The 72,089-nt window shown below is 42.4% G+C and overlaps 4 gene segments (V, D, J or C); all 4 read left to right on the plus strand.

The window, feature by feature from the left end:
- The first annotated feature begins 11,485 nt into the window (after positions 1 to 11,485).
- LOC134495870 (immunoglobulin heavy variable 3-21-like) lies at positions 11,486 to 11,983 on the plus strand. The segment is given in 2 exon segments: positions 11,486 to 11,531; positions 11,628 to 11,983. Coding segments are annotated over 2 exon segments (402 nt in total).
- A 21,424-nt stretch (positions 11,984 to 33,407) lies between these two features.
- On the plus strand, positions 33,408 to 33,907 carry LOC134495876 (immunoglobulin heavy variable 3-21-like; the record flags this gene model as incomplete). The annotated part of the segment is given in 2 exon segments: positions 33,408 to 33,511; positions 33,603 to 33,907. Coding segments are annotated over 2 exon segments (351 nt in total), but the record flags the coding sequence as incomplete, so codon positions are not given.
- Positions 33,908 to 35,454: 1,547 nt separating this feature from the next.
- LOC134497136 (immunoglobulin heavy variable 3-21-like) lies at positions 35,455 to 40,809 on the plus strand. The segment is given in 3 exon segments: positions 35,455 to 35,500; positions 35,587 to 35,883; positions 40,721 to 40,809. Coding segments are annotated over 3 exon segments (432 nt in total).
- Positions 40,810 to 43,751: 2,942 nt separating this feature from the next.
- Positions 43,752 to 57,358, plus strand: LOC134497137 (immunoglobulin heavy variable 3-21-like). The segment is given in 3 exon segments: positions 43,752 to 43,816; positions 48,577 to 48,889; positions 57,238 to 57,358. Coding segments are annotated over 3 exon segments (480 nt in total).
- Positions 57,359 to 72,089: the final 14,731 nt, after the last annotated feature.

Below are 72,089 nucleotides of genomic sequence, written 5' to 3' on the forward strand. Positions count from 1 at the left end.
TACTTTTATTTTTTATGTGTAAAGTCCAGTTGGTGGAGTCTGGAGGGGACGTGAGAAGTCATGGAGAGTCCGTCCGTCTCTCCTGCCAAGCCTCTGGCTTCCCCTTCAGCAGCTATTGGATGAGCTGGGTGAGACAGGCCCAAGGAAAAGGACTGGAATGGGTGGCAGTGATTGGTAGATCCTCATCTCCGATTTATTATTCGGATAAAGTCAAGGGGTGGTTCATCATCTCCAGGGACGATTCCCGCAGCCAGCTGTATCTGCAAATGAGCAGCCTGAAGCCAGAGGACTCGGGAGTCTAGTACTGTGCAGGAGACACAGTGGGAGGAACTGAGTCTGAAGCCTGGCAAAACTTTCTCCTCCTCAGAACAACCCTCCAATTTGATTCAGTCACAGAAGGTTGAGTTTGTGTAGTTAGAATGAGCAGCAGCAAATCTCCAAAGTATGAAGTGAGAGCCCACAGCTGATCTTGGAAGACCCAGTGGGTAATGTGGTTTCATAAGGAATCAAGATCTCTCTCTTCCTCCTTACTTTCTTCCCCAAATACTGCTTTTCCCGCCATACAGATTTCCCTCCTCAAGCAAGGCAAAAGGTGAAAATGGAACAGGAAGCACCCAGCTGTTCTGACAAAAGATCCCTTTCAGATTTAGCATGAGATCTTTCAAATAAAACGACCCATTCAGGTGAACATTTTTCCCAGGCCGAAGAGATCTCCACAAAAGATTACTTCTCCAGAAAGTTCACCTTCCGATCTAGCAGCGCCAAACATGAAGAGTCACAGCTCGGCAGGAAGCCAAACTGCCCCAAGCAAAGGGAACCCCGACCCAGCAGGGGACCCACCACGGAGCGCCCCCCCTCTGAACGCCGGGGAATTGCTCCTTCCCAGAATTCCTAGAGAGCGCCCCCTTTCCATCCACCGGCCAAGTGCGCTTGTACGGAAATTGCTAGAGGGCAGAAATATTTTCACATAAGAATCGCAAAGCTTGTCCACATAAAGAGATGGCAGGAAATTCCAAACTGTGGCCACTGCCGTTGTTCTACAAGCTCTTCGAAAATCAGCTTTCCACCTGTTCACACAGTGGCCTGAGCATTTTTATTCCCAGCTCTGAATGAAGATGACGAGATTTCCTTCCAACAGTGGTTAGATCTTCGGAAGGGGAGATGAAGGAAATCTCAGGGCAGTGGAATAAACTGGGCCCTTTTTAAGAAGTTAAAATCTAAGCTGAGGTAGGAATATGGATTCCTTACCGACAATTGTTCCTTAAGATATTTTGCAGTTCAGTCCCCTTTGGTTCTCAATATCGCCACCGCTCCCCAGTTTAGTTCTTTTCTACATTTTGCTCTTTTCTTGTTCCCTCCACATCAATATAGAGGAAGTCCTCACTTAACGACTGGTTGCTTAATGACCATTGAAAGAAGTGTTTTCTGTCCAGTAAAGCACTTCTGGGCATCGTGAAACGTTGCAGCAACATCCCCCCATGATCATGTGACACAGTTTGGGCTCTTGGCAACCAGCTCGCATTTACATATTGTTGCTAGGGGGCTGTGATCACGTGATCGCTTTCTGCAATCTTCTCGGATCCCCAGAAAGTCAATGGGGAAGCCGGCAGGGAAGGTTGCAAGTGATCTAATAAAGAAAGAACACCCCATTGGCTCGATCTGCTTCTTCTCTTCCTCCGAATTCTCTGATTAAACTCTGACTTACTAATTGTGCCTCATGGCTTGGTTGGCGTTCAGTCCTTTTGGGTTTCTACAGAAGAGCGTCGTTAAGGCGAAATGTAAAATTTTTCCTGAACTCCGATATGCAGCTCTGTTCATTTCTCTTTCAAAAAGCCTTAGTGCATGTTCATTCTCTGTTACCCTGAATCGCTTTTGAAAAGTGGTGAAATCTTTCAAGTCTTTTTTTTAATCACTCTATGGTAAACCTCCCCTTTCTCCTATGTCCTTACATTAAAACAACAACAACAACAATTCTCCTGAACTTTTGCTAGCACTAGAAAATTATGTGAAAATCACCCATGTAAGGTGTGTGCAAGGAAATCTATGAGATCAGTGCCATGAGGGGCTCTTTTATCCCATCAGATATGCAAATCAACACACAATTTCCCCTTTAAAGGAGCGCCATGTTTTCCCCTTTCAGGCTACACCCACCAGCACAAACTTTATGCACTTTCCTGAATCCTTTCTTGTCAATTTCCCTCCACTCATTGAAGGGAGCAAAAATGATCCGGTGGCGGAACCTGGTCTCCTCACTAGCAGTCCTCAGAGGTCATCGTTTCCTCCCTATTCAGGCTCTTTCCATGTTCTGCATGTGTACAGGAGATTTCACCAAAAGACCTTTCTTTGTAGGTGTCCAGTCAGAGGTCCAGTTGGTGGAGTCTGGAGGCGACGTGAGAAGGCCTGGAGAGTCCCTCCGTCTCTCCTGCCAAGCCTCTGGATTCACCTTCAGCAGCTCTTGGATGAGCTGGGTGAGACAGGCCCATGGAAAAGGAATGGAGTGGGTTGCAGTGATTGGTAGATCCTCATCTCCAATTTATTATTTGGATAAAGTCAAGGGGCAGTTCACCATCTCCAGGGACGATCCCGGCAGCCAGCTGTGTCTGCAAATGAGCAGCCTGAAGCCAGAGGACACGGCAGTCTATTACTTTGCAGGAGACAAAGTGAAAGGAAGTGAATCTGAAACCTGGAAAAAAAACATCCCTTCTGTAAACTAAGGGACAAGGTTAAAGTAAGGGATCACTGCCTTGAGTTATTAATAATAAAAAAAAAAACTAAAAATAAAGGCAGGACAGAAAGTGAATGAATGAAATGAATTAAGTTAAAAACTCCAGTTGTCATATGTTCTGCTGCTTTGGGGGGATCTTTTGAACCTGAGGCAATCAAATTGGGAATAGTTTAAAAATAACCCATGACAGGTACAAGAAGGAAATATTAGGGAAAGAGAATGTACTAGGAAGCTTTTATATATATATTTACAAAAACGTTAAAATTTCTTGAGAGGTACAAATATGGACTCATTACCTACATTTCTTCCTTGATGAATATTTCAGTTCATTCCCAATTGGTTCTCTGAATACCACCATCTCTCCTCAGTTAAATTAGTTTCTATATGATGCTCATTTGTCATCCATTCTATATTAATACATATTCAATTCCCTTAATCCTGATACTCCCTCCCCACCGCCGGGAAGAGCCAAGAAACCAACACTTTGGGAATTGCAGTGATCCTCTTCCAGAAGCCTCCTGGGTCCGTTGAGTTTGGACTCTCTTCCTGCCTTTGGCAGCCACCTGGCCGTTCCTGCTGCCACCCCCTCCACTAACTTCTGGGTGGGGGGAAGATTGGAATTGCTCAGCCTCTTTGCTCAACAGGAAAGTTAAATGGAAAATAAATAGTGAAATAATTCCTATGGTTTCACCCTGTAGTTTTCAATCTGGGATGAAGGAAAATCAGCCCCTCAACTTCCACATGGCAATTTTAGATTTCTATTTGATCAAATGTAGCCCTGCTCTTTATCCCAGGTACAAATAATTCAACACTCCTGTCTTGACTCCTATAAGGACTTGCCCAAAATCTCAAAATTCTTTAAAAAAAAATCCATATTATGTGAATGGATAGTGTATCTCCTTTATCCAAAATTATATATACATTCAGGGATGATAGAAGATTGTACCTCAGTTTTCATGCATTTCTTGCATTCCAATTGGGAGAAGGCAAAGTGATTGATTATCTTTCTCAGCCATTTGGCAAAAGGTTGGTTATAAACAAATTTCTTGGCTTTGCGACGTGCGGACCATCAACGATTGTGCTATGCTTATCATTATCAGTAGTTTATTCTACATCATATGATCTTTTATCGTAAAATGCCCAGAGATGCTCTTCAAGTGAGATGGGTGATGATGAAAACTGAAATATAAATGAATAAAAATAAAAAGTCTAGTTTTATTGGCACTCCATATTTATAGAGAAATCTCCCATCCTTTTTAGTTTGAAATCACCTAGGCCATCCCATTCTGTCTCTTAAGAAGCCATTAAATATTTTTTGTTGGGTGCTTGCCAATCTTAGTGTCAAGAACTTAAATGACACATAAACCATTACTTGTTTTATTTCTCATGTCCTGACATTATAGGCTTTCCTGAAAGAACTTGCCCATAATTTCAAAAGAGTTTCAAAGAAATCTGTCTTGTGAATGGAGAGAGTGACTCTTTATCCAAAGATATTTGCAAACTAAGGGAAAATTCTCCTCTCCTCTCCTCTCCTCTCCTCTCCTCTCATAGAGGATACAGTATCTCATAGAATAACCCATCAAAAGGAATTTCCTGTCATATAACAAAAGTGCGGTTTTTGATTACTCCCTAGACTGTCTTAAGTTCCCTGGAGCTCTTTCATTTCATCGGAGCCCTAATTATCATTTCTTAATGCAAGAATCTCTTTGGAAAGTAAAGTAGATTCCTCCCCTCCTCAGGTTTTCCACCAGGGGGCAGTGTTGCCACACGGAATCGCTTTGCATATGTGTGGGGTGGGGGCGGGGGAAGGGGAGGGGAGCAAAGGAAGGGTCTACAGGCCTTGTCTCACTTTGGAGGCATCATTACTTTTACTCTCATTTTCCTGAGAAACCACTGAAGGCAATTCAAAGAAATTTAACATCCCAGGAGATTACATTTCTCACCATGAAGCCACATCCGAGTTGAGAACAGATGTGCTTTGCTAAATATAGAACAGACTGAATTGTTTGGAAAATGAAAAGTCATTTATTTCTGTTTCTCAGTCCATGGAATAAGTGTAGGAGAGCAAGTTTTTTGAGTCTTAGTATGAATTAACTCTGGGCAGTTAAAAACACATAAGACCACCATAAAAATGGCAACCCAAAAACCTCCCAATATTTGTAATCGGTATGGCTGCTGAGTTAAAAACCAAACCATTAAGAAACATTCTACAGTCTTCCATTGGTTTATATTTCAACTTTCAGACTTGGAAGTGTATGTAAAATTGATCTGTGGCCTATTAATTGGGCCTTATGGCTTGGTCTGCATTGACTTAATTGTGGTTTCTTCCAAAGAACGTGGTCAAGGGAACAACTGTGGAGCAACCATTTTGAACTCCGATGTGCCATCCTCTTTATTTGCAGACTGTAACATGGCTATTTGAGGAAATTTCAATGCCTGATTTCTTTCTGTCACCTTAAAACCCTTACATTAAATGAGGAGCATCTGTCAGAAGCTTTAATTATTCCACGGTAAAGCTGCCCTTTCTTCTATGTCCCATGTGTGGAAGGTGTGTTGAGATAAATCTATACCTCAAAGCTCCAAGGGGCTCCTTTATGCTGAGCAATATGTAAATCAGGCCACGATTTCCCCTTTAAAGGAGCCCCAGGGTGTCTCTTTTCAGGCTACTCCCACCAACACAAAGTTTGTGCCCTTTCCTGAATCCTTTCCTGTCAAGTCCCCTTTAATCTTTAACGGGAGCGAAAATGATCCTGTGGCTGAATTTGGTTTCCTTCCTAGCAGTCCTCAGAGGTATTGGTTCCCTCCTATTCAGGTTCTTTCCATTTTAATTCTTGCATAAAGGAGAGCTCATTAAAACAATTTTTATTTTAGGTGTCCTGTCAGAGGCCCAGCTGGTGGAGTCTGGAGGGGATGTGAGGAGGCCTGGAGAGTCCCTCCGTCTCTCCTGCCAAGGCTCTGGGTTCAACTTCGGCAGCTATGGCATGAGCTGGGTGAGACAGGCCCCTGGAAAAGGGCTGGAATGGGTGGCTCACATAAATCCAAGTTCCAGTACTTACTACTCAGACAAAGTGAAGGGACGCTTCACCATCTCCAGGGACAACTCCAAAAGCCAAGTCTATCTGCAAATGAACAGCCTGAAGCTGGAGGACTCGGCAGTCTATTACTGTGCGAGAGACACAGTGGGAGGAAGTGAGTCTGAAGCCTGGCAAAAAAACTCTCTTCCTCTGAGCCGCTCTGCAAGTCAGCTCAGCCCCAGAAGGCTGGATTTTCCCCCAAGACTTGGGAGGGACCTGAGAAAGCTGCCTGAGTGCCAAGAGGGAGGAAGAGCTGATCTTGGCCAGGGCATTCTGGGATCTGTTTTCCATTTGGATAGGAAGAAAATGGCCAATCTCAGTACCCTCCTGAATGAGAGCAAAGGGAAATTGTTCTCAAGTTCTGCTCTCAAAAAGTATCAGGAAATATAGAATTGATTCAGTAATTAGAACTCTTCATTCTTTTATTGGTTTCAAAGTTCAACCCTCATTTACTCTTTCTTGAGACTCAGATCTGCCCCTCTCCCTCTTTGGGTGCATTTGTTTCTGTGTCTATATATCCTCTCTCCCTCTCTCCATAGATGTACTACATACATGTACACACACAGAGACCCACACACAAGAATGTATGCAGACACATATAGGCATTTGGAAGTTTAAATACATTTACAATCATTTTCCTCTGCTAGCAGTCGAAATTTAATAATAAAATAAGGATGCTGCAAGGCCTGCCAGAGTGTGGTGTGGTCTGACACCAAGGAAGGGGGCAGAAGTCAGAAAATAAGGCCTAAAAACATCAGGCCAAGGGTAGCCTAATTGCGGTCGTGTTATAATACTTAGAATAGCAAAGGAACGTAGATCGGGGGATTCAAGTCAGTTCCAGGGAAAGTCATGTTCTAGGTGGTTCAGGAAAATTGCCTTCCCACCTGCCGTCCTTCCCAGTAACTTCCGGGTGGGAGAAAGGTTGGAATCGCTCAGCCTCTTTGCTCAACAGGAAAATTAAATGGAAAAAAATATTGAAATAACTCCTATGGTCTCATCTTGTAGATTTTGATCTGTGATTTATGAAAATCAACACCAGAACTTCCACATGGGAATGCTAGGATTTTATTTATAAAATGTGATTGTCTTTCTCAGCCGTTTGGGAAAAGTTTTGTTATAAACAGATTTCTTGACTTTGCGATGTGCGGACATTCAACGAATGTGCTAGGCATATCATTCTCAATAGCTTAGTCTACATCAGATGATCCTTTATCGTAAGATGCCCAGAGATGCTCTTCAAGTGAGATGGGTGATGATGAAAACTGAAATATAAATGAAAAAAATGTCTAGTTTCATTGACACTCCATATTTATAGAAAAATCCCTCCTACTTTTTCTTTTGAAATCACCTATGACTTCCCACTCTGTCTCTGAAGTAGCTACTAGATAATTCTGGGTCGGTGCTACCAATCTTAGTGACATGATTTGACATAAAAAAATTACGCATTTTATTTCCTCCAACGTCCTGACTCCTAGAACAAGTGGCCCATAATCTGAAAACAGTTTCAAAGAAATAACTCATGTGAATGGAGAGAGCGAGTATTTTCTCTGAGGACATTTGTAAATTAAGGGACATTTCCCCTCTCCTCTCCTCTCCTCTCCTCTCCTCTCCTCTCCCTCGTGTCCGACTCTAGGGGGCGGTGCTCATCTCCGTTTCTAAGCCTTAGAGCCGGCGTTGTCCATAGACACTTCCGGGTCATGTGGCCAGCATGACGACACGGAACGCCGTTAAAGATATATAAAAAACAATATAAGGACAATTTTAAATATAATAGAGTATGCCCAATTTCATAGTGAAAAACAGATTATGTTGTTATTTTTAGATGCTGAAAAAGCTTTTGACAACCTAAATTGGAATTTTATGCTTAAGACTTTAGAATTGATGGATTTTGGTGATATATTTATAAAAGCAATAACATCAATTTATACATTTCAAAAAGCCAGAATTGTGATTAACAAAGAGATAACACAAGAATGTCAAATAGAAAAAGGAACAAGGCAAGGTTGTCCGCTATCTCCTTTATTATTTATATTGGTATTGGAGGTTCTAACAGAAGCTATCAGAAAGGATCATCAAATTGAAAGGATAAAGATTAAAGAAGATACATATAAATTAAGAGCCTTTGCAAATGATTTAGTTATCGCTTTACAAAACGTGTTAATATCAATTGATTACTTATTAAAGTCACTACAAGAATATGGAGAATTAGCCGGTTTTAAAATAAATAATCAAAAAACGAAGATGATACATTTAAACATGCCACTAAATAATCAGAATGTATTAGAAATTAAATCAGGGTTTAATAGTGTTAAAAAAGTTAGATATCTAGGGATAGAGATTTCAGCCAAAACTAGTGATTTATTTCAAAATAATTATGTCAAAATATGGAAGGGAATTAAACAAGATTTATTGAGGTGGGAAAAACTAAACTTATCACTTATGGGATGAATCTCTGCAATTAAGATGAATATTTTGCCAAAGATGCTATTTTTTATTTCAAACCATTCCAATATTTATAACTGATAAAAAGGTTAAACTTTCTCTTCTTTTTCATGCTAATCAACAATGTGGATCAAGTCTTCCTGGTTAGGATCAATTGCAATTATCAAAATGAATGTATTACCCGAGATAAATGATGTGATTCAAATGGTGCCAATTCTAACCCAAATCTTACAAGAATGGCAAGAAACTGTCAGTCAATTTCTATGGAGTGGGAAAGACCTAGAGTTAAATACGATTTTTTACCAGATTCAAAAGGAGAGTGGTCTTGGGACTTCCAATGGGGACATGGCAGACTGAGTAGCTGTGCCCGTGGGCTCAACAGGCAGAGATGAAAACATGGCAGTTATTTTGGGCTCAGGCAGGATTTTCTGAAGCCTGGGAGTGTTCTCCAGAAAAAAGAAAAACACTTGGAATCACCCCATCTGTACTTTGGATGACTGCTTGCAGCCAGAAGATGGCAAACAGCATTTGCCCCTGACTGGTAAGAACTAGCCAGGAGGCTTTGATGTCACCATTTTCTGAGCCTCATTGTAGCCTTAAAGGGACATTAAGACTGGCCACTCCATTTCTAAATCACTCTATTTATATTTCTTTTAAGTATGTGTACCCTCATACAGGCTTTCTATGGCAAGAACAAGAGGGCTCTCTTGGTGCTTATTATTTTTGGGATTAATTTAAAATATATATATTTTTAAGTTTTAGACTTTGTTTTCCTCCAAAGAGTAAGGAGGATTGAGAGTAAATAATTCTCTCCTGTTATTATTTTTCTATTAAATTTGAAGATATTAGCATTTTCCTGAATTGGCTGTTTTGAACTTTCACTTTTCTACTTTCCCTGGGGTACTGTCTGCATATCTCACTTTTGCTTGTGTAAAGACATTATGGAATTCTTTCATATCCTCGACTGTTTCTGGTTAAGCTCCTGGGGGCGCCATAATCTACTGCTTGACATGGAGGACTTTAAACAGACTTTCTCTGACTTCCACCAAGATTTTAAACAGATTCTTTCTGACTCCTACCAAGTTTTTATGCAAGGCATTCAGGACATTGTGGAAAATGTGAGGTCTGTCATCTGGCTGGGGCTGCTGTGCATGTAAATGAGGAACTTAATAGTGACAGAAATGTTTCTTCTAAGTGTGAAGCCACAAGTGAAATTGATCTTCTGATGGAATGCTATGAGAAAGAAAGTGTTATTATGTATGGGAGGGTTTGTGATGAGAAGTCGAAGTTTCTGAGGTGGGCCGTTTGGTTGTTTGATCTTTTTAAGAAAAAAAGCTCTGTGCACATTGTGGGGACATATAAATGCTCTGGCTTATTTTGAAGTGGGATATGGGTTAAAGAATATTAACCTGGATTGCTTTTACTGTTTGGCTGATTTCATTTATCTTTAATGATTAGGATTGAACAATGTAGAAGCAGTGAAAGACTTTGTATTCCTAGGTGCGAAGATTACTGCAGGTGCTGACTGCAGTCAGGAAATCAGAAGACGCTTAATCCTTGGGAGAAGAGCAATGACAAATCTCGATAAAATAGTTAAGAGCAGAGACATCACACTGACAACAAAGGTCCGCATAGTTAAAGCAATGGTGTTCTCTGTAGTAACATATGGCTGCGAGAGCTGGACCATAAGGAAGGCTGAATGAAGGAAGATATATCCTTTGGAACTGTGGTGTTGGAGGAAAATTCTGAGAGTGCCTTGGACTGCAAGAAGATCCAACCAGTCCATCCTCCAGGAAATAAAGCCAGACTGCTCACTTGAGGGAATGATATTAAAGGCAAAACTGAAATACTTTGGCCACATAATGAGAAGACAGGACACCCTGGAGAAGATGCTGATGCTGGGGAGAGTGGAGGGCAAAAGGAAGAGGGGCCGACCAAGGGCAAGGTGGATGGATGATATTCTAGAGGTGACGGACTCGTCCCTGGGGGAGCTGGGGGTGTTGACGACCGACAGGAAGCTCTGGCGTGGGCTGGTCCATGAAGTCACGAAGAGTCAGAAGTGACTAAATGAATAAACAACAAAAATATCAGTTTTAGTCTTGCCATTATCCTTATTTCAATCTGTACAGCAACCCATCTTATGGAATCAACTCTGGGCAACTAGCAACCAATAAAATCACTGTACAAAATAACAACCCCAAAACAAGCAATATATAAAATCTATACAAATGTCAAGTTAATGTCAGGGTATACCCAAGGTCTAATGCCAAGGCTGTTGTACAGCTGAGAACAGTAAGTAATCAGGGAAGAAGGCTCAGCAGATGTGATTGCCAACATCTGCAAAGTGATTCAGCGCATAATATTTGGTTCTAGAAGTAGTATGCATGAACAGTTCTGTGTTGGGGATAGTGTAAGAGATGTTGAGCATTATTGTGTTACTGTGAGTAGGAATTTGCCCTGTATAATTGCTGTGTAAGAGCTTGTCAAGTGCTGTATATAGTAAAGACTGTAAATACTTACACAACTGGTCTCAAGCTGATTTCTTCCAGCTCCACTGAAGGACTGTGGTGCAAACACAGCTCTGACAGATAAAACCAATCTAATAAACAGAAAAGACCCTACAAGTTCCAGCTCTTTCTGCTTTGTCTGGGGTTTCCTTGATTCTAACTTTGCGACTTGGACATGTAAGGGCCATTCAACTGTGGCTTACAAATGGTGCCTGCTGGCTTGGTCGGCATTCAGTTGTTTTGGGTTTCTTCCAAGGAACGTGGTCAAGGGAACCTCTGTGAAGGAAACATACTGAACTCACTTGTACCATGCTTTTCATGTAGGGACTCTAACATGGCTATTTGAATTATTCTGAGTGCAAATTTTCTTTCTCTCAATTTTAAACACACTCCTGAACTGCAGAGGTTTTGCTAGATCCTGCTTTATTTACTCCAGTGAAAACCTGTCCTTTCTCCAATGTACTCACAATGAAAAAAAAAAAAAAATTCTGTCCTGATTATTCTGACGATATCCCCATCACTTCAAAATCAGGTGTGAAAGGCGTTTGCAAAGAAATCTATTAGTCAATGAAATGAGGGGCTATTTTATCTCAAGCAACATGTAAATCAGGGCACCATTTCCCCTTTAAAGGAGCCCCACGGTTTCCCTTTTCAGGCTACACCCACCAAGGCAAAGTTGGAGCACTTTCCTGAGTCCTTTCCTGTCAATTTCCCTCCATTTATTAGACGGAGCAAAAATGATCCTCTGGCTAAACTTAGTGTCCTTACTGGCAGTCCTCAGAGGTAATTTTTCCCTTTATACAGAGATTTTTTTTCCCCAATTTTAATTCTTGTATTATAGGAGAGCTTATTGAAACACCTTCATTTTATTTTTTTTAGGAGCTCAGTGTGAGGTCCAGTTGGTGGAGTCCGGAGGGGACGTGAGAAGGCCTGGAGAGTCCCTCCGTCTCTCCTGCCAAGCCTCCGGATTCACCTTCAGCAGCGTCCACATGGACTGGGTGCGACAGGCTCCAGGGAAAGGTCTGGAATGGGTGGCCCGCGTAAGTACATCTTCTAATACATACTACTCGGACAAAGTGAAGGGACGCTTCACCATCTCCAGGGACAACTCCAAAAGCCAAGTCTATCTGCAAATGGACAGCCTGAATCCAGAGGACACGGCAGTCTATTACTGTGCGAGGGACACAGTGAGAGGAAGTGAATCTGAAGCCTGGCAAAAACCTTCCCTTCTGTAGAGCTGCTCTGCAAGTGAGTTCAGCCCCAGAAGGCTGCATTTTCCCAGGAGACTTGAGAGGGAGCTGAGAAAGCTGCCTGAGTGCCAAGAGGGAGGAAGAGCTGATCTTGGCCTGGGCATTCTGGGATCTGTTTTCCATTTGGAGGAGGGGAAACCTGAAAAAAAATATTTTAAAAGGAAAAAAAAATACAGAAGGACAAGTTAATAGTAATGTGGTTTCCTTCACTTTAACTTTGGTGTTGAGTGGGCCCAGAAAATGCAATGTGTAAATTATTGTTTATTCTCCTAGTGTCATGTTGGCATCTAATCCATTCTAATTTTTTTAAGAAACCATGGATAAGGAAACAAAGGTTTGTCACAATTTTTAGACAAACTTTTGTTACATTCCAGTGGCTGTTCAAGCAATTGCTGTTCATATTGGGTGGAACAAGTGATTGAATCTGTTCTGAATTGGTGGAGAGCTGCTGTGGACGGTTTTATTTAACCTGAAATGAAAGCCCGTTTGGTCATTCATACTGATTAATCTCTTCTTCCTCAGTGCCAAGTTCGGCCTGTAGTGCAGAGAGACATTGCACTGCGCTCCAAGGAGGGGTGTCATGATGTGGAGGGAGCACTGCCCCTCCCTTCCTTTGGGTTTCCATCCACAATTATTTTTCCTGAATATTTCTGAGAAGCTGCTGTTTGAATTCTAATGTATATCTAACTATAGGTTCTAATTTGTTTCATCAAAACTGAATGTATTATAAAATCCAGTTTTGGGTTTCTCTGTCCATTTTCCAGCCAACTCCAACAGAGCGTAGGGGTTGGAATGAGAGGAGAAAGGCAAATGCAATACTTTTGCCCCAATTTGTTTCCTCTGCTTCCATATCAGAGGGATTTCTGCTGTGTATTTATTCAAGAGAAAAAGAAATCAGCCCCCTAGATAGAACTTTAGGACTCTTCATTTATAGGTATCCAATCTGAAAGTTTGCTGGAAAGTAACTAAAACTTCTTAATATGGCCCCAAATTTCCAACTTCTACTTTACTGTTTGCAATCCACTCTGGATGAGACTGGCTTCAGATAGAATACAGGGAAGGGATACCACGTAGTGTCGTGGCTGCAGGCAGGAAATGCAACTGTGGAATAATCCTCCTAAATTTCCAAATGGCCATAAAAATGTTGCAGAAAACTTTGCCCGAAAGAATCTCTGGGTGGAATTGCATAGAAGCCTGCCCTCCTCACTTCCCACACCAGGGGGCAGCACTGCCACGCTGAATCCCATTGGCTGTGTGTGGGGTGGGGGTGGGAGATAAAACAAGTGTCACCGGAGTCCGCCTCATTTGGGAGGCCTCCTTCCTTTTTCTGTTATCTCCATAACCATTCACTGAAAAGTCTCAAGGAAATTTCACAGCTCTGGAGGCTGCAACCCTCACCGGGAAGCCATGCCTCAGTTGAAAACAGATGTACTCTGCTAAATATAGAGTAATTGAATTCTTTGGAGAATACAAAGTGATATTTCTCACTTCATGGACTTTATTTGCTAGCATTTTTATTAGCATATCTTATTGGTATTACTATTGCGAGTATTATAACTACTATTATTATTATTATTATTATTATTATTATTATTATTATTATTATTTGAAATTTGAAATTTGTATGGCTGCCCATCTTGTAAAATCAACTCTGGGCAACTAGCAACTGATGAAAACACCACACAGAATAACAACCCAAAACAAGCAGTATATTAAATACATACAGCTAATGAGTTAAAAATGAATCTAATAGGCAAAAACACCCCAAGGGCTCGATCTGTTTCTTCTCTCCCTGTGATTTCTCTGCCTCAGCTCTGACTTATAAATTGTCCCTCCTGGCTTGGTCTGGGTTCATTTCATCTGGGTTTCTTCAAAAGAGCATGGTTAAGGGGAAGGAAGGTGTAAAAAGTTTCCTGAACTCAGATCTGCTGTTCTTTTCATGTATCTTTCGAAACTTCTTAGTGCATGTTCCTTCTCTGTTACCCTGAATCATTTTTGAGAAGTGCTGAAAATTGGCATGTCTTTGTTTTAATTATTCCAAAGTATACCTGCCTTTCTCCAATGTCCACACAGCAAAAATAAAATAAAAGAAAAAAGCTTGCCTTCACTTTCCTCAGCACTGCAAAACTATGAGAAAACCACTCCTGGTAGGAAATCTATGAGATCCAAGCCTGAGGGGTCTTTTATCCCAAGCGAAATGTAAATCAACGCTCAATTTCCACTTTAAAGGAGTCTTATGGTTTCCCTCTTCAGGCTACACCCACCAACACAGAGTTGGTGCACTTTCCTCAAACCTTTCCCTTCAATTCAACTCATAGTTTGGTCACCATTCTTTTGGGTGTCTTCAAAAGGGGAAGAAAGGTGAAAAAATATTCCTGAACTCAGATGTTCTGCTCTTTTCATGTTCTATCTCTAACCTGTCTCTTTCAAAAATTCTTAGTGCAAGTCCTTTCTCCCTTACCTTGAAATATTTTTGAGAAGTGGTGAAATGTTAATGGTTTTTTTTTTTTTTTAATTACTCTAATGGAAACCTGCCCTTTCTCCTCTGTCCTTTGCATGGCTGCCCATCTTGTCAGATCAGCTCTGGGCAACTAGCAACTGATGAAAACACCGCACAAAATAATAACCAAAATAAACAATATATTAAATTCATACAACAAATGAGTTAAAAACTAATCTAATAGGCAAAGAACACCTTGCAGGTTCAATCTAGTTTTTCTCCCCTTCTGATTTCTCTGATTCAGCTCTAACTTATATATATATTTTTTCCTCATGGCATTCAGTTCTTTTGGGTGTCTTCAAAAGAGCATAGTTAAGGGGAAGGAAGGTGGAAAATTTTCCTGAACTCAGATGTGCTGTTCTTTTCATGTTCTATCTCTTACATGTCTCTTTCAAAAGTTCATAGGGCACGTTCATTGTCTCTTACCTTTAATTAATTTTGAGAAGTGATGAAATTTTGCATAACTTTGTTTTAATTCTCTAATGTAAACCTGCCTTTCCCCTATGTCCTCACAGGAAAATAAATAAATAAATAAATAAATAAATAAATAAATAAATAAATAAATAAATAAATAAATAAATAAATAAATAAATAAATAAATAAAACCTTGCATTCACTTTTCATAGGACTGGAAAGTTACGTTGAAAATCACCAGTGTCAAATGTGTGCAAGGAAATCTATGAGATCAATGCCCTGAGGGGCTCTTTTATCCCAAGAGATATGTAAATTGGGTCACAATTTCCTCCTTAAAGGAACCCCACGGTTTCCCATTTCGAGCTACAGCAACCAATACAAAGTTTGTGAACTTTCCCAAATTCTTTCCTATCAATTTTCCTCCATTCCTTAGGCGGAGCAAAAATGGTCTCCTGGCTAAACTTGTTGTCCTTATTAGTTGTCCTCCAAGGTAATTCTTCTCTCTCTACAGAATTTCTTTCTATTTTCTGTTTTTGTATACAGATCTCATCGAAACACCTTTATTTTTTTTAGGAGTTCAGTGTGAGGTCCAATTTCTGGAGTCTGGAAGGGATGTGAGAAGGCCCGGAGAGTCCCTCCATCTCTCCTGCCAAGCCTCCGGCTTCGACTTCAGCAGCTATGGCATGCACTGGGTGAGACACGCTCCAGGAAAAGGCCTCGAATGGGTGGCATACATAAACTCTGGTTCAAGTGATATTAACTACTCGGACAAAGTCAAGGGACGCTTCACCATCTCCAGGGACAACCCCAAAAGCCAACTCTATCTGCAAATGAACAGCCTGAAGCTGGAGGACTCGGCAGTCTATTACTGTGCAAGAGACACAGTGGGAGGAAGTGAGTCTGAAGCCTGGTAAAAACCTTCCCTTCCAAGAAAAGCAGCTCTCCAAGTTGATTCAGTCACAGAAGATTGAGTTTGTGTAATTGGAGTGAGAAGCAGCAGATGAATCTCCGTTGTAGCTAGTGGGAGTCCAGAGCTGATCTTGGAACCTGGTTAGCACTTTGGTAGGGGGACATGAAGGAAATCTCAGGACAGTAGAACAAACTGGGTAGTTGATAAAAAAGTTAAAATTTAATTAGAGGTAGAGACCTGGATTCCTTACCTACAATTGTTCCTTGAGATATTTTGCAGTTTAATCCCCTTTGGTTGTCAGTATTGCCAACTCTCCCCAGTTTCTTTCATTACTACATGTTGCTCATTGCTCATTTCTTTTTCCTTCATATGTACTTAATCTCTTTCTTCCTGAAGCTCATTCCCCTCAGCTGGGCAGAGGCAGGAGAGAGAAATGTTGCAAATTAAGTACTTCCTCTCCCAGGAGCCCTCTGGGTCTGTAAATTTTGGACTGTGAAGCTTCTTCTTTGTTACTGGTACCACCTTCTATCAAACAGGGCCTCCTGCACACTAACCAGTTAGAATCCCTCATCCTCTTTTCTTAACAGGGAAACTGAAAGAAAAATATAACAAAATAAATCCCGTGGTCTCATCTTGTGAGACCTGCAGTTTTTGGTATGGGATTAAAGAAAATCAGCCCCAATACTTCCAGATTGCAAGGAAGTTTTATTTACTCTGCAGAGGAAATAAAGTTCTCTCTACAGAAAAGGGGTACCTCCAGAGTCCCAATAGATGTCATTATTCTCTTGAAGTATTCCCAGGGACGACAACTCTGCTAGATCAGATAATCCATGCAGACCCTATGGAGGATGGGCGGTCCCTCAAGTAACCAGGCTCTATGCTCTGTAGAGCTTTATAGGTAGTGACCAGCACCTTGAATCCCAACCACAATTAGGAGTTCAGTCAGAGATCCAGTCGGTAGAGTCTGGAGGGGATGTGAGAAGACCTGAAGAGTCCCCCCGTCTCTCCTGCCATGACTCTGGCTTCACCTTAAGCAGCTAAGATACTTCACAGAACCCTCAAACTACCAGGCCTCTGGTAGAAGACCCAAGATTGAGGTAGACACATACCATCCATAGGGGTGAGAAGGAATTTTTATGGCAGGAGCTGCAAGTGATTGACTCCGCCTCTCCTTTCATCCTTCTGATATGCGTCATGGCACCAAACTATTCTGGCCAAAACCTGGCTACCCTAGAGCAACCAAATCACTTTGAAGATACTACAGACATTTAGTAAGCATGCACGCAAATACAACATACACCAGGATCCCAATAAAGCATTGGCAGCTTGCTGAGCAGCTCTGAGGAAAAGCAGAACCACAGCTAATATCACTTTGCCCTACTACATTTCAAAGAGAACACCAAAAAAATGGCAGACCGAATATAATTTACATCATGATGCTGTAATGCCTTTGGTAAAACCCTCTGGTGACCTTTTATTTTTATTGTATTTATTTATTTATAAATGTATTCACCACCCATCTCCCCCTCATGGGGGGACTCTGGGCGGCATTACAATAAAACAAGGTTAAAATTTAAAACCATTCCAAATACAGTAATACAATAAAATAAAAATACAATAAAATCTAAATGGCAAAATATTTTAATCAGTCCAGGAGTGTAATTGGCCCCTCAAAATCACCTAGGGTGCTAGCTATTCCCAGGTATAACTATTCCTCCTCCCATTCCAAGCCTGCTGACAAAACCAGGTCTTTAATCTTTCTTGGAAGTCCAGGAGCAAGGGGGCCTGTCTCACCTCTGGGGGAAGGATGTTCCAAAGGGCAGGAGCTACAGCAGAGAAGGCACGCTTCCAAGACCCCGCTAGGTGAAATTCTTCTATAGATGGGGTCCGTAAGATGCCCTCCCTTCATGACCGGGTGGGGCAGGTCGATGTAATAGGGATGAGATGGTCCCTCAGATACCCTGGTCCCAAGCCATGTAGGGCTTTAAAAGTAATGACCAACACCTTGAATTGGACCCAGAAGCAAACTGGGACCCAGTGCAGCTCATGCAACAAAGGTGTTACGTGTGCAAATCTTGGAACACCCAAGATAGTCCACGCGGCTGTGTTCTGGACCAGCTGAAGCTTCCGGATACTCTTCAAGGGTAGCCCCATGTAGAGTGCATTACAGTAATCTGTATGGGAAATGAGCAGGGCATGAGTGACCATTCGGAGGGCCTCTCGGTCCAGGAAAGGGCATAGCTGGTGCACCACCCGGAGATGTGCAAAGGCCCTTCTGGCCGCGACTGCCACCTGCTCTTCAAGCAGAAGGCGTGAGTCCAAGATGGCCCCCAAGTTATGCACAGGGTCTGAATGGGGCAGGGCAACCCCATCCAGCACTAAAGATGACAAGTTCCTGGCACCCAAGGTGCCATTAATCCACAGCCACTCCATCTTACTATGGTTCAGTTGAAGCCTGTTGTTCCCCATCCAGGCCCCCACAGCCCCCAGGCACTTGGAAAGGGTGGTCACAGCATCACTTACTTTACCTGGGATGGAGATATACAATTGAGTATCATCTGCATACAGATGATCTCACCCAGCGGTTTCATGTAGATCTTAAAAAGGAGATCCCTGCGGCAGCCCACAAAGAAGGGGCCATGGGGTCGATCTCTCCTCCCCTATCACCACTGATTGGGACCGGCCCTGGAGGAAGGAGGTGAACCAGGGCAGAACTACGCTGCCCACCCCCAACTCCCTGAGCCGACCCAAAAGGATACCATGGTCGATGGTATCGAAAGCCGCTGAGAGGTCAAGAAGAGCCAGGATGGATGCGCTCCCTCCATCCCGCTCCATCTTACTTATCCCTTCCTACTCCATCAGAATGCTAAGTAAGCTGTTGTTGACATATGGTCGGTGACTAAATCTTAACAGATTACCAACCCTACAAACTCTGTACTTTGTAGGATGAAGGAAGAACAGGTTAGCCTTGCCTCAATCTTCCTAGAAGAGCTCGTTTTGGTTGGAGGTGTGCAGACAGGATCTGGCTGATAGGGATGGTTGGTACGAGGTGACATAGATGACTAGATGACATTTTAGGTGCTTCCTGAAATATTCTTCCATGACTTAATTGGATTTAGGAATAAAAATAAGAGTTCCCCCACCCCAGAAAATACAATCTGACATAGAGTAACAGTTGAAAAGGAATTTCCAGTCAGGTAAGACAACAGCTGCTTCGGATGTGTCACTAGACATGCTTAGATCTCCGGGAGAACCTTCATGTTCTCTCTCTGCCTCAGTTGGAATCCTAGAAAAAAAGGTAGATGCCTGTCCTCCTCCCCTTTTACAGAGGGGGGCAGTGTTGTCGCATTACCTGCATTGCCCATGCATGGAGTGGAGGTGGGGTGGGGAAATAAATCAAGGGTCTGCATACAGAGTCTCATTTTGGAGTCACAATTATTATTTTCTATAATGATCTTTAAAGTTCACTGAAACGATCTCAAGAAAATGTAATATCTCAAGAAGCTATAACCCTCACTGGGAAACCAGGTCTGAGCTGACCACAGATGTACTTTGCTAAGTATACAGCAAACTGAATTTTTGGAGACTTGTTGTTGTTTATTCGTTTAGTCGCTTCCGACTCTTCGTGACTTCATGGACCAGCCCACGCCAGAGCTTCCTGTCGGTCGTCAACACCCCCAGCTCCCCCAGGGACGAGTCCATCACCTCTAGAATACCATCCATCCATCTTGCCCTTGGTCGGCCCCTCTTCCTTTTGCCTTCCACTCTCCCTAGCATCAGCATCTTCTCCAGGGTGTCCTGTCTTCTCATTATGTGGCCAAAGTATTTCAGTTTTGCCTTTAATATCATTCCCTCAAGTGAGCAGTCTGGCTTTATTTCCTGGAGGATGGACTGGTTGGATCTTCTTGCAGTCCAAGGCACTCTCAGAATTTTCCTCCAACACCACAGTTCAAAAGCATCAATCTTCTTCGCTCAGCCTTCCTTATGGTCCAGCTCTCGCAGCCATATGTTACTACAGGGAACACCATTGCTTTAACTATGCGGGCCTTTGTTGTCAGTGTGATGTCTCTGCTCTTAACTATTTTATCGAGATTGGTCATTGCTCTTCTTCCAAGGATTAAGCGTCTTCTGATTTCCTGACTGCAGTCAGCATCTGCAGTAATCTTTGCACCTAGGAATACAAAGTCTTTCACTGCTTCTACATTTTCTCCCTCTATTTGCCAGTTATCAATCAAGCTGGTTGCCATAATCTTGGTTTTTTTGAGGTTTAGGTGCAAACCAGCTTTTGCACTTTCTTCTTTCACCTTCATCATAAGGCTCCTCAGTTCCTCTTCACTTTCAGCCATCAAAGTGGTATCATCTGCATATCTGAGATTGTTAATGTTTCTTCCAGAGATTTTAACTCCAGCTTTGGATTCCTCAAGGCCAGCTTGTCGCATGATGTGTTCTGCATACAAGTTGAATAGGTAGGGTGAGAGTATACAGCCCTGCCATACTCCTTTCCCAATCTTAAACCAGTCTGTTGTTCCGTGGTCTGTTCTTACTGTTGCTACTTGGTCGTTATACAGATTCTGTGAAGATGATAGCATTATAATTAATAGTAGTAATCTTAGTATTCTTAGTATTCTTATTTCAATTTCTATACCTTCTCACCTTGTGGAATCAATTCTGGGCAGCTAACAACCAATAAAAACAACAGACAAAATAGCCACCAAGAACAACCAGTGTAAAAATCCATAAAACTGCCAAGTTAAAACCAATATACAAAAAAAAAAAAAAAAAAAGACCCCACAGGGTTGAGCTCTTTCTGCTTTGCCTCTGGTGTCTTTGATTATGCTTTTGCAAATCAGATGTGTAACCGCAATTCAACTGTGGCTTATAAACGTTGCCTTTTGGCTTGGTCGGCATTCAGCTGTGTTGTGTTTCTTCCAAAGAACGTGGTCAAGGGAGCAGCTGTGGAGCAAACATCCTGAACTCACATGCACCATGCTTTTCATTTGTGGTCTCTGACATGGCTATTTAAATTAAGCTCAGTGCCTGTTTTCTTTCTCTCACCTTTAAACGCTTTCCTGAACTGTGGAGGTTTTATCAGACCTTACCCTACTTACTCCAGTGTAAACCTGCCCATTTTCCTAAATAACAACAACAACAACAACAGCAATGCCAATGCGTGCCTGTCTTAACTGTTTTTTGGTTCAGAATGTTATTTAAAAATCATGTTTATAAGGAGTGAGCACAGAAATCTTTACATGAATGTCCTGAGGGGCTCTTTTATCAGAACTATTATGTAAATCAAGGCACAATTTCCCCTTTAAAGGAGCCCCATGGTTTCCTTTCTTAGGCAACACCCACCAACACAAAGTTGGTGCACTTTCCTGAATCCTTTCCTGTCAATTCCCCCCATTCACTTTTGGGAGCAAAAATGATCCCCTGGGTAAACTTGGTGTCTTTACTAGTAGGCCTCAGAGGTAATTCTTTCTTTGCTTGTCAGGATCTTTCCATCTTACTTCTTGTATGCAGAAGAGCTCAATGAAATACTTTTTTTTTTTAGGTGTCTGTTCAGAGGTCCAGTTGGTGGAGTCTGGAGGGGACCTGAGAAGGCCTGGAGAGTCCCTCCGTCTCACCTGCCAAGCCTCGGATTCAACTTCAGGAGTGATTACGTGGACTGGTTGAGACAGGCTCCAGGGAAAGGACTGGAATGGGTGGCCCACGTAAGTCCAGGCTCATCTAGCACTTACTACTCGGATAAAGTCAAGGGACGCTTCACCATCTCCAGGAACGATTTCTGCAACCAGCGGTATCTGCAAATGAACAGCTTGAAGCCAGAGGACACGGCAGTCTATTCCTGTGCAATACTGTAAACACAGTGAGAGAAAGTGAGTCTGATGCCAAGCAAGAACCTTCCCTTCCTCTGAGCGTTCCTCCAAGTTTGTTCAGTCATGCAAGGCTGAATGTGTTTCTTTGAACTGAGAAGCAGCAGATAAATCCCCATCGTAGCCAGTGGGAGCACAAATCCAATCTTTGAAAGCTAGTCCTTGTATGGGGGACAAGAAGGAAACCTCAGGGCAGTGGAATGAACTGGACAGTTTTAAGAAATTAAGCTTTCATTAGAGGGAGAAATATGGATTCATTTCCTCCTTTTCTTTCTTCTTTTATTATTGTGTTATTCAATCCCATTCTATTCTCTGAATATCACCAACTCTCCTCAGTTTAATACTTTTCTAAATTTTGTTCCTTTTCCATTACTTCTACATTAATCTGTATGGAATATAGATTAAGTTCCCTTAATCCTGAACCCCTCTCCCTTCAGCCGGGCAGAGCCAGGAGAGCCAAGCATTGCCAACTGCCAACCCCCTCTCCCAGAAGCCCTCTGAGTCTCTCTATTTTGCACTGCCTTCCTGCCTTCGGGTAGCTGCTCAATGGTTATTGCTCCCACTGCGTTTGAATGAAGGGAGGCCTCCACCTGGCATCCTCCCCACTCTGGGTTGTGGACAGATTGGAATCCCTCAGCAACTTTGGGACATTAAAGGGGAAAAAAATAAAATAAAAAAATATCTTATGGTCTCACCTTGTAGACCTGTAGCTTCTGGTATGTGACTAAGGAAAATCAGCTCCAAAACTTCCACCTTGCAAAGCTACATTTTCTTTTTTAATCAAAGGTAACCCTTCCCATCGTCCTATGTAGTAATAATTAAAAATATCTGTTTTGACACTTGACGTTCCCATACAGGTAGTCATCAACTTACAACAACAATTTTGACTGGGATTTCCATCACTAAGCAATGTGGTTGTAAAGCACAACCACATCATTTAGCGACGGCAATCCCTGTTGTTCTGGTTGTCAACATTAACCAAATCCTCTGGTTGTTAGGCGAGGCAACTTCCTGCTGTTTTCCCAGAACCAGAGTCAGGGCGGAAGCTGGCAGGAAGTTGCAAGGGCGAGGCTGGCAGGCAGGTAAGTGGCTACTGCTGGATGGGGAGGGGGAGTGAGTGGGTTTAGGTGAAGGTTGGGAAGGGTGTGCGAGGGTGCAAGTGGGTGTGTGACAGGCATGTTGAGGGTCAGGGAGCATGCACAAGGGTGTGAGAAGTACGCAAGAGGGGTGATGCTGTTCAGGGATGGTATGCGAGGGATGTAGGGGGTGCATGAGGAGCACAGTGAGGGTCAGGGAGGGTTTGAGGGGGTACATATGGTGTGAGGGGGTATGCAACTGTTGCAGTGTGGGTCAGCGGTACGCTATAGTGCGAGGGGGTTTACCAGAGGCATGGTGCAGGTCAGGAAGGACGTACAGAGGTGTGTGAATGGCTGGTGTGGTGCAAGGGCAGAGGGGCTGGAGAGCGTGTGTGGGTGGGGGAGACTAACCCCAGTGACTTGTGACCTCTTCTGCCGGCTTCTCCACTGACTTTCTTGGGAAGGCAGCAGGGAAGGTTGGAAATCCCATGACTGTGGGGTGCTGCAACCAGGAGTCATGAGTGCAAACCAGTTGCCAAGTGCCCAGATTGTGATCATGTGACCACAGGGGTGCTGGAACAGCCAGAACTCCAAGGAACGGTCGTAACCACCATTCGTTCAATGCCGTTATAACTTTGATCGGTCACTGAATGAGTAGTCATAGGTCAGAACATAATCTTGTAAGTGTGGAAGTGCAATTCTCCCACCATCTCATTTACTGCCTGAGAACTTAGGAAGGGTCCCTTCTGAGCCTTTTGCTTCTCCCACTATCCAGCTATGGGCTCTGCTGTCTCTTATCTGACTGCTCTTTAGGCAGCATCTCTTCGCCCTGTCTCCCAAGGTCTTTCCAAAGTACCATTACAATAGTGTACATCGCATTAACTCTGGTTTCATTTCAGAGTGTTCTGAAATTGAGGGAGGTATTGGTTTCTCCTCTGTCATGTTGAGATCACTTCTTGGTGAGGCTCCAGTTCTCTGGACCCATCCCCTCTACAGGGAGGCGGGCCTATTAGATTGGCCCACCCCAGGATACGGATGGACCCAACTGGGTTTCAGAGCTTGCGGTGGTGTCCTGAAAATCTGCTTCACGGCCTGACTAAGTCCTTGGTAGCCACCTGGAATGGGAGGGTGGCCAGGGCTTTGAACCAGATCATGCCTGAACAGCCTCTCCATACCCATGGTTCCCATAACTCCCTGTGGCATACGGAGGAGTTGAGGTAGCTTAAGAGGGCAATGGATGACAAAGAGTGAAGATAATCGAACACAAGCTAGAGCTCAATTGGAGCCTACCTCATAGCGGTAAGGGCAGTTCAACATAATTATTTCTCCACCCTTGTTGTGCCTGCAGATAGCCACCCAGTGGGCCTGTTTCAGGTGACCTGGACCCTCCTTCGGAGGGAGTCTACCTTCAGGGCCACTGTGAGGAATATGCTGAGCATCTGGCAGATAAAGTCGTTCACATCCGCTCTGCGTTGAACTCCAGCCTTGATGCAGGGCCAGTGGAGGCTATGGGGGCTGAATCTTTCATGGTTATCTGGCAAGAGTTCAAGCCCACTGAACAAGAGGAAGTGGACAGGGTTCTCCTAGCTGTTAGTTTGGCCACTTCTGTGTTAGATCTGTGCCCCTCCTGGCTGGTCAAGGCTGCTTGGGAAACGACTCCTGATTGGGTCTGGGCAGTGGTTAATTCCTTTTTGAGGGAGGAGGTGGTTCCACTGGCTCTTAAAGATGACCCCCTCACGGGGGCCATTGCTCGACCCAACTAATCTGGATAGTTTTCTACCAGTCTCCAGACTTCCCTTTTTAGGGAAGGTTGTTGAGAAAGTGGTCGCGCATGGCACCTTCAAAGGGCTCTGGACCCCTTTCAGTCAGGATTCAAGCTGGGATATGGGACTGAAACAGCACTGATTGCACCCTTGGATGACCTCTGGAGGGATCAGGATGGAGGCAGTACTTCCATCCTGGCTCTTCTAGACCTCTCGGCAGCCTTTGATACCATTGATCATGGTATCCTTCTGGACTGGCTTTGGGAGTTGGGAGTAGGCGACACTGTGTTGTGCTGGTTCTCCTCCTTCCTCTGGGGTCAGTTCCAGTTGGTGTTGATAGGAGGTGAGAGGTCCATCCCATGGCCCCTACTGTGTGGGGTGCCATAGGGCTCAATTCTCTCACCCCTCTTGTTTAACATCTACATGAGGCTGCTCGGTGAGGTGATCTGACAGTTTGGGGTGAGGTCTCATCAGTATTCTGATACCCAGCTTTATACTACAGCCCAGGCTGTCTGATTGATGCCGTGGATGTCCTATCTCAGTGCCTGGAGGCTGTAGGGGCCTGGATGGGGCACAATGGGCTCTGACTGAGTGGTTTTGGGTGTTTGGGCCTCCCAGTACCAAGGTTTTTCCATCCTTGGTCATGGATTGGGTGGAACTGCCCAGATGGAGCCAGTGCACAATTTGGGGTCCTCTTGGACTCATGGCTCCTGCTGGAAGAGCAGGTGGCAGCTGTGGCTAAGAGAGCCTTTGCACCCATTCCTGGACTGGGAGGCTCTACTCACTATCACTCATGCCCTCGTGACCTCCCATTTGGACTATTGCAATGCGCTCTACATGGGGCTGCACTTGAAGAGCATCAGGAAGTTTCAGCTGGTACAGAATGCAGCTGCCCAGGTTGTAAATAGTGTCAGTGACTCGGCATATGTAACACCACTGCTTCGGGAGCTGCATTGGTTGCCGGTGTGTTTCTGGGTGCAGTTCAAGGTGCCGGTTGTCTCCTTTAAAGCTCTTCATGGCTTGGGACCATCTCCTCCCAGTTGTTTCTACCCACCCAATCCAGTCTGGCAGGATGGGCATGCTCTGGGTCCCTTCAGCCAAGGAATGTCCACTGTTGGGGACCAGGAGATGTGCCTTTTTTGCTCTGTTGCCTGCCCCCTGGATCATCCTCCCACCTGGGATTAGGAGGGCTCCTACCAATTTGGCTTTTTGGAAGGCCTAAAAGACCTGGCTTTATGCCCAGGCCTGGGGTCCCAAGTGCACCAAGGACCCCATTTCATGGTTGTGCTGAGACCAATGGTGTTTAAGGCCTCTTTGCTGTATTTACATTTAATTGTTTGATGGTTTTTATTATTATTATTATTATTATCGTCATCATCATCATCATCATTGTTGTTGTTGTTGTTGTTGTTGTTGTTAGCCACCCACTGGTCTGAGATGGGCCACAAATTGAATGAATGAATGAATGAATGAATGAATGAATGAATAAATAAATTCTTCAAAACCAATTTCCTATGAGGAAACAAGAACAGTTTGGATTTCTCACTAGACCTTCTAAATCTCTGAGAGATCCTTCATTTGTTCTCAGTTTCACTTCCCCTCCTGGAACAAAAGAGTCTCTTTGGGGACTCTCCCATCACTTACACCAGGGGGCAGTATTGCCAAAGGGGGAGAGGTGGACAGGGAAATCAAACCAGTCTGCAGAAATATGGTCTCATTTCCAAGGTTGATTATATCTCCTGCTACTTGCTTCAAAGTTCTCTCAAAGGATCTCAAAACAATTTAACTTCTAAAGAGACTATAATCCTCACTGTGAAGCCATGTCTGAGTTTACAATATATGTATATGTATATGTATATGTATGTGTGTGTGTGTATATATATATATATATATAATTTTATTTTATTTTTTTAAATTTAATATAGAGAGTGTATTTGGTCATAAAATGATTTATCTAAGCCTGACTTTGTGACTTGGGTAGACCCAATGACTGCTGCTTACAAATCATTCCTCCAGGCTTAGTCACCAGTTAATGTACTTGGGGTTTTCTAAAAAAACAAACACACAAAGGTTAAAGAAGCAATTGTGTAGCAATCTTCATAACTCAGAGGTTCTAGCCTTTTTATATCCTGTCCTTAAAAAGGGTTTCTTTAAACAAGTTTATTCTATTACTTTGAATTATTTTAGAGATGTGGTGAAATGTTGCAAGACTGGCCCTTTCTCCTATGAATTCACAGAAAGAAAGAAAAAACTGCAGGCCCTCCCTTTTCTTAGGACTGAAACACTATTTGAAAATCAGCCATGAAATTGATGTGCAAAGAAATCTGGAAGTCAATGCCCTGAGGGGCTCTTTTATCCCAAGCGATTTGCAAATCGACACACAATATCCCATTTAAAGGAGCCCCACAGTGTCCCTTTTCAGGATCCACCCACCAACAGAAAGTTTGTTTGGTTTCCCATATCTTTTACTGACAATTCCCTCTGTTTTTAGGGGGAGCAAAAACGATCCTGTGACTGAACTTGGAGTCCTTACTAGCAGTCCTCAGAGGTAGTAATTGTTTCCTCCCTGTACAATTTTTTCCTATGTTTTCTTGTCGTATTCAGGAGAGCCCTTTAAAACAACTTTCATTTTAGGAGTCCAGTCTGAGGTCCAGTTGGTGGAGTCTGGAGGGGATGTGAGAAAACCTGGAGAGTCCCTCCGCCTCTCCTGCCAAGCCTCTGGATTCACCTTCAGCAGTGCCTGGATAGCCTGGGTGAGACAGGCTCCAGGAAAAGGACTGGAATGGGTTTCATATATAAATCCAAGTTCATCTAGCACTTACTACTCGGACAAAGTCAAGGGACGCTTCACCATCTCCAGAGACAATTCCAAAAGCCAACTCTACTTGCAAATGGACAGCCTGAAGCCAGAGGACACGGCAGTCTATTATTGTGCGAGGGACAGAGTGAGAGGAAGTGAATTTGTTGCCTGGCAAAAACTTTATCTTCCTCAGAGCAGCTCTCCAAGCTGATTCCGTCACAGAAGGTTGAATTTTTATATCATAACTGAGAAGCAGCAGTGAAGTGAAGTGAAGTGACGTGGCGTGACGTGACGTGACGTAACTGACAAACCTATTTTTTATGAGCAAAGCTAGGATGGATGAAGAATGGAACAGGATGGCCTCACTCCAGGAAAAATAGTCTTTGATTTCTTTTGACCATTTGATAATTCTGAAAAATTTGGGAAAAAAACAAAATGACAACAAGTCCAAAAAACAAAAATGTTGTAGATGGAAGAGAGATTCCGCAACAGTGAGAAGGAAGATCTCCCATTATTGCAAGTATTGATATTTATGCTCATAGAAAAAAAGAGAAACAAGAAGACAAGAAAAGGGAGGACTTTCGTAGAAATTGTGTCCTAGTGAGTGGGAAATTCCAAAGCTCTGACTCACTGGCGGGTTTCTTTGTCCATAGAGTGATTCCATGTTTTTTCCATGTAAACGAGAGGAAGAAGGATGGAGCAGTTTGAAAGGAGGGAGCGACACTGGAAAAATACCCTTTGTTCCCCTATTATGGTGGTGGAATGTCAGAGGTTAATCCTGTGCCCTTGTCATGTTCGCTGATTCAATGTAGTTTATACATCGTGGCGTTTCACATGCCATGGCTCTGACGCGCGTTTCTGTTTGGGAGGGGGCTGCTGTGAGACCTTGTACCATGCTCTGTATGTGGAATCAGTACAATGGAACGTGTTTGGGTCACGTTATCTGTTCAAAGCCTTTTCCCGCAGACCATCAGAAACTGTTAGGAGCGCCTGGGATTGTGGATCTGAGAAGATTCTACAGGGGGAGGGATTTCATTTGCACCGAGGGTTTTTAGTTTGAATTCGGAGTGATTTCATCATTCTCAGCTTTCTCTGTGATCCTGCATACTATTCTTTAATAAATCAGATAACTCTGAATTCCTACTTATGAATCTGATGGTGTTTTAGAATAGGCAACCATTACAGCCCTCCGCTGAGAAAAGAACTTCAGCAGTTTTCTGCCCAGCTACATTACTCGTCTTCCCTTAGTACGACTGTTGCTGGGCCATTGAAGGTCTTTGATGTCTTTTGTTGTTACATCCTGGTGAGTTATTTATTTATTTATTATCCAGCCTTTATTATCTTCAGCAAAGGATCGTTACCTTGTCGTGGTGCTGGAGCTTGAGCACCTCAATGATGCCATGAGCTAAACCGTGAAGGGCCACCCAAGACGGGAAGGTCATGACAGAGAGGTCAGACTAAATGCGATCCCTGGGGAAGGTAATGGCAACCCACCTCAGTATTCTTGCCGTGAAAACTAAATGGATCAGTACAACCAGAGATATGTCGGTATACCATCGGAAGATGAGACCCCCAGGTCGGAAGATGGTCAAAATGCTACTGGGGAGGAACAGAGGATGAGCTCAACTAGCCCCAGACGTGATGACGCAGCTAGCTCAAAGCCGAAAGGACGGCTAGCGGCCGACGGTGCTGGTGGTGAACGGCGAATCCGATGTTCTAAGGATCAACACACCATCGGAACCTGGAATGTAAGATCTATGAGCCAGGGCAAATTGGATGTGGTTATTGGTGAGATGTCAAGATTAAAGATAGACATTCTGGGCGTCAGTGAACTGAAATGGACTGGAATGGGCCACTTCACATCAAATGACCACCAGATCTACTACTGCGGACAAGAGGACCACAGAAGAAATGGAGTAGCCTTCATAATTAATAGTAAAGTGGCTAAAGCAGTGCTTGGATACAACCCAAAAAACGACAGAATGATCTCAATTCGAATTCAGGGCAAGCCATCTAACATCAAAGTGATCCAAATATACGCCCCAACCACAAATGCTGAAGAAGCTGAAGTACAGCAGTTCTATGAGGATCTGCAGCACCTACTGGACAATACGCCTAAAAGAGATGTTATTTTCATCACAGGAGACTGGAATGCTAAGGTGGGCAGTCAAATGACACCTCGAATTACAGGTAAGTATGGCCTGGGAGAACAAAACGAAGCAGGACACAGGCTGATAGAGTTTTGCCAAGACAATTCACTCTGCATAACAAACACTCTCTTCCAACAACCTAAGAGACGGCTTTATACATGGACTTCACCAGATGGACAACATCAAAATCAGATTGATTACATCCTTTGCAGCCAAAGGTGGCGGACATCTGTACAGTCGGTAAAAACAAGGCCTGGAGCTGACTGTAGTTCAGATCACGAACTTCTTCTTGCACAATTTAGGATCAGACTAAAGAGCTTAGGGAAGACCCACAGATCAGCTAGATATGAGCTCACTAATATTCCTAAGGAATATGCAGTGGAGGTGAAGAATAGATTTAAGGGACTGGACTTAGTAGATAGGGTCCCGGAAGAACTCTGGACAGAAGTTGGCAGCATTGTTCAGGAGGCGGCAACAAAATACATCCCAAAGAAAGAGAAAACCAAGAAGGCAAAATGGCTGTCTGCTGAGACACTAGAAGTAGCCCAAGAAAGAAGGAAAGCAAAAGGCAACAGTGATCGGGGGAGATATGCCCAATTAAATGCAAAATTCCAGAGGTTAGCCAGAAGAGATAAGGAATTATTTTTAAACAAGCAATGCGCGGAAGTGGAAGAAGACAATAGAATAGGAAGGACAAGAGACCTCTTCCAGAAAATTAGAAACATCGGAGGTAAATTCCAGGCAAAAATGGGTATGATCAAAAACAAAGATGGCAAGGACCTAACAGAAGAAGAAGAGATCAAGAAAAGGTGGCAAGAATATACAGAAAACCTGTATAGGAAGGATAACAATATCGGGGATAGCTTTGACAGTGTGGTCGGTGAGCTAGAGCCAGACATCCTGAAGAGTGAGGTTGAGTGGGCCTTAAGAAGCATTGCTAATAACAAGGCAACAGGAGACGACGGCATCCCAGCTGAACTGTTCAAAATCTTGCAAGATGATGCTGTCAAGGTAATGCATGCTATATGCCAGCAAATTTGGAAAACACAAGAATGGCCATCAGACTGGAAAAAATCAACTTATATCCCCATACCAAAAAAGGGAAACACTAAAGAATGTTCAAACTATCGAACAGTGGCACTCATTTCACATGCCAGTAAGGTAATGCTCAAGATCCTGCAAGGTAGACTTCAGCAGTTCATGGAGCGAGAATTGCCAGACGTACAAGCTGGGTTTAGAAAAGGCAGAGGAACTAGAGACCAAATTGCCAATATCCGCTGGATAATGGAAAAAGCCAGGGAGTTTCAGAAAAACATCTATTTCTGTTTTATTGACTATTCTAAAGCCTTTGACTGTGTGGACCATAACAAATTGTGGCAAGTTCTTAGTGGTATGGGGATACCAAGTCATCTTGTATGCCTCCTGAAGAATCTGTATAACGACCAAGTAGCAACAGTAAGAACAGACCACGGAACAACAGACTGGTTTAAGATTGGGAAAGGAGTACGGCAGGGCTGTATACTCTCACCCTACCTATTCAACTTGTATGCAGAACACATCATGCGACAAGCTGGCCTTGAGGAATCCAAGGCTGGAGTTAAAATCTCTGGAAGAAACATTAACAATCTCAGATATGCAGATGATACCACTTTGATGGCTGAAAGTGAAGAGGAACTGAGGAGCCTTATGATGAAGGTGAAAGAAGAAAGTGCAAAAGCTGGCTTGCAGCTAAACCTCAAAAAAACCAAGATTATGGCAACCAGCTTGATTGATAACTGGCAAATAGAGGGAGAAAATGTAGAAGCAGTGAAAGACTTTGTATTCCTAGGTGCAAAGATTACTGCAGATGCTGACTGCAGTCAGGAAATCAGAAGACGCTTAATCCTTGGAAGAAGAGCAATGACAAATCTTGATAAAATAGTTAAGAGCAGAGACATCACACTGACAACAAAGGCCCGCATAGTTAAAGCAATGGTGTTCCCTGTAGTAACATATGGCTGCGAGAGCTGGACCATAAGGAAGGCTGAGCGAAGGAAGATCGATGCTTTTGAACTGTGGTGTTGGAGGAAAATTCTGAGAGTTCCTTGGACTGCAAGAAGATCAAACCAGTCCATCCTCCAGGAAATAAAGCCAGACTGCTCACTTGAGGGAATGATATTAAAGGCAAAACTGAAATACTTTGGCCACATAATGAGAAGACAGGACACCCTGGAGAAGATGCTGATGCTAGGGAGAGTGGAGGGCAAAAGGAAGAGGGGCCGACCAAGGGCAAGATGGATGGATGATATTCTAGAGGTGACGGATTCATCCCTGGCGGAGCTGGGGGTGTTGACGACCGACAGGAAGCTCTGGCGTGGGCTGGTCCATGAAGTCACGAAGAGTCGGAAGCGACTAAACGAATAAACAACAAAGCCTTTATTATTTTTATAAATAACTCAAGGTGGCAAACATACCTAATATTCTTTCCTCCTAATTTCCCCACAACAACAACCCTGTGAAGTGGATTGGGCTGAGAGAGAGGGACTGGCCCAAGGTCACCCAGCCGGCTTTCAGGCCTAAGACAGGACTAGAACTCATAGTCTCCTGGTTTCTAGCCCATTGCCTTAACCACTAGACCAAACTGGCTCTAATACTCCTTTTCTTATGGCTTGAGAGGAGGAAGGGAGTTTTATTAATGGGAACTGGCCAAAACTTTGGATAAATAAAGGAAAGTAAATGAAATAGAAGATAAAATTATGTTTTCCTCCACATCTCACCCTAATGACAACCAAAGTTATCTGGTAGCCTTTCTTCTGAGACCATAACAATGATTCTCCTTTCAAAAGAATACAAAATTAGTATAGAGCAGATTTGCCAATCTGGTCTGTTTAGAGTTAAAGAAAGATAAGGAGAACAGGGCAGCCTCACTTCAATCTAGCTATAACCATCCCTCTTGGGTGAAGAGACAGATAGTAGTATTCCAGTAGTAGCATTATTCTAGTAGAATCTCCTTGGAGAATTAAGTAGATGCCTCCCCTCCCCACCTTTTACGCCAGGGGGGACAGTTGTCATACTGAATTGTATTGGCTAAATGTGAGGTTGGGGTGGAATTATTGAACATTATCTCATTTTGGAGGCATTTTTCTATCGTTGAAAAGGTCTCAAGAAAACTTTGCTTCTCAGGATGCTACAATCCTCACTGTGAAGCCAGCTTGGTTAAATATCGAGCAGTCTAAATTTCTCAGTCACAGAGAAAGTTTATTTGGTGACATTGTTATTAGCATTAGTATATCCAGTATTATTGCAGTTTGTACAGCTGCCCATCTTGTGGAATCAACTCTGGGCAACAAACACCACACAAAATAGCAACCGAAAAACAACCAGTGTACAAAATCCATACAACCGCTGAGTTAAAACCAATCTAATAAACAAAACTGGCCCTACCGGGTCCATCTATTTCTGCTTCGCCTGTGAATTATTTGATTCTGATTTAGTGACTTGAAAATGGAAATGTAATTCAACTGTGATGGAAAATTGTGCCTTATGGCTTCGTCTGCCTTCAGCTTCTTTGGGTTTCCTGAAAAAAACATGGTCAGTGACACAACTGTGGAGCAAATGTGCTGCACTTTTCATCTTCGGTCTCTAACGTGGCTTTTTAAAATATTCTCAGTGTGTGTTTTCTTTCTCTTTCCTTTAAATGTTTTGCTGAATTGTGGAGGATTTATTAGATTTTGCTTCTTACACTAATGTAAATCTGTCCTTGATTTTTCTGATGATTTCCCAACAACTCAAAATCATATGTGTAAGGTGTGTGAAATAAATCTATATGTCAATACTCTGTGGGGCTCTTTTATCCCAGGCAGTATGTAAATTAGGCCACAATTTCCCCTTTAAAGGAGCCCCAAGGTTTCCCTTTTCAGGCTACTCCCACCAACATCAAGTTTGTGCACTTTCCTGAATCCTTTCCTGTCAATTTCCCTCCATTCATTAGCAGGAGCAAAAATGATCCTGTGGCTAAACTTGGTGTCCTTTTTGGCAGTCTTCAGAGGTAATTCTTCCCTCTATACAGTGTTTTTTTTTTTTCTCCATTTTAATTCTTGTACATAGGAAACCTTATTGAAACACCTTTATTTTTCTAGGTGTCCAGTCTGAGGCCCAGTTGGTGGAGTCTGGAGGGGACGTGAGGAGCCCTGGAGAGTCCCTCCGTCTCTCCTGCCAAGCCTCCGGGTTCGACTTCAGCAGCTACAACATGGACTGGGTGCGACAGGCCCCTGGAAAAGGGCTGGAATGGGTGGCCCACATAAATCCAAGTTCTGGTACTTACTACTCGGACAAAGTCAAGGGACGCTTCACCACCTCCAGGGACAACGCCAAGAGCCAACTCTATCTGCACATGAACACCCTGAAGCCAGAGGACTCAGCAGTCTATTACTGTGCGAGGGACACAGTGAGAGGAAGTGAGTCTGAAGCCTGGCAAAAACCTTCCCTTCCTCAGAGCGGCTCTGCAAGTCAGCTCAGCCCCAGTTGGCTGGATTTTCCAATGAGACCTGAGAGGCTCCTGAGAAAGGATCCTGAGACCTGAGAGGGTCCTGAGTGCCAAGAGGAACAAAGAGCTAGTACATATATCAGAGGAGAAGAAATCAGCCCTCTAGTGAGAACTTTAGGACTCTTTTGTTACAGGTATCCAATCAGAGAGTTTGCTAGAAGGAAACTAAAAATCATTAATATGGCCTGGAAGATTCCAATTACAGCTTCTCTGTTTGCAATCCACTCTGGATGAGACTGGCTTCAGATAGAATGCTGGAATGGGGTGTCATAGAGTGCTGTGGCAGCAGGCAGGGAATGCAACTGTGGCATAACCCTTCTAACTATCCAAACGGCCATAATCACATGGAGGACATCTTTGCCCGGAAAGGATCTCCATGGGGAATTGGGCAGAGGCCTGCCCTCCTCACTTTCCACACCAGGGGGCAGCGCTGCCACACTGAATCCCATTGGCTGTGTGTGGGGTGGGGGTGGGGTGGGGAGACAAAACAAGTGTCTAGTTGTTTCTCTGTCATTTCTGTAATCGGTCACTGAAAAGGTCTCAAGGAAATTCCACATCTTGGGAGGCCGCAACCCTGACTGTGAACCCATGTCTGAGTTGACAACAGACTGAAATCTTGGGAGAATGCAAAATGACTTATAAATATTTCCCAGTCCACAGAGAGAGTGTATTTCCTGACATTTTAATTAGTATATGATATTGATATTACTATTGCCATTATTGTTGTTGTTGTTGTTGTTTCAATTAGTAGGGCTGCTCACCTTGCCAAATAAAATCTGGGCTACTGATAAATACGCCACACAAAATAGCAAGCAATAGATTAAATCCATGCAACTGTCCAGTTAAAAACCAGTCTAATAGGCAAGGAAAACCCCACAGGCTCAATTGAGTTCTTCTCTCCCTGTGATTTCCCTGATTCATCTCCAGCTTATAAACTGTGCTTCATGGCTGGGTCAGCATTTAATTATTTTGGGTGTCTTCAAACAGGGAGAAAAGGTAGACAAATGTGCTCAGCACTCAGATGTGCTGTTCTTTGCAATTTCTATCTCGAACCTGTCTCTTTCAAAAAAAAAAAATAGTGCATCTTCATTCTCTGTTGCCTTGAATCACTTTTGAGAAGTGGTGAATTTTTGCATATCTTTGTTTTAATTACTCTAATGTAAACGTCCCCTTTCTCCTATGTCCTCACCATAAAAAAAGACCCTTTGCCTACATTTTTCAAAGGACTGGAAAACCACCAGTGTAAGATGTGTGCAAGGCAATCTAGGAGATCAATGCCCTGAGGGGCTCTTTTTATCCCAAGCAATATGCAAATTGACACACAATTTCCTCTTTAAAGGAGCCCTATGGTTTCCCCGTTCAGGCTACACCCACCAACCCAAAGTTTGTGCACTTCCCTGAAGCCTTCCCTATTAATTTCCCTCCATTTGTTGGACGGAGCAAAAATGGTCTTGTGGCTAAACTTGGTGTCCTTTTTGGCAGTCCTCAGAGGTAATTCTTCCCTCTATAGAGAATTTCCTTCTATTTTCCATTTTTGTATACAGCAGATCTCATTGAAACACGCTTATTTTTTTTAGGAGCTCAGTCTGAGGGCCAGTTGGTGGAGTCTGGAGGGGATGTGAGAAGGCCTGGAGAGTCCCTCCGCCTCTCCTGCCAAGCCTCCGGATTCACTTTCAGCAGTTATGGCATGAACTGGTTCAGACAGGCTCCAGGGAAAGGCCTGGAGTGGGTAGCCCACATAAATCCAAGTTCCAGTACTTACCACTCGGACAAAGTGAAAGGACGCTTCACCATCTCCAGGGACAACTCCAAAAGCCAACTCTATCTGCAGATGAACAGCCTGAAGCCGGAGGACTCGGCAGTCTATTATTGTGTGGGAGACACAGTGAGAGGAAGTGAATCTGAAGCCCAGCAAAAACTTTCTCTTCCTCAGAACAACTCTCCAAGTTGATTCAGTCACAGAATGCTGAGTTTGTGTATTATAACTGAGAAGGTTCAGATAAGCCTCCATGAAAGGAAGTGGGAACCCAGAGCTGATCTTGGAAAAAGCAGTTTGATATCTGGCTAGCACTTGGTTGTGGGAGAAGAAGGAGAAATTAGGGCAGGAGAATATACTAGGAAGTTATTTTTTTAAAAAAAATAAAAAATCATGGGAGCTACCAATACAGATTCATTACCTACATTTCTTCCTTGATGAATATTTCAGTTCATTCCATTTGATTCTCAGAATACCACCAACTCTCCTCAGTTAAATCCTTTTCTACCTGTTGCTCATTTCTCATTCCTTCCATATAAATGTATAAATTCAATTCCCTTAATCCTGACACTCCCTCCCCACAGCTGGGCAGAGCCAAGAAACCCAAAAGTTGGGAATTGCAGAGACCTTCTCCCAGAAGCCTTCTGGGTCCATTGAGTTTGGACTCTCTTCTTGCCTTTGGTTGCTGCCTGGCAGTTCCTGCTGCCACCCCCTCCCCACCCAGGGATGCCTCGACCTGCCATCCCCTCCACTAACTTCCGGGTGGGGGGAAGATTGGAATTGCTCTGCCTTTTTGCTCAACATGGAAATTAAATGGGAAATAAATATGGGAAAAAATGATTAATTATCTTTCTCAGCCATTTGGGAAAAGTTTGGTGATAAATGGATTACTTGACTTTCTGACATGTGGAAGTTCAACCACTGTGGTATGCCTATCATTCTCGATTGCTTATTTAAATCACATAACCTTTTATTGTGAACCACCCAGAGTCGCTCTTCAAGTGAGATGGTTGGTGATGAAATTTGAAATATAAATAAGTAAATAAGTAAAATAAAAAAACTCTTGTTTTATTGACACTCCATATTTATAGAAAAATCTCTCATACTTAATTAAAATATTCCAGGGGTGGAGCGTAGAGGAAATGTGGAAGACCTTTGTTATTTCGAGAAGTTAAGTGACATATTTTGATTTTCCTCCCTCACCAAAGAAGATTAGAGTTTATATTAAGTTCTACAGATATTTAACAGGCTTGTTATTTAATTTCTGTTTGGCATGGGGTGGAGAATAAGTCCACTCCTCCAACAGCCCTCCAGAAAATATCTCTTTTATGAGTGGGGGAGAGATAAGAGAAACCCCCCAGATTGTTTTTGTTAGGCACTAGATTATCTGTATAGCTTCCCAGGCTCTTAGATGATGTGATAAACAGGTCAAGGTAGTGTCCTGCAGCCTTGGTACCACAGAAACCTGGTCAAGAGTTTTGAGGTCCAGACTTTGATAAAAGAGGAATGTTCTTTTGAATTTGGGAGCTTGTGTGCAGGTTCTGCACACTGGGTGCTGCAGAAAATTGTCATCCTAAGGGGTATTCCTGCAGTCCTTATTAAGGAAGCTCCAGGCAGCTAAAGGGAATAGGATCAGATTGCTTCGTATGTATGATTTCTCTTTCTTTATGCTATGTTTTTTATATTTTCTGTTTAATCTGCCTAGACTGTTTCTGGTTAAACTGTGTTTCTGTTTAGATCTCTTTGCTTAAGTTTATAACAAAGCTTAACCTTTCTTTATCCACTGGTGTGCTTATTGTCTCTGGATCTAAAAGAACCAATTGCCTGGACACCTGATCACTGGTTGGACACTTCACAGAACAGACTCCTATAAGAAGTTGCCAATAATCTCAAAATAGTTTCAGAGAAATCTATCATGTGAATGGAGAGAGACTTTTATATCCAAAGACATTTGTAAATTAAGGGACAATTCTCCTCTCCTCTCCTCTCCTCTCCTCTCCTCTCCTCAGTGGAATATACCTTCAAGGAAAAGTGGAAGGTCAATGCACTGAGTGCCTCTTTTATTCTGAGGATGTTGTATATTCAGCTATAGCTTCTGCTTTAATTGAACAATTCAATATGGCCAAAAGGGGTCCTGTGAATGTAGAGATGGGATTTATGTAAAAAAAGTGGAATATTGTTTGAAGAAATAAAGAAAAATAAAAAGAGGATAAAATTATATTTTCCTCTAAGTCCCATATTTAATAAAACTACAGTCATCCACCCTCAATGAATGGTAGGAGATGGACAAGGGATGTTCAGAATTATTCTCCTATCAGACAGAATACAAAACTAGTATAGAGCAGATTTTGACAAATGATAAACACTTCCAACCTTGACTGCCAGGAGTAAAACGAGGGTGAGGGAAGAATGGGGCTGCTCTGCTTTGATCTGGCTAGAATGGCCTCTTTTGGTTGGAGGTCTGGAGAGAGGGTCAGCTCCCCACCTCTCAGGGATGGTTTTTACTCAATGACCTAGTGTCCTGTTTGGCCTAAGAGACAGCCAGGCAGACTACAAAAGGGAGTTCCTTATTTACAATTAACTATTTGCATCAGAAAAGAATTCATATTTTAAATAGCACTATTCACTCAAGTCCATCCAGGTAGTGGAGGAAGACAAGTCAAAGTTGCAGCGACCAGCAAGGAGGTGAGGCTAGGCTTGACCGTGGCAGCAAGTTAGGGCTCTGCTGGAGCAACAAGACTAGACTAGGCTTCGAACTGGAGGCGAGACAAGGCTTGGGTGGACTGACTAGATGAGGTTTGGAACTGGAGGCAGGGCTTGACTTGGCTGGAATGGCAAGAGAGAGCTGGGAGCTGGAGACAGGACTGGATTCGGCTGGACCAGCAAGACAAGGCTTGAATCTGGAGACAAGGCTGGACTTGGCAAGGCAAGGCTTAGATCTGGAAGCATGGCTGGACTCGGCAGAATGAGGCTCAAATCTGGAAACACAGATGAACTTGGCAAGAGAAGGCTTGAATCTGGAAGTACAACTGGACTCGACAAGACAAGACTTGAGTCTGGGAGTAAGGTTGGACTTTGCAAAATATGCCTTGGATCAGAAAGCAAAGCTGGACTTGGTAAGACTTGGCTTAAATCGAAAGGCATGGCTGGACTCAGCGAGGCATAGCTGGGATCGGAAGGCACGATGCTGCTTGGCTAGGTTGCTTGAACAAGGCTTGACTGCAGAGGGAATACAGGACTTGGCTGGGACAGTGCGAGGAGGAGGTAGTAAGTCCATGAGTAGAAGGAGCTGGCTCTGATTCCGTGTCAGCTACAGGCGAGGCTCCGCATTCTGGTAAGGACTCTCCTAAGGAAGCGGTGAGCTCTGTGGATCGGTTGTCTCTGGCAGCTTGCTCTTGGCATGGAAGCCTTTTTATCTGATCCTTTTAATGCCATTTCTCCTCAGTAGCCAATTGTCATGTTCCCCATTTCAATGTTCCTGTGCATCATAATGGTTCGCATGCCAGAGTGTTGATGCGTGCTCCTGGCTGGGAGGGTGCTGCTGGTAAACCTTGTATGGAGAGCTCTGTCTGCCTGTGCCGTGTAGGAATGTGTTTGGGTTATCTTTTTAATGTCAAGGTCTTTTTGCCCGTTGATCAGCAGAGCTCGTTAGGAGCACCTGGGAATGGGGGATTGTAATGAATGAAGGGGGTGGGTGGGACACTGTTTGAAGTGGGGCTATTTAGTTTGACTTTAGGCGTGCTTTTCTCATTCTCTGCTTTCTTCCTGTTTGCACTGTATTCTAAATAAAATCAGAACCTAAACTTTGATTTGAAGTCTGAGCGTTTTATTGGGATTAAGGCAATCATCACACCAATTGTGTTGCCTTTCGCTTTGCTCACTTCTCAGCTCTCCTTTCACAAGCACTGATTGGGGGGTTTAAATCTCCCTCCAGTTTCTGCCCAATCAGCATCTCCACATTTTCCCGCTCTGCTGAGTCACTCCTGGTTTCCAATTCCTCAATTCTCCCTTAAGTTTTGTCTTCCCCTTCTGGCTCTGCATAAGTTTTGTTTTTAGAGGCAGGGGCACAATCGAACTTTATACCTAGATGGTCCTTCCCAACTCATTTTTACATGGTTTCATGACATTTAGGAGGAAAAAGCAAAAGAATAAATGACCTCCAGAAAATATATTATCTCCTAGTGTAACCAATCAAAAGTAATTTCCAATCATATAACAAAACAGCAGCTTTGGATTTCTCCCTAGACCTGCTTAAGTTTCCTGGAGATCTTTCCTTTCTTCTGAGCCCTATTTTTTTAATCCAAGAATCTCCTGGGAAAGTTATGGAGATGCCTCTGATCCTCATATTTTCCACCAGGGGGCAGTGTTGCCACTCGGAATCGCTTTGCATATGTGTGGGGAGGGGGAGGGGGAGGGGGTAGGGGAGGGGAACCAAGGAAGGGTCTACAGGCCTTGTCTCACTTCGGAGGCATCATTATATTTACTCTCATTTTCCTAACAGTTCACTGAAAAGAGCTCAAGACAGTTTGACATCCCAAGAGATTACATTCCTCACAACAAAGTCCTATCTGAGTTGACAACAGATGTACTTTGCTAAATAAAGAACCGACTGAATTGTTTGGAAAGTGCAAAGTCATTTATTTGTATTTCTCAGTCCATGGGGTAAGTGTAGGAAAGGCATTTTTATTAGTATTTGTATGAATTAACTCTGGGCAGCGAATAACACATAAGAAGACCATAAAAAATGGCAAGCAAAACAAACAAAAAACAAGATATGAAATCCATACAACTGCGAGTTAAAAACCAAACTAATATGGAACACCCTTCAGGCTTCCAATATGATTTTTTTTAATTCCACCTTTGACACTTGGATGTGTATGTAAAATTCAACTGTGGCTTACAAACTGGGCCTTATGGCTCGGTCTGCATTCACTTATTTTGGGTGTCTTCCAAAGAACGTGGCCAAGGGAACAACTGCGAAGGAAACATCCTGAACTCCGATGTGCCATCCTTTCCATGTCTGGGCTCTAACGTGGCTGTTTAAGGAAATTTCAGGGCATGATTTCTTCCTGTCACCTTAAAACCCTTAGTTGGATGAGGAGGTTCTGTCAGATCTTGCTTTAATTATTCCAGTCTAAGCTGCCCTTTCTCCTATGTCCTGTATGTGAAAGGTGTGTTGAAAGACATCTATACCTCAATGCTCTGAGGGGCTCTTTTATGCTGAGTGATATGTAAATGGGCCCAAAATTTCCCATTTAAAGGAGACACACGGTTTTCCTTGTCAGGTTACACCCACCAACACAAAGCTTGTGCACCTTCCTGTATCCTATCATATCAACTCCTCTCCATTCATTAAAGGGGGCAAAAATGATCCTGTGGCTAAACCTGGTGTCCTTTTTGGCAGTCCTCAGTGGTAATTTTTCCCTCTATACAGAGTTTCTTTCTATTTTAATTCTTGTATACATGAGATTTCACCGAAACACCTTTCTTTGTAGGTGTCCAGTCTGAGGGCCAGTTGGTGGAGTCTGGAGGGGACGTGAGGAGGCCTGGAGAGTCCCTCCGTCTCTCCTGCCAAGGCTCTGGATTTGACTTCGGCAGCTACTACATGTACTGGGTGAGACAGGCCCCTGGAAAAGGGCTGGAATGGGTGGCATACATAAATCCAGGTTCCAGTACTATTTACTACTCGGACAAAGTGAAGGGACGGTTCACCGTCTCCAGGGACAACTCCCAAAGCCAACTCTATCTGCAAATGAACAGCCTGAAGCCAGAGGACACAGCAGTCTATTACTGTGCAGGAGACACAGTGAGAGGAAGTGAGTCTGAAGCCTGGCAAAAACCTTCCCTTCCTCTGAGTCGCTCTGCAAGTTGATTCAGTCACAGAAGGTTCAATGCATGTATTATAACCAAGAAAGTTCAGATAAACCTCCATGAAAAGAAGTGGAAGCCCAGAGCTGATCTTGGAAAAAACAGTGTTTAATCTTCTTAGCACTTGGTTGAGGGACAAGAAGGAAATAATAGGGCAGGAGAATATACTAGGAAGCTTTTTTTTTTTTAAGTTAAAATTTCATGAGAGGAACAAATAGGGACTCATGACCTACATTTCTTCCTTGATGAATATTTCAGTTCATTCCCATTTAGTTCTCTGAATACCACAATCTCTCCTCAGTTAAACTTGTTTCTACATGTTGTTCATTTCTCATTCCTTCGGCATTAATATATATTTAATTCCCTTAATCCTGACACTCCCTCCACACAGCTGGGCAGAGCCAAGAAAACCAAAAGTTGGGAATTGCAGAGACCCTCTCCCAGAAGCCTCCCGGGTCCATTGAGTTTGGACTCTCTTCTTGCCTTTGGTAGCTGCCTGGCAGTTCCTGCTGCCACCCCCTCCCCACCCAGGGAGGCCTCGACTGCCTTCTGCCCCACTAACTTCCAGGTGGGAGAAAGATTGGAATCGCTCAGCTTCTATGCTCAAAAGGAAAATTGAATGGAAAAAAATATTGAAATGACTGCTATGGTCTCACCTTGTAGTTTTCGATCTATGATTGAGGAAAATCAGCCCCACAACTTCCACATGGCAATGCTAGATTTTTATTTCATCAAATATAACCCTGATATTTATCCTAGGTAGGAATAATTCAACATGCCTGTCTTGGCTTTTCAGAAGGCCTTGAAGACCTGGCTTTGTGCCCAGGCCTGGGTCCCCGAGTGCGGGAATGGCCCTGTTTCATGGTTATGTTACGGTGGCTTTTAAGATCACTCGGCTGTATTTATATTTATATTTAAGTTTTCTTATTGTTTTTATTGTTTTATATTATCACTGTTTTTATTGTTGTTAGCCACCCAGAGTCACTAGATTGAGATGGGTGGCAATATAAATTGAATGAATGAATGAATGAATGAATGAATGAATGAATGAATAAGTAAATATAGCTTCCAGGAGATCTTTCGTTTATTTTGAGCCCTAAATTTTTAATGGAAGACTCTTCTCAGAAGTTATGCCGATGCCTCCCCTCCTCAAGTTTTACAGCAGGGGGCAGTATTGTCACACTGTATCATTTTGCATATGTTTCGGGTGGCGATGCGGGAGGCGAATCAAGGGAGGGTCTACAGGCCTTGTCTCATTTCAGAGACATCAGTATATATACTCTTATTTTCCTAAGAGATCACTGAAAAGACCTCCAGAAAGTTTAACATCCCAGGAGATTACATTCCTCACCATGAAGCCACATCCGAGTTGACAACAGATGTGCTTTGCTAAATATAGAACAAACTGAATTGTTTGGAAAATGCAAAGTCATTTATTTGTGTTTCTCAGTCCATGGAATAATTGTAGGAGAGGCAGGTTTATGAATCGTAAGATGAATTAATTCTGGGCAGTTAATAACACAGAAGACCATACAAAATGGCAACCAAAAAGCAACCAATATATGAAATCCATAAGATTGTTGAGTAAAAAACAAAACAAATAAGGAACACCCCTAAGGCTTCCAATATTATTTCTTTGATTCCAAGTTTGAGACTTGGATGTGTATGCCTAATTCGACTGTGGCTTACAAATTGGGCCTCATGGCTCAGTCTGCATTCACTTATTTTGGGTGTCTTCCAAAGAAGGTGGTCAACGGAACAACTGTGGAGCAACCATTCTGAACTCCGATGTGCCGGCTCTAACGTGTCTGTTTAAGGAAATTTCAGTGCATGATCTCTTTCTGTCACCTAAAAACACTTTCTTGAAATGAGTTTCAGTCATATCTTGCTTTAATTATTCCAGTCTAAAGAGGCCCTTACTCCTATGTCCTGTATCTGAAAGGTGTGTTGAAAGAAATCCATACCTCAATGCCCCGAGGGGCTCTTTTATGCTGAGCGATATGTAAATGGGGCCAAAATTTCCCCTTTAAAGGAGCCCCAGGGTTTCTCTTTTTAGGCTACTCCCACCAACACAAAGTTTGTGCAGTCTCCCAAACACTCACTTGTCAATTCCCCTCCATTTATTCAAGGGAGCAAAATGATCCTCTGGGTAAACTTGGTGTCCTTACTAGCAGTGCTCAGAGGTAATTGTTTCCTCCCTCTTCAGGATGTTTCCATTTTAATTCTTGTACATACAAGACCTTTTTGAAATACTTTTTTTTTTAGGTGTCCAGTCAGAGGGCCAGTTGGTGGAGTCTGGAGGGGACCTGAGAAGGCCTGGAGAATCCCTCCATCTCTCCTGCCAAGCCTCCGGATTCACATTCAGCAGCTACTGGATGGACTGGGTGAGGCAGGCTCCAGGAAAAGGCCTGGAATGGGTGGCCCACATAACTACAGACTCATCTAGCACTTACTACTTGGATAAAGTCAAGGGACGCTTCACCATCTCCAGGGACAACTCCAAAAGCCAAATCTATCTGCAAATGGACAGCCTGAAGCCGGAGGACTCGGCAGTCTATTACTGTGCGGGAGACACAGTGAGAGGAAGTGAGTCTGAAGCCTGGAAAAAACCTTCCCTTCCTCTGAGCAGCCCTGCAAGTTCCTTCCATCTCAGGAGGTTGAATTTGTGTAATTGGAATGAGAAGCAGCAGATGAATCTCCATCTTAGCAAGTGGGAATATAGGCCTGACCTTAGCATTTTCACTGTGGAACCTGGTTAGCAGTATGGTAGGGGAGACTGCAGAAAATTCAGGGCAGTAGAATAACCTGGGCTGTTTTTAAAAAAGTTTAAAAACTTTACCTACAATTCTACCTGGACAAATTTTGCAGTTCAGTCTCTGTTGGTCCTCCATATCGCCAACTCTCCCCCATTCAATTCTTTTCTAAATGTTGCTCTTTTCTCATTCTTTCCACATTAATATATGTATATTCAATTCCCTTAATCCAGCCTCTCTCCCCTCAGCTGGGCAAAGCCAAGAGATTCAAACTATGTCAATTATGAACCTCCTTCCCAGAAGTCCTTGTTGGTATTTTGTTCTTGTTCAAGGAGCAAGTCACAGAGATGCCAGGTAGCCAGGTATCAATGGTAACAAATCGTTTTTTTCAGTGTTTGTCAGAGTCAAAGGTCAGGCCTCAAGTGGTCAACAAGGATTGAGTATCCAAATGACCTATTACGGGAAACTGTCTGTAGGTTGAGTCATGGCAACTGGATTTCTTTCTTTTTGGTAGCTACTTCAGTCTGGGCCAAGGTTGGTGAGGGGACCCCATATATGTTTCCCAAGGTGGCTGCATTGTCCCTGCACCTGAATGGCTGTTAATTGTGCCATGGAGGTGTGGATTGTGTTTGGGATGTCTTACTCCTAGATCCTGTGTTCATCCCCGAGTGGATCGTTAAGAGTGGCCTTCCTGGTGGTCTTAATCTTCCTGGGGACTGATGAAAGAGCAGCATGAAAAATGGGGGAGAAGTTGTGTCTGAGGCCTCCGCTTCTATTGAGGGAAGGATTTTCCACTTTGGCAAGAATGGATTCCTGAATCCCTCTCTAACCACCTTTCTTCTCTGTCCAAAAGGTGAACATTGTTGTCCTCAAATGAGTGTCTTTTTTCTTTTAGATGAAGGTAAACTGCTGATTCTGGTCCTGTGCTGTTGCTCCTCCTGTGTTGGGCCATCCTCTTGTGTAAAGGCTATTTGGTTTCCCCAAAGTACAGCTCAGAACACTCCTCCCTGCACTGGATTGCATTTACTACGTTGCTCCTCTTATGTTTCGGTGTTGGATCATTAGGGTGTACAAGCCTCTGTCTCAGTGTGTTAGTGGGTTTGAAAAATACAGGTATGGGGTGTTTTCCAAATATTGATTTTATCCATTCCGACACGCCGGCCTGTAAGTAAGGACCAGGTTCTTCCGTTGACTCTGAGTCTCAGCCCTGTCTGCCATTGTTTTAGGTCTAGGGGTAGACTTAGATTTAATGAAGGCCCAATTAGGATACCCACAGGACCTCAGGTGCTGGTTTCCTTTCTTTTTGGCATCCATGGAGGTGGGGATGGTTTCTGCCCTGTGACGTAGTGTCCTGATGCCTCCTATTTTGTGCTGCCATGGATGGTGGGAGTCAAACATCAGGTACTGGTCTGTGTGTGGGGGTTTCCTGTACATCTGTATTTCTACCTTGCCACAGGTCCCAGTAAGAACCTCACAGTCTAGAAATGCCAGTCTGTTGTCCTTGGTGTCTTCCCTGACAAACCCAATGTCTGTGTCTATGGTGTTTATATGGCCTGTGAAAGCCTGGCACCACGGACAACAGACCTGCCTAGATCTCCTGGACAACCTTCATGCCTTCTCTGCCTCAGTTACAATCCTGGAAAAAAAGGTAGATGCCTGTCCTCCTGAACGTTTACAGCAGGGGGGAGTGTGGTCACATTATTGCATTGGCTATGCACAGGGTGCAGCAGGGTGGGGAAATAAATCCAGTGTCTCATTTGTCTCATTTTGGAGTCACATTTTTTCATTTCTGTAATGATCTTAAAAGTTCAATGAAAAGGTCAAACCTGCCATTCGTCCGAGCAGCTCTGCAATTCAACTGAGCCCCAGAAGGCTGGATTTGCCAGAGAGACCTGAGAGACTTGAGGGAAACCCAAGAAAGCTTTCTGATTGCCAAGAGGAATGATGAGCGGATCTTGGCATGGGCATTGTGGGAGCTTTTTTCCATTAGGATGGGAAAAAAAAACAGGAAAAAAATACTTTAAAAAAGAAAGACTTTTTACAGAAGGACAAGCTGATGGTAATGTGGTTTCCTTCACTTTAACATTGGGAGTTGAGTGGACCTAGAAATTTCACGTTGCAATTTTTTTTCTTTCTTTCACTAGTGTTATGCTGGAATCTAATCAATTCTAATTTATTTCACAAGCCATAGATAAGAACAGTGGTTTACCACAATTTCAGGACCAAATTTTGTGTCTACTCCAGTGGTGTTCAAACAATTCTTGTCCATATTGGGTTGAAGAATTGATTCTTGAAACTCTGTTCTGAATTGGTGAAGAGCTGCAATGCACAGTTTTACTTACCCTGAAAGAAATGCTCCTTTGGTCATTCACAGAGATCAATCACTTGTTCCTCATTTCCAAATTGTGATCATAGTCAGTGACACATTGCAGTGAGCTCCAAGGAGGGGTGGCAAGATGTTGAGGGAGCACTATCCGTCCCTCCTCTTGGACTTCTCTCCACCTTTTTCCCCCTGAAAATTCTGAAAAGATGCTCTTTGAATTCTAATGTATACCTAACTATAGGTTCTAATTTATTTCATCAAAATGTAATTTATTATAAAAATAACTTGGGTTTCTCTGTCAATTTTCCGGCCAACTCCTATAGGGCGTAGGAGGTGGAATGAGAGGAGAAGGACAAATGCAATACTTTTGCCCCAATTTGTTTCCTCTGTTCCCATTACAGGGGGATGTCTTCTGTCCATATACAACAGAAGAAGAAATCAGCCCTCTAGTGAGATCTTTAGGACTCTTTTTTTCCAGGTATCCAACCAGAGAGTTTGCTGGAAGGAAAGACATAATTATTAATATGGCCTGAAGCTTCCAATTGCAACTTCACTGCTTGCGATCTGATCTGGATGATACTGGCTTCAGACAGGATACTGGAATGGGATATGATATAGGGTCATGGCTGGAGGCAGGAAATGCCAATGTGGAATAATCCTTCCAAACATCCAAAGAGCCATAGGCGTACTGAGGAGAATTTTGCCTGGAACAAATGTCTGTGTGGAATTGGGCCGAGGGCTGCTCTCTTCACTTCCCACACCAGGGGGCAGCGTTGCCACACTGAATCCCATGGTCTGTGTCTGGGGTGGGGGTGGGGTAGGGAGATAAAGCAAGTGCCATTGGAGACGGCCTCATTTGGGGGGCACCATTCCTTTTTTTTCGTACTTCCGTAATCGTTCACTGAACAAGTCTCAAGAATATTCCACATCTCAGGAGGCTACAATCCTTACCATGAAGTCATGACTTACTATTGTTGCTATTATTATTATTAATCATTATTATTGTTATTGTTATTATTTCAATTAATATGGCTGCCTATCTATTTGAATTAACTCTGGGCAACCAGCAACTGTTAAGAACAGAACACAAAATAGTAAACTAAAACAAGCAGTATATAAAATCCAAACAACTGCTGAGTTAAAAACCAATCTGAGAAGCAAAGAACACACTATTGGCTCTGTCTAGTCTTTATTTCCCCGTGATTTCTCTGATTCAACTCCAACGCACAGATTGTGCCTCATAGCTAGGTTGGCATTGTTTTGGGTGTCTTCAAAAAGGCAAGCAAGGTGGGAAATACTCCCAAACTCAGATGCACTGTTGGTTTCATGTTCTAGCTCTAAAATGTCTCTCCCAAAAGTTCTTAGGGGATGTTCATTCTCTGTTGCCTTGAATCCCTTTGGAGAGGTGGGGAAATTTGGCTTCTCCCTCTTTTAATTACTCTAATGTAAACCTGCCTTTCTCCTATGTCGTCACAGAAAAAAAAAATGCGTTCAATTTTTGCAGGACTGGAAATTTATGTTGAAAATCCCCAGTGTCAGATTTGTGCAAGGAAATCTATGACATCAATGCCCTGAGGGGCTCTTTTATGCCAAGTGATATGCAAATTGACAGACAATTTCCTCTTTAAAAGCGCCCCATGGTTTCACCTTTTCAGGCTACACCCACCAACACAAAGTTTGCACTTTCCTGAATCCTTTCCTGCCAATTCCCCTCCGTTCATTAAAGGGAGCAAAAATGATCCCATGGCTAAACTTCTTCTCCTTATTAGTAGTCCTCCAAGGTAATTCTTCCCTCTCTATAGAATTTCCCTCAATTTTCTGCTTTTGTATTCAGGAGATCTCATTGAAACACCTTTGTTTTCTTTAGGAGTTCAGTCTGAGATCCAGTTGGTGGAGTCCGGAGGGGATGTGAGAAGGCCTGGAGAGTCCCTCCGTCTCTCCTGCCAAGCCTCTGGATCTGACTTCAGTGTTCTCCCTATGAGCTGGGTGCGACAGGCTCCAGGGAAAGGCCTGGAATGGGTGTCCAGCATAGATCCAGAGATGCTTGACTCTACCACTTACTACTCAGACAAAGTCAAGGGACGCTTCACCGTCTCCAGGGACGATTCCCGCAGCCAGCTGTATCTGCAAATGAACAGCCTGAAGCCGGAGGACTCGGCAGTCTATTACTGTGCAGGAGACACAGTGGGAGGAAGTGAGTCTGAAGCCCAGCAAAAACTTTCCCTTCCTCAGTTCAGCTCTGCAAGTCAGCTCAGACCCAGATGGCTGGATTTTCCCAGGAGACTTGAGAGGGACCTGAGAAAGCTGCCTGAGTGCCAAGAGGGACCAACAGCTGATCCTGGCCTGGGCATTGTGGGAGCTGTTCTCCTTTTGGATAGGAAGAAAATGGCAAATCTCAGTACCCTCCTGAAAGAATCAGGAATTCAGGTTGGAATCGCTCAGCCTCTTTTCTTACAACAGGAAAATTAAATGGAAGAAAATACTGAAATAACTCCTATGATCTCACCTTGTAGATTTTGATCTGTGATTTATGAAAATCATCACCAGAACCTCCACATGGGAATGCTAGGTTTTTATTTATAAAATGTAACCTTGCTCTATATCTTAGGTAAGAATTATTCAACACGCCTGTCTTGACTCCTATAAGGACTTGCCCACAATTTCAAAATTCTTTAAAAAAAATCCATATTACGTGAATGGATAGTGTATCACCTTTATCCAAAATTTTTATACAAATTTAGGGAGGATAGAAGATTGTCCCTTTGTTTTCATGCATTTCTTGCATTCCAACTGGGAGAAGGCAAAGTGATTTGTAAAATGTTCCTTCCCTTTGTGAACATTTACAACATACATTAGAAACGTTTTTATGCAATTTTGCATCTTTTTGTGGAGTTGGGTTCCATCTGAACATCATTTTATACAAGTTTTCCAATAAATGATAACACAATGTAAATTTTAATGGCTTTGTCCACATTGTTTTCCAGTTATCTAATAAAATGTTATAACCAAAATTTCTTGCCCAATTAATCATACACTCTTTGACCTGTTCAACTTCTTGATTTAATTGTAATAATATTTTCTACATCTTTGTCATAATATGCTCATTATTTATACATAACTGTTTTTCGATCTATGTTTTTTCTTTTTTAAATTTATATATTTTTTTATCTCATTTAAATCGTTCATTTAACTGCATATATGTGAACCAATGACACCGGTGTCCTTCTCCTCCTATTTCTTCTCTTGTTTTTAGCACAGGTGTATCTCGTTCATATTTGATCAGATCTTTATATCTTAACCATTTTATCTTATCATCTAAACTTTCCCTCCTTGCAAAAGCTTCTTGTGGCGATATCCACACTGGTATGTTTGGTAATAATCTACTGTTATATTTATCCCAAACCCTCAATAATACTTTTCTAATAGTATGATTTCTCAATTCCTTGTTCATTTTTGCTTTTTCATTCCAAATAGATGCAGCCACCCACATCTAAGTTCATGTCCCTCTCGCTGTAGAAGGTTTGGATTTTCTGACGTTAACCATTCTCTTATCCCCAGAAAGCAACAAGCTTCAAAGTACAATTTAAGATCTGGTAACCCCAACCCTCCTCTTTCTTTAGCATCTTGTAAAAAAATCAATTTAATTCGTTGTCTTTTTCCTTGCCAAATAAAAAATGAGATATCTTTTTGTCATACTTTAAATATTATTTCATTGATTAGAGTTGGTAATGTTTGGAAAAGAAATAGCATCTTCGGTAATACATTCATTTTGATTACGGATATCTTTCTGTGCAAAGATCATTGTAATTTTCACTACCTTTCCATATCAATTTTTATTTCCTTCCAGATTTTCCGCTAATTCGTTTGAAATAATATTTATATTATTTGTTGATAATTTTACTCCTAAGTATCTAATCTTTTTTCTATTGTAGAACCTGAATTAGTTATTAAAGTTTCTTGTTGTTTTTGAGTCATGTTTTTGTTGAGTTTTTCCTACTAACAGATTAAGCTGCTATTGTACCTAATCATTTTGGCCAGGTGAAGAGGTTGTATTTGATTGACTCCTTTCACGTGCTTCATGCAAATCGCCTGGGGGGAGGATCCTGCCCTGACTTGTTTCTTACTTCCTCTTTTTTCTCTGCCGGCAATGTAGCCAAGCAAGGCTTGCTCCAAAGGGGAGCTAAGTCCTTTAAATATGTTTTGCTTTTGTTTTGCTTTCTGTAAAGAAATTATTTTTATAGAAATGCTTGGTGTGTGACTTTTTTGACCTCTCCTGGGCTACAGGCTTTCCCAGCATCTGCCAACAGGTTATGGGCCCAGTGAGCAGCCCAGTAAAACCCAGAGAGAAAAAAGAGATCAGCTCCACACCTCATGCACAATTTAAAGGCAGGTAGCAAAGACCTGTGAAGATTTTCTTTGGAGCCGCCTGGAGATTTTCCAGAAACTGCCGGTCTACAGGACAAAGAAGCTAGCTGAGCTGACTTGCAGAAGAAGGAAGAAGCCATGGCTACCTCCCAGCCCTCAGCGATGCCTCTGGAGCGCCTATCAGAGACCAACTATTTGAATTGGGCCCTGAAGATGGAGATGTATCTTCACAAAGAGAATCTTTGGCTGCAAATTGGTGAGCAAAACCCCCAAAATCCCAGTGCTGAATGGCTGAGACAGGATGAGCGGGCTAGAGCCACCATTATCTTGGGAGTTGAGGACAATCAGCTAGACCATGTGCGAGGCATGCTGTCTGCAAAGCAACTTTGGGACGCTTTGAGAGACTTATATGTAAAGGCAACAGCAGGGAGTAAAGTTACTCTGATGAAAAAGCTGTACAGAGCCTACCTTGCAGAAGGAGATAGCCTTCCTGAGCACCTGCATTATATTCAGCAGCTGTTTGTTGAGCTGCAGGAGAGAGGAATGGAATTTACACCTCTCGCAAAATCCTATATCCTCCTGTCCTCACTAAATGCAATGTGGGACACGCTGATTTGTACCCTGGAGGCTATGCCTGAAGCTGACCTCACCCCATCGTATGTTACACAGCGCTTACTCGCTGAATGGGAGAAGAGAGAGGAAAGATCCCCCCCCCATCTCTTCTGGAAAGCTGCAAGACCAGAAAATGAGGGAAAAGAAGGGATTGGAACCTGAGGCCACAGTGCTAGCAAGCCAGCGATGCTTCACTTGTGGTTCAGCTGGACATTTGCAAAGAGACTGTGCCTTGAGACCCAAGAGTAGAAAGACAGAGAAGAAGGACACAAGGGCAACACAGAAGAAGGCTCTTCAGACAACCCAAATTGCACAGGTTGCTCAGAAGGGTAATTCTGATGTATGGGTGTTAGATTCTGAGGCCAGTTGTCATTTATGTAATTGTAAAAGCTCTTTTGTGTCACTGTCTAAAACTGAAAGACAAAGTGTATCTTTGGCTGATGGGTCTGTGACCAAAATTATGGGACAAGGTGACTTGTATTTATCCTGCTTAGGAGAAACTGTAAAAGGTGTGTTGTATGTGCCAAATTTACAATCAAACCTTTTATCTGTGGCACAATTGGCTGCAACAGGGTATATCATAACATTTAAGAAAAATGGTTGTGAGATACGTAAACATGGGAAATTGTGTGCTACTGGTATGTTAAAAGACTCCTTGTACATTGTGCAAAATGCAAGGAAGCCAAGCTGCAAGGCTGCAGTTGGCAACACACCATATCATGACCAATGTGTACACCTGATGCACAGGAGATTTGGTCATGCTAATTTCAAGTATATAGCACAAATGCCACAGCTGTGTGCTGACCTAAAGATAAAACCCTGTGATAAATACTTAGACTGTGTAGTTTGCAAAGAATGCAAAACGCTAAAAGCTCCTGTGAGTAAGCACAGAGACAGAGTTACTACTAGACCTTTGGAAATTGTACACTCTGACATTATTGGTCCTTTTGCTCCAAGTCTTGGACAAGCAAGGAATGCAATGACCATCACTGATGATTTCTCAAGATACACATTTATCTACATCTTAAAACATAAAGATGAGTCATTTGAGAAATTTAAAAGTTTTGTGACATGGGCAAATGGATAATTCCCTAGGCCTGTATCTGCACTCCATTGTGATAGAGGAGGAGAATACCTTTCTCACAAATTCAGAAGGTTCCTAGTGGAAAAGGGGATAGAACAAATTCTTTCTAACCTGTACACCCCTCAGCAAAATGGTGTTGCTGAAAGAAAGGGCAGAACCTTGCAAAATGCGATGGAATGCATGTTAAAAGATTCACGATTATGTTTTAAGTACTGGGGAGAGGCCATATCTACTGCCACTTATGTACAGAACAGGTTGTATAACTCTGTGATTCAGGACACTCCATTCCATTTGTTTTATGGTGTGAAACCAAAGGTAAACCATCTTAGAGTGTTTGGTAGCACTGCATGGGTTCACGTCCCAAAACAGCAGAGAAGGAAAGGAGGCCCCACAACAAAGAAAGCCATCTTTGTTGGCTATGAACAAAACCAGAGGAGCTACAGGTTCATAATGGGAGAGAAATTAATAATTAGCAAAAGCGCTTCTTTTGCTGAACAAAACTGGGGGAGATTAAATTCTAGCTCTCCAGTTGAACTGACCCCCACAAGAGAACAGCAAGGACTTGCTGATAGTGATCTTTTGCCTGATGAGGACATTAAACCAGAAAAGCAAACTGAAGATCTGTCTGATGAGACAGATGCTTCTCAGGAAAGTGATAGGAGTCAAAATTTAAGCCCTGTATTACCTCGTAGATCTCAGAGGAGTAATAAAGGCGTTCCTCCATCACGTTTTCAGGCTGAAACAGTAAAGGCTTTTCACATATTCACAGAACCTGAGTCTTTAGAACAAGTGAATGCTTTACCACCTGAGATTGCACAAAATTGGCATTCTGCCATGCAACAGGAATTAGCATCCTTGAAAGAAAATAAAACATGGAAACTGGTAAATCTACCTCCCAATGAATGCTGTCTGGGTTGTAGGTGGGTTTTCAAACTGAAAAGGGATGCTGATGGCAAAATCCAAACATATAAAGCAAGGTTGGTTGCAAAAGGGTTCACTCAAAGGAAAGATTTAGACTTTGACAAGACTTTTGCACCAGTTACTAAAGGTGAATCAATTAGATTACTGTTAAAAGTTGCTGCACTAAAAGAAATGTCAGTTAACCACTATGACATTCAAACTGCATTTCTCTATGGAGATTTAGACCACAGAATATACATGCAGCAACCCCCTGGCTATGAAAAAGGGGAGAATCTAGTCTGTGAACTGCAGAAGTCAATCTATGGGTTAAAACAAGCTGCTAGATCCTGGAACCAAAAATTAGATGAAAAACTGCAGAGTTTTGGTTTTGAAAAAGGAAAAGCAGATCCCTGTGTATATATGAAGAAGGACAAACAAGGCTGTATGTATCTGTGCATTTATGTTGATGATTTGCTGCTGTTCACATCAACAGAAAAACAAAGGCTTGATTTTGAAGCCTGCATGAAAAGCCATTTCACATTAAAAAGCCTTGGAATTATAACAACCTAGGTTTGGAAAAACACAGGAAGAAGAACGGTAGCTTTCTGTTAAACCAAAGGGGAGATAATGGTAAAGTAATGTGAATGGAAAGACATATAAAGTTGTCAGAGAAGATTGGTTTGCGTCTTAATCTATAGTGTAAAAAGGGGACTGTTGAGTTTTTCCTACTAACAGATTAAGCTGCTGTTGTACCTAATCATTTTGGCCGGTGAAAAGGTTGTATTTGATTGTCTCCTCTCACGTGCTTCATGCAAAATAGCCTGGGGGGAGGAAACCTGCCCGGACTTGTTTCTTACTTCCTCTTTTTTTTTTTCTCTGCCGGCAATGTATCCAAGCAAGGCTTGCTCCAAAGGGGAGCTAAGTCCTTTAAATATGTTTTGTTTTTGTTTTGCTTTCTGTAAATAAATTATTTTTATAGAAATGCTTGGTGTGTGACTTTTTTGACCTCTCCTGGGCTAAAGGCTTTCCCAGCATCTGCCAACAAAAGCATGACCCATTCCTTCTGCGAATGTCACAACTTATGCCCCAAGATCAGTCATAGGACACACCAAGAAATCCTGTTTCAAAAATAGTGCAGAGGAGGAGGAGAAGGAGTCAGGGATGAATGTTATCCAAAATATTCCTGAGGGAAATTAAAGCCCCCGAGAGATGCTCCCTCCTTGAACTGGAGGTGTAGGACCCTCTCCATCTGCAGTCAGAAGGAGGCAGGGATGGTCCAGAGAGAGCCCACTGTGAGGTCTGCCAATGGCTGAAATAAGGCCTGCGACTGTGTGAACTTGCCACCTCCTGCTGCTGCTTCCATGAGGCTAAAGCAGAGATTAAACAGTGCTGGTCATGGAGGCAACAGAAGAGGGAAACCCTTGCTTGACTTCCCCAGGTGTTTTCCATGAGCAGAACCAGCTGAGAGGAGGCCAATCTGATATCCGAGCAAAGATTCTGTTGCTTAGAACTGTTTTGTAGATTGCGTCAATCACACATATTGGCAATTGCATCTTGTCCGATAATCCTATATTGTCCTGATTATATTGCAGCTGTGTATTTATTAGCAGAGAGTTAACTATTGATCAGTATAAACTGAAAGGTAGATTTTATTCTTTCCTTTTTCTTTCTTAGTTTGTTTTCTAGTGTGCTTGTATGGTCCCTTTTCTAAACACTTTAAAGTTGTTTTTTTTAACATTTGAAGAGTTCCTTTTTCATTCTGCATGTTTAGAATGCTTAATAAAAATGAATAGATAAATTTTAGTTATAAAGAAAACAAAACGAAAAGGTTATTCTCAATATTTTACCTTTTCTTTTCTTTTCCTGTATTCTCAAAGAAAATCAAGGAAGGGAATAGAAGAAGAATTGGAAAGGATGAAATAGTGTTCCTCCCCCCTCCCTTTTTTTTGTCACAAATAGGAATTTTGCATTTGTTAAATACATGAATTTATATTGTTTTTGTTTCTTTGTTTCTTTTCGTCCTACACTTGTGTGGCTTTAACTCAGTGAAAGAATTTGGGGGGTAGAAAATGAGAAAAGGGCATAAGGGTGGACATGATAAAGAGGATCTTAAAAACATAGAAACAGTTATCTAAATAGTAATTTAATATATAGCATTATAAAAAAGGATAATATTTTATGCTATGTGAGCGAAGGAAGATAGATCCTTTGGAACTGTGGTGCTGGAGGAAAATCCTGAGAGTGCCTTGGACTGCAAGAAGATCCAGCCAGTCCATCCTCCAGGAAATAAAGCCAGACTGCTCACTTGAGGGAATGATATTAAAACTCAAGTACTTTGACCACATAATGAGAAGACAAGACACCCTGGAGAAGATGCTGATGCTGGGGAGAGTGGAGGGCAAAAGGAAGAGGGGCCGACCAAGGGCAAGGTGGATGGATGATATTCTAGAGGTGACGGAATCGTCCCTGAGGGAGCTGGGGGTGTTGACGACCGACAGGAAGCTCTGGCGTGGGCTGGTCCATGAAGTCACGAAGGGTCGGAAGCGACTGAACGAACAAACAGCAGCTCATACCAGTGAAAACCATACTTAGTCAGTGAAGTTGAAGGGAGATGATAAAGAAGACCAGGTAAAAAAAAATATTCCCCTGCAACACACCACAAACGTCAAGAGGAGAGGAGAGGAGAGGAGAGGACTGTGAATCCAATTTTCTATGAGGAAAGCTAGGATGGATGAGAAATGGGGCAGCCTTGCCTCACTGGCAAAAACATGTTCGGTCCTCTTTGGTGGATTGATAATTGTAAAAAATAATAACAATAAATAAATAATGTAATGTCATAGATACAACAGATGGAAAGCAACAAGGAGCAGAAAGATTAGCCTTTTTTGCAAGCAACAATCAGGATGTTCAAGTTCATAGAAGAAAGAGGAGGATGAAATTGTAAACTCAAATTTAAAATTATTTTAACTTAGATGGCTCATATTTTATGGCTAAATGCTAATGCGCATATTTTTATAGAATTGTATCTTGTACTGGTCAGTGACCGTAATAAAATCAATTGAATTGCCCACATCTGCTTTCAGATCTGCCTTGAAGCCACTGCAAACCAGGCAGTTTGTTTTGCTCCATGTTCATCAAGATCAGCCCATAGAAAATAGGGCTCAGAGCTCAAGTCCTCAGTTTTAAGGATGAGAGAAGGAGTCTAATTCATTGCTCCCGTTTTCTCTGACCCTCCTTTGATCCTTCTGTTGTTTCTCCTGTTACAATCCTGCATATCTGCCTATGCAGCCTTAATTGCAGAAATACACTTTTGAGAGTTGCTAATCTGTAGAGAAGTATTTGTAGAAATATCATCAGGCTAAGAGCAAGCATCTGTGAGTTCAATTATTGGAAGAGGGTTTGAACCTCAGAGAATAAGAGCCAGCGATGCTCATCTGAGGATCCCTTTCTCAAGTGTACTTTCTCAACACAGGAAGACTACGTTGCCTCCTCCTCCTCCTCCTCCTCCTCCTCGGGTTGCCTAAGACTTGAATGGGTTGCCTACATAGGTACCTCCTCAAATCCCAGGTATAATTTGGAGAAAGTGAATGGATGCTTCACCATCTCCAGGGACCACTCCAAAACCCAACTGTATATGGAAATGAACGGCCTGAAGCCAGAGGACACGGCAGCCTATTACTGTGCATGACACAGTGCCAAGAATGCAGGTTGAAGCCAAGCAGATACCTTCTGCTACTCAGAACAGCTCTCCACGTTGAGGAAAGAAGGTTGGATTTGCACTGAGTGCCTCATTTTTTTCTAGAGGACTGTATAATGAGTTACTGCTTCTGCTTTACTTGAACCATACGATATGGCCAAAAGGGGTCCTGTGAATGGAATTTATGTAAAAAAAGTGGAAAAAGGTTTGAAGAAATAAAGAAAAATAAAAAGAGGATAAAATTATGCTTTCCTCTAAGACTCATATTTAGCAAAATATTTTGCAAATGAATGGTAGAAGAAGGACAAGAGGTGCTAAGAATTATTCTCCTCTCAGAGAGAATACAGAACTGCTTTAGAGCAGGTTTTGACCAATGATAAGCCCTTCCAACCCAGTCTGCCTGGAGTAAAACGAGGCCAAGGGAAGAACAAGGGGGACCTGCTTCAATCTGGCTGGAACAGACTCTTCTGGTTGGGGGTCTGCAGAGGGGGTCTGGCTCCCCACCAGTTAGGGATGGTTTGTACTAGATGACCGAGATGGTCCCTCCCAACTCATTTTTACACGATTTCATGATACTTAGGAGAAAAAATAAGAATACACCATCTCCAGAAAATACAATATATCATAGAATAACCCATCAAAAGGAATATCCTATCATATAAACAAAAGAGCAGCTTTGGATTTCTCCCTAGACTGGCTTAAGTTCCGTGGAGCTCTTTCATTACTTCAGAGCCCTAATTACCATTTCTAAATGCAATAATCTCCTGGGAAAGTTATGGAGATGCCTCCCCTCCTCAGGTTATACACCAGAGGGCAGTGTTGCCATATGGAATCGCTTTGCATATGGGTGGGGTGACGTGGGGGAGGGGAATAAAAGAAGGGTCTACAGGCCTTGTCTCACTTCGGAGGCTTCATTACATTTACTCTCATTTTCCTGAGAGACCACTGAAGGCAATTCAGGGAAATTTAACATCCCAAGAGATTACATTCCTCACCATGAGGCCACATCTGAGTTGAGAACAGATGTGCTTATCTAAATATAGAACAAACTGAATTGTTTGGAAAATGAAAAGTCATTTCTTTTTGTTTCTCAGTCCATGGAATAAGTGTAGGAGAGCGCGCTTTTTGAGTCTTACTATGAATTAACTCTGGGCAGTTAAAAACAGATAAGAAGACCCTAAAAATGGCAACCCAACCCCCCCCCCAATATTTGTAATCAATATGGCTGCTGAGTTAAAAACCAAACCATTAAGAAACATTGTACAGGCTTCCAATGATTTATATTCCAACTTTGAGACTTGGTTGTGTATCTAAAATTGATCTGTGGCCTATTAATTGGGCCTTATGGCTTGGTCTGCATTGACTTAATTTTGGTTTCTTCCAAAGAACGTGGTCAAGGGAACAACTGTGGAGCAACCATTTTGAACTCCGATGTGCCATCCTCTTTATTTCCGGACTGTAGCATGGCTTTTTGAGGAAATTTCAATGCCTGATTTCTTTCTGTCACCATAAAACCCTTACATTAATTGAGAAGCATGTGTCAGAAGCTTTAATTATTCCAGTGTAAAGCTGCAATTTCATCTACGTCCCATGTGTGAACGGTGTGTTGAAATAAATCTATACCTCAATGCCCCGAGGGGCTCTTTTATGCAGAGCAATATGCAAATTGGGCCACAATTTCCCCTTTAAAGGTGGGTTTCTCTTTTCAGGCTACACCCACCAACACAAAGTTTGTGCCCTCTCCTGAATCCTTTCCTGTCAAGTCCCCTCTATTTTTTTAACGGGAGCAAAAATGATCCTGTGGCTGAATTTGGTTTCCTTCCTAGCAGTCCTCAGAGGTAATTGCTTCTTCCCTAGTCAGGTTCTTTCCATTTTAATTCTTGCATAAAGGAGAACTCATTAAAACAACTTTTATTTTAGGTGTCCTGTCAGAGGCCCAGCTGGTGGAATCTGGAGGGGATGTAAGAAGGCCTGGAGAGTCCCTCCATCTCTCCTGCCAAGGCTCTGGTTTCAACTTCGGGGGTTATTGGATGAGCTGGGTGAGGCAGGCCCCTGGAAAAGGGCTGGAGTGGGTTGCAACAATGGGTACATCTGACACTTACTACTCGGACAAAGTCAAGGGACGCTTCACCATCTCCAGGGACAACTCCAAAAGCCAAGTCTATCTGCAAATGCACAGCCTGAAACTGGAGGACTCGGCAGTCTATTACTGTGCTGGAGACACAGTGGGAGGAAGTGAGTCTGAAGCCCGGCAAAAACTCTCTCTTCCTCAGAGCCGCTCTGCAAGTCAGCTCAGCCCCAGAAGGCTGGATTTTCCCAGGAGACTTGAGAGGGACCTGAGAAAGCTGCCTGAGTGCCAAGAGGAAGGAAGAGCTGATCTTGGCCTGGGCATTCGGGGAGCTGTTTTCCATTTGGATAGGAAGAAAATGGCAAATCTCAGTACCCTCCTGAAAGACGGCGAAGGAAATTGTTAAGTTCTGCTCTCAAAAAGTATCAGGACATACGTTATTGATTCAGTAATTAAAAGTCTTCATTATTTTATTGGTTTTGAAGTTCAACCCTCATTTACTCTTTCCTGAGAAGGAGATTTTCCCCCCTCCCTCTTTGGGTGCATTTGTTTCTGTGTCTATATATCCTCTCTCCCTCTATCCATAGATGTACTACATATATGTACACACAAAAAGACACACACACATGAACACATGCACACCCACATAGGCTTTTCAAAGTTTAAATGCATTTACAATCATTTCCCTCTGCTAGCAGTCGAAATTTAGTAATAAATTCAGGATTCTGCAAGGCCTGCCAGAGTGTGGGGTGGTCTGACACCAAGGAAGGGGGCAGCAGTCAGAAAATAAGGCCTAAGAACATCAGGCCAAAGGTAGTCTAATTGTGGTCGTGTTATAATACTTAGAATCGCAAAGGAACGTAGATTGGGGGTTTCAAGTCAGTTCCAGGGAAAGTCATGTTCTAGGCGGTTCAGGAAAATTTCCTTCCCAGCTGCCGTTTTTCCCAGTAACTTCCGGGTGGGAGAAAGATTGGAATTGCTCAGCCTCTTTGCTCAACAGGAAAATTAAATGGAAAATAAATATTGAAATAACTCCTATGGTCTCACCTTGTAGTTTTCGATCTGTGATGAAGGAAAATCACCCCCTCAACTTCCACATGGCAATGCTAGGATTATATTTAATCAAATAAGGCCCTGCTCTTTTTCCTAGCTATTAATTATTCAACAGGCCTGTCTTGACTCCTATAAGGAATTGCTCAAAATTTCAAAATTATTTTAAGAAAATCCATATTATGTGAATGGATAGTGTATCTCCTTTATCCAAAATTATATATAAATTTAGGGATGATAGAAGATTGTCCCTTAGTTTTCATGCATTTCTTTCATTTCAACTGGGAGAAGGCAAAGTGATTGATTATCTTTCTCAGCCATTTGGGAAAAGGTTTGTTATAAACAGATTACTTGACTTTGCGACGAGCGGACCTTCAATGATTGTGCTACGCATAAAATTCTCAATAGCTTAGTCTACATCATATGATCTTTTATTGTAAAATGTCCAGAGATGCTCTTCAAGTGAGATCGGTGATGATGAAAACTGAAATATAAATGATTAAAATGTCTATTTTCATAGACACTCCATATTTATAGAAAAAATCCCTCATACTTTTTTCTTTTGAAATCACCTATGACTTCCCACTCTGTCTCTTCAGTAGCTACTAAATAATTCTTGGTCAGTGCTAGCCAATCTTAGTGACATGATTTGACATATAAAAAAAAATGTGTTTTATTTCTTCCAACGTCCTGACTGCTAGAACAACTGGCCCATAATTTCAAAACAGTTTCAAAGAAATCTCTCATGTGAATGGAGAGAGTGAGTATTTTCCATGAATACATTTGTAAATTAAGGGATATTTCTCCCCTCCCCTCCCCTCCCCTGCCCTCCCCACCTCTCCCCTCTCTCTTGTGTGAAATATACCTTCAAGGAAAGGTGGAAGGTCAATGCACTGAGTGCCTCTTTTATCCTGAGGACTGTATATTCAGTGACAGCTTCAGCTTTAATTGAAGGATAGAAAATGGCCAAAAGGGGTCCGGTGAATGGAGAGATGGAGTTTATGTAAAAAAAGTGGGATACAGTTTGAAGAAAAAAAGAAAAATAAAAAGAGGATAAAAATATATTTTCCTCTAAGTCTCATATTTAGCAAAATATTTTGCAAATGAATGGTAGAAGAAGCACAAGAGGTGCTAAGAATGATTTTCCTCTCAGAGAGGATACAGAACTGGTATAGAGAAGATTTGGACCAATGATAAGCCCTTCCGACCCGGTCTGCCTGGCGTAAAACGAGGTTGAGGGAAGAACGAGGGGGAGATGCTTTAATCTGGCTGGAACAGCCTCTTTTGGTTGGAGTTCTTCAGAGAGGGTCTGGCTCCTCACCAGTGAGGGATGGTTTGTTAAAGACGATCGAGATGGTCCTTCCCAACTCATTTTTACATGATTTCATGATATTTAGGAGAAAAAATAAGAATACATGACCTAAAGAAAATACAGTATCTCATAGAATAACCCATCAAAAGGAATTTCCTGTCATATAACATAAGTGCGATTTTCGATTATTCCCTAGACCAGCTTAACTTTCCTGGAGCTCTTTCATTTCTTTTGAGCCCTAATTACCATTTCTGAATGCAAGAATCTCTCTGGAAAGTTATGGAGATGCCTCCCCTCCTCTGGTTTTCCACCAGGGGGCAGTGTTGCCACACGGAATGGCTTTGCATCTGTGTGGGGTGGGGGGGGAGGGGAGGGGAGGGGAACAAAGGAAGGGACTGCAGGCCTTGTCTCACTTCGGAGCCATCATTACTTTTACTCCCATTTTCCTGAGAGACCACTGAAGGCAATTCAGAGAAATTTAACATCCCAAGAGATTACATTCCTCACCATGAAGCCACATCCGAGTTGAGAACAGATGTGCTTTGCTAAATATAGAACAGACTGAATTGTTTGGAAAATGAAAAGAGATTTATTTCTGTTTCTCAGTCCATTGAATAAGTGTAGGAGAGCGAGTTTTTGAGTCTTAGTATGAATTAACTCTGGGCAGTTCAAAACAGATAAGAAGACCATAAAAATGGCAACCCAAAAACGTCGCAATATTTGTAATCAGTATGGCTGCTGAGTTAAAAACCAAACCATTAAGAAACATTATACAGGCTTCCATTGATTTATATTCCAACTTTGAGACTTGGATGTGTATGTAAAATTGATCTGTGGGCTATTAATTGGGCCTTATGGCTTGGTCTGCATTGACTTAATTTTGGTTTCTTCCAAAGAACGTGGTCAAGGGAACAACTGTGGAGCAACCATTTTGAACTCCGATGTGCCATCCTCTTTATTTGCAGACTGTAACATGGCTATTTGAGGAAATTTCAATTCCTGATTTCTTTCTGTCGCCTTAAAACCCCTACATTAAATGAGGAGATGACAATTCTCATCTCCTCTCCTCAGTGGGATATATCTTCAAGGAAAATGGAAGGTCAATGCACTGAGTGCCTCTTTTTTTCCAGAGGACTCCTGGGTCTGTTGCGATTGGACTCTCTTCCTGCTTGGTCGCTGCCTGGCAGTTCCTGCTGCCACCCAATCCCCACCCAGGGATGCCTCGACCTGCCATCCCCTCCACTAACTTCTGGGTGTGGGGAAGATTGGAATCACTTAGCCTCTTTACACAACAGGAAAACTAAATAAATAATAATAATAATAATAAAAACTCCTATGGTCTCACCTTGAAGTTTTTGATCTGTGATTTTTGAAAATGAAAACCACAACTTCCACATGGCAATGCTAAGTTTTTATTTAATGGAATGTAGCTCTGCTCTTTATCCTAGTTACGAATTATTCAGTAGGCCTGTCTTGGCTCCTATAAGAACTTGCCCAAAATCTCAAAATTCTATAAAAAAATGCATATTATTTTTATGGATAGTGTATCTCCTTTATCCAAAATTATATATAAATTTAGGGATGATAGAAGATTGTCTTCAGCAAAGGATCGTTACCTTGTCGTGGTGCTGGAGCTTGAGCACCTCAATGATGCCATGAGCTAAACCGTGAAGGGCCACCCAAGACGGGAAGGTCATGACAGAGAGGTCAGACCAAATGCGATCCCTGGGGAAGGTAATGGCAACCCACCCCAGTATTCTTGCCGTGAAAACTAAATGGATCAGTACAACCAGAGATATGTCGGTATACCATCGGAAGATGAGACCCCCAGGTCGGAAGATGGTCAAAATGCTACTGGGGAGGAACAGAGGATGAGCTCAACTAGCCCCAGACGTGATGACGCAGCTAGCTCAAAGCCGAAAGGACGGCTAGCGGCCGACGGTGCTGGTGGTGAACGGCGAATCCGATGTTCTAAGGATCAACACACCATTGGAACCTGGAATGTAAGATCTATGAGCCAGGGCAAATTGGATGTGGTTATTGGTGAGATGTCAAGATTAAAGATAGACATCCTGGGCGTCAGTGAACTGAAATGGACTGGAATGGGCTACTTCACATCAAATGACCACCAGATCTACTACTGTGGACAAGAGGACCACAGAAGAAATGGAGTAGCCTTCATAATTAATAGTAAAGTGGCTAAAGCAGTGCTTGGATACAACCCAAAAAACGACAGAATGATCTCAATTCAAATTCAGGGCAAGCCATCTAACATCACAGTGATCCAAATATACGCCCCAACCACAAATGCTGAAGAAGCTGAAGTAGAGCAGTTCTATGAGGATCTGCAGCACCTACTGGACAACACGCCTAAAAGAGATGTTATTTTCATCACAGGAGACTGGAATGCTAAGGTGGGCAGTCAAATGACACCTCGAATTACAGGTAAGTATGGCCTGGGAGAACAAAATGAAGCAGGACATAGGCTGATAGAATTTTGCCAAGACAACTCACTCTGCATAACAAACACTCTCTTCCAACAACCTAAGAGACGGCTTTATACATGGACTTCACCAGATGGACAACACCGAAATCAGATTGATTACATCCTTTGCAGCCAAAGGTGGCGGACATCCGTACAGTCGGTAAAAACAAGGCCTGGAGCTGACTGTAGTTCAGATCACGAACTTCTTCTTGCACAATTTAGGATCAGACTAAAGAGATTAGGGAAGACCCACAGATCAGCTAGATATGAGCTCACTAATATTCCTAAGGAATATGCAGTGGAGGTGAGGAATCGATTTAAGGGACTGGACTTAGTAGATAGGGTCCCGGAAGAACTATGGACAGAAGTTGGCAGCATTGTTCAGGAGGCGGCAACAAAATACATCCCAAAGAAAGAGAAAACCAAGAAGGCAAAATGGCTGTCTGCTGAGACACTAGAAGTAGCCCAAGAAAGAAGGAAAGCAAAAGGCAACAGTGATAGGGGGAGATATGCCCAATTAAATGCAAAATTCCAGAGGTTAGCCAGAAGAGATAAGGAATTATTTTTAAACAAGCAATGCGCGGAAGTGGAAGAAGACAATAGAATAGGAAGGACAAGAGACCTCTTCCAGAAAATTAGAAACATTGGAGGTAAATTCCAGGCCAAAATGGGTATGATCAAAAACAAAGATGGCAAGGACCTAACAGAAGAAGAAGAGATCAAGAAAAGGTGGCAAGAATATACAGAAGACCTGTATAGGAAGGATAACAATATCGGGGCTAGCTTTGACGGTGTGGTCAGTGAGCTAGAGCCAGACATCCTAAAGAGTGAGGTTGAGTGGGCCTTAAGAAGCATTGCTAATAACAAGGCAGCAGGAGACGACGGCATCCCAGCTGAACTGTTCAAAATCTTGCAAGATGATGCTGTCAAGGTAATGCATGCTATATGCCAGCAAATTTGGAAAACACAAGAATGGCCATCAGATTGGAAAAAATCAACTTATATCCCCATACCAAAAAAGGGAAACACTAAAGAATGTTCAAACTATCGAACAGTGGCACTCATTTCACATGCCAGTAAGGTAATGCTCAAGATCCTGCAAGGTAGACTTCAGCAATTCATGGAGCGAGAATTGCCAGATGTACAAGCTGGGTTTAGAAAAGGCAGAGGAACTAGGGACCAAATTGCCAATATCCGCTGGATAATGGAAAAAGCCAGGGAGTTTCAGAAAAACATCTATTTCTGTTTTATTGACTATTCTAAAGCCTTTGACTGTGTGGACCATAACAAATTGTGGCAAGTTCTTAGCGGTATGGGGATACCAAGTCATCTTGTATGCCTCCTGAAGAATCTGTATAACGACCAAGTAGCAACAGTAAGAACAGACCACGGAACAACGGACTGGTTTAAGATTGGGAAAGGAGTACGGCAGGGCTGTATCCTCTCACCCTACCTATTCAACTTGTATGCAGAACACATCATGCGACAAGCTGGCCTTGAGGAATCCAAGGCTGGAGTTAAAATCTCTGGAAGAAACATTAACAATCTCAGATATGCAGATGATACCACTTTGAAGGCTGAAAGTGAAGAGGAACTGAGGAGCCTTATGATGAAGGTGAAAGAAGAAAGTGCAAAAGCTGGCTTGCAGCTAAACCTCAAAAAAACCAAGATTATGGCAACCAGCTTGATTGATAACTGGCAAATAGAGGGAGAAAATGTAGAAGCAGTGAAAGACTTTGTATTCCTAGGTGCAAAGATTACTGCAGATGCTGACTGCAGTCAGGAAATCAAAAGACGCTTAATCCTTGGGAGAAGAGCAATGACCAATCTCGATAAAATAGTTAAGAGCAGAGACATCACACTGACAACAAAGGCCCGCATAGTTAAAGCAATGGTGTTCCCTGTAGTAACATATGGCTGCGAGAGCTGGACCATAAGGAAGGCTGAGCGAAGGAAGATCGATGCTTTTGAACTGTGGTGTTGGAGGAAAATTCTGAGAGTACCTTGGACTGCAAGAAGATCAAACCAGTCCATCCTCCAGGAAATCAAGCCAGACTGCTCACTTGAGGGAATGATATTAAAGGCAAAACTGAAATACTTTGGCCACATCATGAGAAGACAGGACACCCTGGAGAAGATGCTGATGCTAGCGAGAGTGGAAGGCAAAAGGAAGAGGGGCCGACCAAGGGCAAGATGGATGGATGATATTCTAGAGGTGACGGACTCGTCCCTGGGGGAGCTGGGGGTGTTGACGACCGACAGGAAGCTCTGGCGTGGGCTGGTCCATGAAGTCACGAAGAGTCGGAAGCGACTAAACGAATAAACAACAAAAGAAGATTGTCCCTTAGTTTTCATGCATTTCTTGCATTCCAACTGGGAGACGGCAAAGTGATTGATTATCTTTCTCAGCCATTTGGGAAAAGGTTTCTTATAAACAGATTTCTTGAGTTTGCGACGTGCGGACCTTCAATGAATGTGCTACGCATATCATTCTCAAAAGCTTAGTCTACATCATATGATCTTTCTGGCAAAATGTCCAGAGATGCAATTCAAGTGAGATGGGTGATGATGAAAACTGAAATATAAATGAATAAAATGTCTAGTTTCATTGACACTCCATATTTATAGAAAAATCCCTCCTACTTTTTTCTTTTGAAATCACCTATGACTTCCCACTCTGTCTCTTAAGTAGCTACTAAATAATTCTGAGTCGGTGCTAGGCAATCTTAGTGACATGATTTGACATATAAAAAAATTACGCGTTTTATTTCCTCCAATGTCCTGGCTCCTATAAGAACTGGCCCATAATCTGAAAACAGTTTCAAAGAAATAACTCATGTGAATGGAGAGAGCGAGTATTTTCTCTGAGGACATATGTAAATTAAGGGAATATTCTCCTCTGCTCTCCTCTCCTCTGCTCTCCTCTTCCCTCTCTCTTGTGTGAAATATACCTTCAAGGAAAGGTGGATGGTAAATGCACTGAGTGCCTCTTTTATCCTGAGGACTGTATATTCAGTGACAGCTTCTGCTTTAATTGAAGGATAGGAAATGGCCAAAAGGGGTCCTGTGAATGTAGAGATGGAGTTTATGTAAAAAAAAGTGGGATACAGTTTGAAGAAATAAAGAAAACTAAAAAGAGGATAAAATTATGCTTTCCTCTAAGACTCATATTTAGCAAAATCTTTTGCAAATGAATGGTAGAAGAAGGACAAGAGGTGCTAAGAATTATTCTCCTCTCAGAGAGGATACAGAACTGGTATAGAGCAGATTTTGACCAATGATAAGCCCTTCCAACCCGCTCTGCCTGGAGTAAAACGAGGCCGAGGGAAGAACGAGGGGGACCTGCTTCAATCTGGCTGGAACAGCCTCTTTTTGTTTGAGGTCTGCAGGGAGGGTCTGGCTCCCCACCAGTGAGGGATGGTTTGTAGTAGATGACCGATATGGTCCTTCCCAACTCATTTTTACATGATTTCATGATATTTAGGAGAAAAAATAAGAATACATGACCTAAAGAAAATACAGTATCTCATAGAAAAACCCATCAAAAGGAATTTCCTGTCATATAACAAAAGTGAGTTTTTTTATTACTCCCTAGACCAGCTTAACTTTCCTGGAGCTCTTTCATTTCTTTTGAGCCCTAATTACCATCTCTTAATGCAAGAATCTCCAAGGAAAGTTAAGTAGATGCCTGACCTCCTCAGGTTTTCCACCAGGGGGCAGTGTTGTCACACGGAATGGCTTTGCATATGTGTGGGGTGGGGGAGGGGGAGGGGGGCAAAGGAAGGGTCTAGAGGCCTTGTCTCACTTCGGAGGCATCATTGCATTTACTCTCATTTTCCTGAGAGACCACTGAAGGCAATTCAAAGAAATTTAACATCCCAGGAGATTACATTCCTCAGCATGCAGCCACATCTGAGCTGAGAACACAGGGTTGCTCCCGCTGCCTCAAATGCTGGCTGCAGGCGTCAAGGCCAGAGAACAGCCGCCCCAAGCGTCCGCCGCGTTCTACTTATCATAAGTTGCTACTTCTAATAGCAAAGGAATGTAGATCAGGGGTTCTCAAGTCAATTCCAGGGAAAGTCAAGTTCTAGGAGGATTAGGAATATTTCCTCCCAACCTCCGACCAAGAACAGCCTTCACAGCCCTAATTCTTTCTTGTTGTTTTTTCAGCCGAGAGCCTTGCTTATTTCAGAAGCCTCAGTCTCTAAATACATGCTGTTACAGTATGAATAATTATTCAGGCAACAACTAGTATGCAGTATGCAATAGGTATGAAAATCAAAATTGTAAGAAATACATGATACAAAAAATAACTCCTATAGTTTATGATATATTAAATTACCTTAACATAGTTGAGGAACCACCTGATGCCTTCTGAATAATACAAATCAGTCTCTAACTTCTCCCTACCCACTCATTCAGGAGATAAAACCTCTGTAAGTGTTCCTCTCCACTCAAGGTCCTCTTTACAGCCTTGCAAGAGTCCGCTTGCTTGACTATTTTGCTTATGGGCGGGACCCTCATGGTCATGGATTTGCTTAGCTTTTTCATCTCCAGGTTAAATTCGCTCACACAACCCCTGTTTGAACCTCTATTTGCCTTTGGTCATGAGCCCAAGTTTGATTGCTTGACAGGTACTTCTGTTCTTCATTGCAGCCTCCTACGCCATGGCCAATATTCTCTCCATGACATACAACAGGCCTATCACTTTCTGAATCTGATCAAATGCTGTTGTGCTGAGGCTGAAATGCAAGCCAAATATGCAACTCAAGTATTGTCGCTATCTGTGAAATCAGGTCAGTGGATACGAATCTATGAGGACCAGTGCCAGAAGAGTGAAGTGTAGTAGATGGAGCACACCACAATTCCAGAGAATCTCTACTGTCTCAGTCTGCATCGGCTTTCACAAATGACTCTCCTTTTCCACTCCCTTTCTAACACCACCTACACGTGTGTTCACTCTTTTTAAAAGAACGTTGGTATCTTAGTCCGAAAGCACTGCAGAAATAAAAGTATTTACTGTTGAAAGAGGTTTGGGAATAACTAATGCCAATAATTTTTATCAAAGTTCAAACATAAAAAAACTAACACAAACTAAGAAAAAAAAAAGAATAAAAAATAAAAAGTGGAGAGAAAAAATAGAATTATATATATATATATATATATATATATATATATATATATATATATATGAAACAAGAAAAGAGGTATATGAAGAAATGACTTCCCCCTTCATCACACATACGAACAATTGCAGTAACTTTTCACCTTCTCTGATACTTCCACAGAAGGTCTCTTCTTCCCATATCTCATCTCTTATCTATAAACAAATTCTTAAAGCCTCATTCAGTCCTAATTAGCAAAAGTCCATTAAGAGTTAGCAGAAATAACCACATACATACTTTGACATTGATCAAATAAACCAACTTTATATTCCTTCCCTTTATATTTAACAATCTTGACCTTTAATCTCTTTTTTTTTGGGAGTAAACTTTTTGTTCGTTAAAATAGAATACAAAATCATAAAACATTGTCGACAGACGTAACATTCTAGAATACACCTAACACCACGTGTGCACATATAAACAAGTAAGACAATAACAATTACAACAGACTAAAACATGGTTTCCGACTTTCGTAGCTATAGATATACAAATAGTTATCTTTGTAACTCTCTTATTGTTATTTTCCCTAAGTTACTATTATTTCTATTTATTTACTTCTTTGATATATAAATGCCATTATCAGTCTCTTCACTTTTTTCAATTGTTTACAGGTAATCTAATATTGTTTGCCATATTTCTTTAAAACTCGTAATATGTTTTTCTTTTATTAAAATTGTTAATTTCACCATCTGTGCTAGCTTCAATTTTTCTATACAATTTTGTTATACAAATTTTTCTATACAATTACAAAACTGGTATAGAGAAGATTTTGACCAATGATAAGCCCTTCCAACCCGGTCTGCCTAGAGTAAAATGAGGGCGAGGGAAGAACAAGGGGGAGCTGCTTCAATCTGGCTGGAACAGTCTCTTTTGGTTGGAAGTCTGCAGAGGGGGTCTGGCTCCCCACCAGCTAGGGATGGTTTGTACTAGATGACCGAGATGGTCCTTCCCAACTCATTTTTATAGGATTTCATGATATTTCGGAGAAAAAATAAGAATACACAACCTCAGGAAAATATAGTATCTCATAGAATAACCCATCAAAAGGTATTTCCTGTCAAATAACAAAAGTGAGGTTTTGTCTAGAAACAGTGTTCTGAATTGGCAGAGACCTGCCATGCACAGCTTTATTTGACCTGAAGAAAAGGCACCTTTGGTCATTCATAAGGATTAATCACTTGTTCCACATTTCGAAGTTCTGCCGTAGTACAGAGACACATTGCAGTGAGCTCCAAGGAGGGGTGCCAAGATCTTGAGGGAGGACAGTCCCTCCCCTCTTTTGGATTTCAATCTGCCATTTTTTTTTCCTGAAAATTTCTGAAAATGTAAATTTCACAGGTATCTCCTGATGTCTCTTTTAATGTACTGCATTTGTGTTGAATCGGTAAGTTCATTCCTTTGCTTCCACACACCTACACTTCATATTCCTTCGTTGTAATCCTGAGTTCCTCCTAGTTCCCTCTAGTGCCCAACCTTCAAAGACTCATCCTGTCATTTTTAAGAAGAATTCAAAACAAAGGCATTTTATGGCTCCAATCTTATTAATATATTTTTGCCTAATATTCCTTTTTTTTTTAGTTTTCTAGAGTTTTAAATGTTTCTAATAATTAAAATAATTCCTTAGCATTTATTAAGTATTCTTACGCTGTGTTCTATGCTGCCCAGAGTCACTTGATAAAGTTGAAATGATAATTTGATAGACAAATAAATAACTATATAAATAGATTAATAACATTTTCTGATGGGGAGGGTTCTGATAATTAATTCCAAACTCTTATTTCAGAAGCATCTGGACCCTTAGATCACCTGTGACGATCACCAATGTTACACAAGGGGGCACTGGGTGTTCTTTCAAAGGTGCCATCTGTGGCGTGAACAAAAAGATGGCTACTCCCTCGTCTCCCAGAGGGCTCAACCTGGTGGAGACCACTGTGTTGTGGCCTTCCCATGAGGAGCAATTGTCTGGGGCACTTTCACATTTCTACTGTAGATATATATATTTTCTTTGTTTAAAAGAAAACATCTCCGAAACCCTCCTAGGGAGATATGAAAACTCCAGTTGTCTTGGGGTCTGCTGCTTTGGGCTGGTCTTTTGAGCCTGAGGCAATCAAATTGGGTTTAAATTAAATGGAACCATGACAAGAAAAAAAGGAAAAATTGGGGCAGGATAATATACTAGGAAGTTTAAAAATAAGAAAAAGAAAGTTTAAATTTCATGAGAGGAACAAATAGGGATTCAGTACCTATATTTCTTCCTTGATGAACACTTCAGTTCATTCCCATTTATTTCTGTGAATACTGCCCTAACTCCTCAGTTAAATTATTTTCTACCTGATGCTCATTTCCCATTCCTTCTATGTTAATATATATGAAATTCCCTTCATCCTGACACTCCCTCCCTAATGCTGGGTAGAGTCAAGAAACCAAAACTTTGGGAATTGCAGTGATCCTCTTCCAGAAGCCTCCTGGGTCTGCTGAGATTGGACTCTCTTCCAGCCTTTGGTCACTGCCTGGCAGTTCCTGCTGCCACCCCCTCCCCACCCAGGGAGGCCTCGACCTGCCATCCCCTCCACTAACTTCCAGGTGGGGGGAAGATTGGAATTGGTCTGCCTTTTTGCTCAACAGGAAAGTAAAATGGAAAA

Source organism: Candoia aspera, chromosome 4 (genome assembly GCF_035149785.1).
Source record: "Candoia aspera isolate rCanAsp1 chromosome 4, rCanAsp1.hap2, whole genome shotgun sequence".
NCBI classification, from domain to species: Eukaryota; Metazoa; Chordata; class Lepidosauria; order Squamata; family Boidae; genus Candoia; species Candoia aspera.